Raw genomic sequence first — 60,948 nt, 5'->3', positions numbered from 1 at the left:
ACACCCAATATTTTTTAAGAACTGAAGTTAATTTTCACTGTGTTCTTTAATTAAAATTACTTCCATGACAATTAAGCTGCAAAGAAAGTCTTTCATATATTAACACATAAATGATGTAATTCAAAAGCAGTAGAAAGTACCAACCAAAAATTGTCATGAGAAGAGAGAAAAGCAGGAAAAATGCCTTCTGTTGGGTCAACCATTATGACATCCCATCAGCACAGAAAGAATGGACCAGTAATGCCATGTGTGGGTTTCCAAAACTGATTTGAGACATTAACCCCTGACATTAATCTTAAAGACATTTCAGCTGTGAAAGTAAAGGAAGGAAGGATGTAAATAGTACCTGGATATTATTTCCTTTTCTCTTGTCTCATGTGAAGCAGCTATAATCCTGGGAATCTTTTTTAAAAAATACAGTGTTTAGAAACTGCAAGAAATTTAACTATTCATTAATGGTTTGGACTGTACTTGTGCCTGAGTTTTAGCTATCTGAGCATTATACCAGTCCTGAATTGAAATGCTGATACGCATGTGGCAGAGTGGCATGTTAAATTTTGTAAGGCTAGATACTATCCTGTTCACCACTATCAATTATGACAGTAGTCTTGTTTCCTAGATCTTTTTTGAGAAAGGTTTGCCTGCCTAACAAAGGTTATTCTGAGAAGTAGTGAAAGTACACCCAGACTTTTCTACTAAATCAATCTGACTTGAGCCAGGAAGGCCCTCAGTAAAAATATATAGCTTTAAATATGCCACTTTGAAGATTTAATTAATCTTTCGGCCAAATGAAAATCCTAGAATGGCATCAGGAGAACTGATTGTCTCTGCATCCAAACACTACAAATCTCTTTTAAAAATTGGCAACGTTCTGTAATAATGTATTGGTTTGTACAAGAGTCTTTGAAAAAAAAATCATCGCTCCTCACACAGAGAATTGCAGTTAACAAGAATACGATAATAGGATTGGTATGAACAAAGATTTGTCCTGGATGCCAGAAAGAGGAGCTGATTCTTGGTGTAAACATTTATACAAAATACTACAGGTCTCTTTGTTTATTTTATATAACTTTTCTTTTTACATTTCCAAATAAATTTTCATATACTACAGTAGATACAAATTAGTTCATTTTATGAAAAGTTGCAAAATGATTCAATCAATAGTAAATACTGCTTCCTTGCTGAGTTCTTGGGCACAATTCATTAGCCTAAGTATCAGAATGGCCAGGTGGCAACGGAGAAACCGAGTAGTCAAAGCAGCAGGAAAAATTCATGTGACTAAATCCCTGTGAGGGAAACAGTGCTAATCTTTTAAATTCCACTCTTCTTTTTCTGGAGAAAATTCTTTGAAAAACAGTCAAATTCATCTTCAAGACAAACAGCTTTCTTCCTACAAAACAAAAGGAGGAAAATAATTAGTCTTCCAGGGACCGCAAACATTAACAATACCTAAATCAGTTTGAGAGAAACTGGTGAATTAGTGTTTGAAATAAAAAGGTAATTAAAATTAAAAGTATCTCTCTAAAATGAATCTAAATGAGACACAGATACCTATTCATTCTCATGCTGAAGAGGTGCAGTGACTCAATGATGCTGGAGATGACAGAGTGAATTCTTATCACTCACCTCAGCTTTTGTCTATTTGTAGTTCGAAAGCATGTACTGTGCGAGTAGATGGATAGGTACCACTTTGGCTGGGAGAGAAGTTGGTGCTCTGTGCAGGCAGTCAAGGGCTCTGGACCTTCCCAGTTACGATGCCCGCTTGTGAGGCACCTCCAGGAATGGAGTGGGCCTTGAGTGATGCTGTAGATAGAGCCACTGGTCTTTCCCTCTGGAGCAAAGCCAGCTCGCCCCTCCTGTGGTGCACCATGGGAAGTTCATGAGTGTGTCTTATAACAGGGCTGGTACCTTTGCAAGGCATACTACTACTCTGCAACAGCACTGGTCTCCTGGTTACTGTAAACAATGCCACATGCTAATAATAAAGTAATTTTAAAATTCATATACAGAGCACATTCACTTACAATTTCCAGGTGATAAATAGATACGTATGAATGAATGCATGGATGGATAGAGAGAGAGAGAGAGAGAGAGAGAGAGATAGCCTGGAAACTAAGTGTCCATTTGTCTGCTATTCCTAATCTTTCATCCAAGGCACTGACGCTCCTGAGCTTACCGTAGATGCTTGGAGGTGTTCTGGATTTTTTCTAGCTGAGCAATTTTTTGAGACAATTGTTCAATCTCCTTCTCCAGTTTGGTTTCTGTGATATCAACCTGCTGGCAGAGGCGAGCAAACGTGGTGGCCATTTCCCTAGGAGAGAAAAATGCCAGGCACCAATCCATCAGTAGCCCAGGGATAACACTGCCCGGCTACCAGAGGAAGGGGTAATCCAATTACAAAACAGGTCAGACATACTGTTGCACCTGATGGCTACAATTGGAGCTGGTGAGGTTGATGATCTGTTGCAGCTTTTCTGTAGCATAGTTGACAAACTGTTGCTTGAATGCCCGCTCTTTGGCTTTGGCTGTCCAAGTAAGCTTCTCATACAGATACAACATCCCATACATACTCAGCGAGAGAGAGATGACCTTCCAGCCCACAGTTCTCCAAACCTGGAAGAGAACCACTTGATCAAAAACCGTTCCAACTGGAAAACGTGAGAAAAATTTGCTAGAAAAATCTTACCTTGGGTCGGAAAGAAGATACAAATTTTAAGGCTTATTAAGGGAATTTTTTTTTTCTGCTTTTAATTTGAAGGTTTGCTACTTTCTTTTCTTAAAAAAAAAAAGAATGGCTACTTTTTAAGATTATACTTATCATGAAATTTTGAATTCTGCAAACAATCTTGTGTTATGAACACTTCGAAACCAAAACAATGCAATGTTTTATTAGAGGAACCACAAATGGAAGAAGAAACCATTCGCTATGATACTTTTGTATATAAAAAAAGTGTTAAGCAGTGAGAGTTTGGAGGTAGAGGAGCTACACCTCACAGCAAGAAGATAGAGGTTGTGAATGGCCCATTATTTTAATTTTTGTAACTGCAGAAGAAACTTTCCACTTTTTCCACATGCATCTTTTAAGCAGGGAAGTTCTCTTCAGATATGTGTGAAGTCTGCTCATTTTATGTAGCCTGCCTATACTTAACTTGAGAGCTTCCTGCCTTCTGTTAAAAAAGGATCGACAGGTATCATGAAGGGTGAATTCGCAAGCCGGAGTCTCAACTATTGAGAGCGGTGAGTCTGCTCTCAACAGCATGGCTAGAGAAAAGAAGTCTTCGGGTGAGATATCCACATCCATATAATGTGATTTTGCTAGATAGCAAAACAGTTTTGTGCCACTACCGCTAAGAGTCCACCTTGCTATTCCTCTAATGTAAGATCTATGAAATATGTTTTGGAAAGGATGGGGCAGGCTCAGATTTGGAAAGATCGGTGGATCTTGACCCAGGTCAGTAAGCTGTTTAAGCAGAAGGGACTGGTATAAGACAGCACACGCTCCCCCCACCCAAGGCAGAGATGGTGATGGTACTCACCAGACCCCCAAGGATGATAACCGTCATGGAAGTCCGAGATGTCAATGATGCCAAATTGGTGACCAAGGAAATCATGAGCTCCTCCTGCGAGGCACTCTCCGGGGTTAGACTGGGAACACTAGTGCAAGGAGTGGAGGCAAGAGATCTAGGAATCTAGGGAAGAAGAATGCAACCTGGGTCACCTCCTCTCTGCATTACTGCATTGTGCTCTACATCCAGAAACTTCACCCGGTCCACGGACAAGCCCTCTAGGTTTGCCCGTATAATACCTCTGCCACATAAGCGATGCCGGTTTCCAGTTTCTTGCAGGGTGCAATTCAAGGGGTTGGTTATGACCCTTGAAGACCTAAATGGCTCTCTGCAGGACCGTCTTTTCCTAAGGATATCTACCCACCTTACCAAGTCAGATAGGGTGGGGACGTTTCTATGTTCCTTCCTCTAAATATTATTTGATGAGAGTTGGGAAGTGTGCCCGCTATGGGGCAGCCCCGTGGAACCCTCTCTACCACCACACGTTCAGCAGGCCTCCACCCTTTTAGCCATCCATAAGGCTTTAAAGGCCTAGCATTTTCCCCCAAGCATTGGGAGAATAACTACACATTAGAAGAGATTGGCGCCCAGTTTGGTTGCTTTCAATGTTTTAATAAATTTGAGTTCTCTTTAAAATAGCAATAACATTTAGACTTCTATACCGCTTTACAGCCCTCTCTAAGCGGTTTACAGAGTCAGCCTCTTTCCCCCAACAATTTGGGTCCTCATTTTACCCACCTCGGAAAGATGGAAGGTTGAGTCAACCTTGAGCCTGGTGAGATTCAAACTGCCAAATTGCAGGCAGCCGGCAATTTGATTTTCTATCTCTTCTCATTTTTGACTGGGAACTGCCCAGAGTTGATTGAAAGATTTATAAATGTTTTAATAATAAACTTTGCAGTAAGTCTGCCCAGGGGAGGGAAATTGGAGACAGCTGGATTATTCATAAAAGCTCTCCATTTGTGCATTCATGAGCCAATCAAATGCTATTAAGGGCATCAACTTTGGGGAAAAGTCTCGTTCTCTGTGCAAAATGATGTCCTCCTATTTCATCAGAAGCATCCTTCTGAACGGTGAGTGGTGTGGTGGCCTAGAGGTGGAGCTCTCGCCTCACAATCAGAGGCTGTGAGTTCGATCCCAGGTAGAGGCAGATTTCTCTCTCTCTGGGCACGTTGAGAATGTTATCGGCTGAATGAAACTCCACATTGGTAACAGGAAGGGCATCTGGCCATTAAAACACTCTGCTAGCTCCATTCAGTTGCCCAGACTGCACCCCACAAGGGATTATGGGGTCATTAAAAGGAGGCGGTGATGATCCTTCTGAACAGTCAAGTACAACCCCTGGGCATTCAGGTACAACAAGGTTCCCTATCACTGTTTCTGGGAACTGTTCACAATCATGAGCCCTGACTGGTCCGCTGAATGATCTCCAATATTCAAGTCTACTCTGTCATTTGCATATAGGAACACCGTCTATACCAGGGCTCTTCAAACATGACCGCTTTAAGACCTGTGGACTTCAACCCAGAATTCCTCCTCCAGTCATGTTAGCTCGGGAATTCTGGGAGCTGGAAGTCCACAAGTCTTAAACTTGCCAAGTTGGAAGACCCTTGATCTATACATACAAGCTCTAGAGCAAAACCATCTGAAGTACTCACCGCAAGAGCCGGTTCGGCCATGGTGAGTAGGACCCGATGGGCATGTTGAGATCCTAGGAAGCGACTAACAAGAGCCGTCCAGCCCAGGGAGAAGCGGAATGTGATATCCTCTTGAAAATCCGAGCAAAGGGTGTTGCAGTTCAAATCGTAGCTCAGATCAAATTGCCGGCATGGAATCAGCAAATGGAGCTTGTTCTGGACCTCCAAAGGCAAGAGGGGCTGCAGATTTTCTGTGGGGAGGGGGAAGCATTGAGTGAATAAAGCACATTAACCAATTTTCAGAAATAGGGAGGCAGGCATGAACAATAAGGATGGCATTATTTAGACATAGAACCTAAAATAATAGATTTGGAAGAGACATCTTCTAGTCCAACCCCTTCCTCAAGCAGAAGACCCTATACCACTTCAGATAAATAATTGTCCAGTCTCTTTTTTGAAAGCCTCCAGTGATGGAGCACCCACAACTTCTGAAGGCAAGCCATTGGTTGATTGCTCTCATGGTTAGGAAATTTCTCCTGAGTTCTCGGTCGCTTCTCTCCTTGGTTAGTTTCCACCCATTGCCTCTCATCTTGCTTTTTGGTGCTTTGGAAAATAACTTGACCCCTTTGTCTTTGTAGGATATTGGAACACTGTTATCATGTCACCCCTGGTCCTTCTTTTCATTAGACACTAGACATACCCAATTTCTGTAACCGTCCTTCGTACGATTCCTTAAGACCTGCTTAAATGCACCAAATGCAAAAACTAAAGGCAAGAGTTGGCTCTTGAAATGAATTCCATATGCAGCCACCCAGTTATGCAGTATGAGGGGAGGGGAGAAGTCAAAGGGCTGTATTTATTCATTCTTCTTTACCGATAATTTCTTGCTGGGATTGATGCATAGAGCTGTTGACTTCGCTGGAGCACCGGTCTGCCAGGTTCCTTCCCAATCCTTCCTCTAGGTGCTTGCTGAGTTCCTGGCGAAAGGAAAATCATGAGCTTTACCATGAACCCAGATTTATTACTTTCACTAAGACATCACACGTTTGTGTAACGGACCAGTTCTCGACTCTACGTATTAACCTCACAGGAACTGGTACACATGATGCTCAAATACCGTATTTTTCAGAGTATAAGACGTACTTTTTCCACCCCCAAAAGTGGGTCGAAATGTCTGTGCGTCTTATGCAGGGAATGTTGCTGAAGTCCTGCCCACTGCAGCAAACAGCAAACAGTCTGTTTCAGCTTCAGCACAGCCTGATTAGCATAAGCAGCCGATTGTCAGTTGGATTGGCCTCCTGACGATCAGCTGTTTCAGGCTGCAGGGATTGCCATCAGCTATTGCCGCCTCCGCACGCCCCGTTTTTAGGCCTCCGTGCACCCCATTTTCCACCAGTTCCGATCCCCACGGCCTGGAGCAGACCGAAAATGGGTGTGCAGAGGCCGAAAGCAGGTTGCAGAGGCTGAAAATGGGGCACGTGGAGGTGGCAATAGGTGATGGCAATCCCTGCAGCCTGAAACAGCTGATCGTTCAGGAGGCTGATCCAACCAACAATCAGATGCTTGTGCTCATCAGGCTGTGCTAAAGCTGAAACAGGCTGCAAGGAGGCAAATTTGCTGCAAGGAGGCAAATTCCTGGGAAGCAGATTTTATTTTTCTTGTTTTCCTCCCCAAAAGCTAGTTGTGTCTTATACTTCGGAGTGTCTTATACTCCGAAAAATACTTAATATGTGAGTTATACATACAAACACATGAAACCAATCCACAGAAATCAACACTAACCAAGGAATGCAAAGCCAATGGACAGAACTTACACTTTTATAAAGTTTCAAAACTTGTGGAGACGGATGGAAATCAGAGTTAAACTCATCTACCAAAACTGAAAGCCGACAGATTTCATCAGTCATGGCAGAAGACACCTAGAAAACATGACACATTTAAGATCAGGAGAAATGAGTGACATCTCTTCACTACTCCCTGACATCGCCTTTGGAGCCCTGCAAAGTAGGCCAATAATCGCTTCCAAAATAAAAGGGAGGGAGGAAAGATTTGATGTAAGATAGCAGCCTGCCTCAAATTACTGAAGAGATTTTCCCTACTTATCCTACAATAATTATAGTAAAGAAAAGGCATACTTAATTGTCCATGTATTAACTGCAGCTAGAATTGTATTTGCACAAAATTGGAAAAGTGAAAAGATTCCGACAAGATGAGAATGTGATCAGGAAAATATTAGAATGTGCAGAAATGAACAGGCTAACACTTGCAATTAAAGAAAAGGAACAAACTGAATATTATATGATATGGGAACTATTTTATCAACGGCTAGAGAATATGGAAATTAGAAATTAAAGAAAATTAGCGAAAAATAGTAAGCATGTGAATAAGAATTAAATATGCCAAGATGGGGATTGTTATAATAGATATATTATAAATAGTAGTATAAAGGAGGAATAGAGTATTAATACTATAGTAATGAGCATGTATCAAATGTAATTGTTATTGCACAAGGTATTTGTACCCAGACGACACACTGTTTAAGTGGAAGATGGATTGTTTGTATAGAATAAAATAAAAAACTTTAAAAAATAATTATTTTGTAGTGGTGAAGCAGGTACCGACATTACTAAAAGCTCAATAAGGACCTGACAAATGAACTAGTTATGGCAGTAACCACGGTTACTGCTGTGGAAGGGTGTGTGGAAAACTGGCTGCTGTGAATGGAGGTAGGGATCCAGGACTTGGTTATTTACCTTGTTGGCAACTTCTTCGGTAACATCTTTAATTTTCTTCTTAACCTCCTCTGTTAAAAGGTTGAGCTGGTTTCGTACAAAGTCCAACCTGTCCTTATGGTCTTCTCGTTCTTCTATTGAATGCACTCTTGAGGCAGGAGAAAAGCAGCCATCAACCTCTGGTGGACATAAGCTCAGACTAGCAGTGGGGCTAACCACCCTACTAGGTAGATTTCAGTCAAAATTAAAAGCAAGGAGACCAATTCAATTTGCAGCTCAAATCAGCTTTAAGACTGTTTCTCTCCTCTGGCCTTAATCCTGATCCTTTGAGCAACGTGCTTAACATTGATATTAAAGGGGCACATATGTCTTTTCATTATCATGTGACCCAGATAATATTGTAGACTAATCCCTGCCTGGGAGGGAAAGGAAGCCAGACATTAATTAACTTGGAAGGCAGAACCTGGAGTTGGAGTACGGAAGGAACAGACAAAGCAAGCACAGAATTCTTTTGCAAGTCACACGTGGCTGGATTCTGTAGCCATTACTCTTCACTCAGAAATTTCCAGAGCTAGCCTGCCTTTTTCTAAAAGGAACCTCTCTTTAATTTTTTTATATTTGTTATTGCTTACTAGGGCTGTGAGTAGCATGATTTGCCTCCCACTCGGAAGGTTGAGAGTTCAATCCTAGGTAGCTGGTAGATCGATCTCTCTCAGTGCACAAAGAAAAAAAATATCTGCTGTGAACTCCACTTAGGCGTCAGGAAGAGAATCTGGCCAATAAATACTCAGCTCCACTGAGTTGCCCCAATGTCACTGAGTTGCCCCAAGTCTACCCCAAATTAAAGGATTTCAGTACAGGGTCATTAAAAATGTTTCCCCCTCACTTTAAAATGTGTTTATTGTTGAAGATTGAGGGTTGGACTAGTTGACCTCCAGGCTCCGCTACCAACTCAATGATTCTACCCCATAATATTTATGTTTAGTGCCAATGTCAGTTTTTGACTCCTTGCAACTGTCTGGACTATTCACTGTAGCTTTCTTAGCAATGCTTCTCAGAAGTGGTTTGCCATTGCTTATTTCCTAGGACTGAGAGTGAGTGACCAGCCAAAGGTCACCCAACTGGCTTCCTGCCCAAGGTGGGACTAGAACTCCCAGTCTCCTAGTTTTGAGCCTGGTAAATTAACCACTACGCCAAAGGGTTTTTAAAATTATCACTCACTTACAAACGACTTGTGCCCCCTCACAATGAAGAAAGGGTGGCACAGAAATAATATTAACAACAATAAACATGACTTGGAGATCGCTTGGTGTTCCCATGGGACTATAGGAACTTGGCAATTGGCAAATCCGGTGTTTGCAGGCAATGCTTTCCTCATCGGTTCTACTCACCTCCTACTCATGGGGGAGAAAAGGTCAGTGCAACCTGGTGGCTTTGTCCAGTTTTGAGCAACAAGGCAAAAGCAACAGGAGAGGCCTACCTTTGATGGGCTGCTGCCACATTTATGTTGTCCATAATGTTTTTCACCGTCTCGAGGATCTGTTTAGCTCTGATAGTGTGCTGCTCAAACTTGGTTTTCACAGCTGACTGCGAGATACACTCCTGCGAGGGGCCCAAGCCACAACACACATTACTGCAATTCCGTCGCCAAAAACACTTGGGAATTTCGAGCTTTCAGAGAATGCTCTGAGGCGATTATAGGTATACGTATGTATAAAATAAAGCAAAGGGGATGGGTGGGAGGAAAACAAAAGACATAGAACAACAAAAGAAAGACAAGCAATAACCAAAATCCCAACTCTAGAGCAGTGAAATCCTGCTCTCTTTTACAGTTCAGCTAACAGTAATGTGTAGAAAGTAAAAAGAACAATAAAGGCAACAATTAACAAAAAAAAATATCCACTTAACGCGAGCATTTGGGAATCTCAACAGAATTGCCTGCCGCGGGTGATTTTTATTACGGTTTAGATGAACCGAGAAGCTAATGGGAAAATGAGGAGAATGTATATATTGGAGGTGTTCACAGGATATGTAAAGCACATTAAATGGGAGGAGCTTCAATTGTGCCACAGTGGCTGCCATTTTGACTTTTTTTTCCCCACATACACTGTGGACACTCTTGGCGTATGTTCTGCAATTACTAAGACTGTGGCTGGATAAATAAATGCATCTGGATTTCCTTGTGAATGCGTTCTTGAAAGTCTGCAGCTAGAAGTAGCAATAGCAATAGCACTTAGGGTTATATACTGCTTCACAGTGCTTTACAGCCCTCCCTATGTGATTTACAGAGTCAGCATATTGCCCCCAACAATCTGGGTCTTCATTTAACCGACCTTGGAAGGATGGAAGGCTGAGTCAATCTTGACTTGGTGAAATTCGAACTGCCAAACTTCTGGCAGCTGGCAGTCAGCAGAAGTAGCCTGCAGTACTGCATTCTAACCACTGCGCCACCACGGCTCTTGCAAGCTTTGGTTTTTGAATGATTTGGATCATAGGAAACAGCTGGTTTGACTATTAGTCTTCTCTAATGCAGAACCTTCTACCTTAGGATTGGCTCTCCAGAGTCTCCATCACTTCCCCTGAGACCTATCTGAGGTCCTTCAGGATGGAGAAATCCTGAGGACCAGCTTCAAGGATTGCATGATGGTCCTTGCCCACATACCACAGAAAGGGGATTAATGCTTCCTGCATCCATACTTAATGGCTGGAGTATCTCCCACGTGGCACAGGCTGTTGATCTAACAGCCATGCTGATGCTATAATAATCTGATTTCTGTTCATGAAAGAAAGCCATCTCAAAATTCCTACATGTGAAGTTTTCACCTCCATGTAAGTGTAACCAATAAACGTGTCTTGCAAGAGGATGTTTATATTATTCACATGAAGACAAGGTAGCCAAAAAGTCTATGTAAACACAACAGAGTCATCCTTGGTATGGAGGTCTTCTACTTCAGTGTTTCTCAGCCATGGCTATTTGAAGACAGGTGGACTTCAACTCCCAGAATTTCTCAGTCAGCCACATTGGCTGAAGAATTCTGGGAGTTGAAGTCCCACCCTTCATTTAGTGGCCAAGGTTAAGAAACACTGTTTGAGTTTATTCTCTGGTTAGCTTAGGTTACATATCACCTTCAAGTTCTTATAGCAACTTGAGGAATATAATGGCTCTTAAATACTTGAAAATCCTTTGTTGAAGGAAAAGTGCCTATTCAATTAAGAAGGTAGAGGGTTACACCTGAACAGTTACTGGCAGTTCAGTAAAACCTTAAACAATTTATTCACCTGTTTACCAAGAGAAAGAGTTTATTTTCTTCCTCACTGCATTCTCCTAGACTCTTGAATGTATCCTAACAGAACTTAAAAAACTGCAGCTCACTCTCTCAGCCTTAATAAGGGTTACGGCAAAAAAAAGAGAGTAAGAAGCAAAGGAAATATAAAATAGAAATAATAGACAAGAGCCATTACACTCGACGAAGTAGATCTAGAAATCAGCAATGAAAAAGCAAGCGACTCGCATGAACAAGAGCACATTGTTAGAGCTAGACGAGATTTGCAGGAAAAAGTCCAATTCCAGGTCAGCAAACAGGTAGAAGAAGGCAGACTATGCAACAAGCAAGTCCATAGTAGGAAGCTATAAGAAACATTATAACTCAGAGAGAAAACGATAAAAGCAGACAATTAGTTCAAACAATCCCCCTCATTGACGAGATCAGGGCACAGAGAGGTTTGTATTGGAGCAAGAAAACCTTTCATCCAACAGTTGAAGAGTTCCATCTCTAGCCAGGGATGGCTTGGATATTCCCTGGACTTTGGGAGGCCTGGCTAAGCACTGGTGTTTGGCTTTCTAACCTGACCACAAATCCTAAAGCAAAACAAAAATGGGACAAAATATTTCTAATTCTTTCCTTCAGTGATGTCAATCATGGGTCCTTTAGGTCTTAAGAGATGATAAATAAGAGCCATGGTGGCACAGAGGTTAGAATGCAGTACTGCAGGGCTAAGTCACTGCTCACTGCTAGGAGTTCAATCCTGACCGGCTCAAGGTTGATTCAGCCTTCCGTCCTTCTGAGGTGGATAAAATGAGGACCCAGTTTGTCGGAGCCAAAAATGCTGACTCTGTAAACCGCTTAAAGGGGGCTGTAAAGCACTGTGAAGTGGTATATAATTGCTATGGTTATACAGCAAATGTGATCGTTTATAACAATAGCACTTAGACTTATAAAGCACTTCATAGTGCTTTACAGTCCTCTTTAAGCGGTTTACAGAGTCAGCCTATTGCCCGCAAACAATCTGAGTCCTCATTTTACTGACCTCAGAAGGAAGGCCGAGTCAACCTTGAGCCAGTCAAGATGGAACTCTTAGCAGTAGAAAGTAGAGTTAGCCAGCAATACTGCATTCTAACCACTGGGCCACCAGTGCTGTGCAGGCTGCCTGGTTATTCAGTTAGTTAGGTTTTCTCCTGCAGACGTCTACAGCCCTTCATCCCTTTTTCAAAAAGGCCTCCTCTCCACCCATTCCATATTTCTCTTCCTAGGGATACTGAGAATTGATTTTCATGCACAGAGAAGATTCCCAGAAAAGGCATTAGCAAAGCATTCACAACACTACAGTTCTTTCGAGACAACATTCAAGTTCCTTTCTTAGTCAAGAATTTTAATTCCTGACGCTTGACAGGAACTGAATCAGGAAAACATGATTGTGGTGGCATCTCTTCCTCCTCCTCTTTTATTTTTTAAACGGTATTTGCAAACTACCTCAGACAATGGTGATGCTGGCTGGACTGCCCCCAAAAGACAGGCAACAATATGACATACTGGCATAAGCAACAAGACCGATGATAGTCAACAATACATATAGTCACATGGTCATCCAGCTTCTCCTTTTCTTAACCAGCCTCACTGAAATAAAATGAGGGGCATTAAGGGTCTCATGGAAGCTAACAAGGATCAGGCTAGTTCCTATTTTGTGGGGACTGCTTCTTCTGCAATGTCTCAGATCAACTTTTGCTGCCTTCTAGAACAGGGAAGAAAATGGCGGTCCTCCAATTTTTCCCACACTATAATGAAGGCCATCCCTTACCATTGGGTTGCCAGTCCCACAGACCCCACAAGCGTTTTAAGAATGATTATTTAATATAAATTCACTCTTGGCTGCCAAGTATCGGACACAGGAAGTACATCCGTTGTTATCATATTCAGAGTAAAACATTTAGGGAGAAAGAAGGAGGTCAGTTACGTCATGTTTTTTATGACTGAATCTGAAAAAAAGAAATTGTGTATCCCCAGGAATAAAACGCCTGCCCTGGACAACACAGAAATGTAACAGGCCTAACCTAGAAGCGTCTTCATCGCTCTATGATAGAAAAACAATTGAGGTCTCTTGACTTTCTGACGTACAAGATAGTCACTGGAAGAGAACAGTAGTACACTTTGCACTAATGTGCAAAGTTAGCCAAATGTTAAGAGTCATTCATAATTATTTGAATGCAGCTCTCTTCTGACTCTCTAAGAAAACCCACCAAGCTCAAGATAAATTTCTTTCTGTAGATAAACCTGGAATGAAGAGACCTATGGATGACATCATATACATAGGTCCATTCAATCTAATTTAGATACTCTGGAAGTTTACCTCAAATATTTTTTCAAAGTGCTGGAATTCCTGGAACCGTATCTGAAATCCCTCGGCGATTGCGCCACCTACAAAAGCACAAAACAGAGTGGATGAACAATTTCTTGAAGCTGCAGGAGCCTTTTGAAAGATGGGTCTTCTGGGTGGAAAAAAAATAGCCAACCTTCAAAAGATGTTAAGGACCATCATCGCTAGAAAGTGGACCTAACATACAATACGCACCTCCCTCAGGCATGCCCTGAGCTTTGTGTTTTCTTGCACTGAGAACTTCCTTGGCTGAAACAAAGAAAATTCGGTTTTGGGCCTCAGAACGGTCCACAACCCTGAGCTCATCCACCAAGAAAGTCAGGCAACGTTCCATGTGCTGTCTGCGTACCTGCAAAATGACAATGAATAGTGCATGGGATCATCAGTCAGTCTCCCATCCATTTACAAAACACAAAAAGCACCTTTCATTTTCTCCATACCTCCCCTTGTGTGGCTTACTTTGGAAAGAAAATGTCTTGAATTTATGAGATTTCCTTGACTGTCACCTTAAATCAGGGGTGTCAAACTCAAGGCCTGCAGGCTGGATCCTGTCTGCGGGCTACTTAGATCTGGCCAGCGGAGTTGCCCTTGAAATAGCGAAGGACTGGCCCACAGTGCCTCTGCCAGCAAAAACGGAGCTTGAAAGGGCCGCACACAGTCCTCCCAAACTACATTTTTGCTGATAGAAGGTTGCAGAAGGCTGTTGCAGTCGAAAATGGAGCTTGGGAGCCTCTTTTCACTGGCAGAGTACTCGGACCACCACAGGTGCCCCCGACACGAGTGACATTGAACTGACCATGCCCCTCAGAGGTCAAACACAACCCTGATGCAGCTCTCAATGAAATTCCTTCCTTAAATGAATATAAGGTCTTAAGTACCCATCAACTCCTTTTCCCCCCAAAATTACAAATCTGTAACTCACATCCTCCATGTATTCAGGTTCTGATGCAGAAGCATCCCAGCGGTTGTTCAGGATGAAAATGTTTGGTTTAGAAAGTTTTTCGTTCACTTTGTGGAAAAACTGTTTCTCCTAAAATAGAGAGTTACAAGTATGGATCTAGATATAAACCTCTTTTTTATGACCCTATCCCCCAATTCGGGGTAGAGTCGATATAGACAGATACAGATCTATTGAAAGAGCTTTGGGGATCAGCTGGTTCTTCATCAACTTGGCAAAGAATACAGTTTCATTACTTTCATTCTTCTGCAGAACTGCTTCTAGGAGGCCCACAGAAGAACCGTTTACAATCATTTTAAGAACTGATGACTGAAATAGTATTTTATCTCCCCTTTTTACTTTATTTTACTTCTGTTCTTTCAGATTAGACAAGCCCGAGACAAGCCACCGAGGAGCTTCTGAACTTCATTTCAGAAATAAAGATTTCTGAGTTTTTAATTGACTCGCAGAATCATAATTCTGTCTGGGACCCAAGTGCAAAGGAGATACAAACATAATCTCCTAACTTCACTCAAATTGATCATTCAGCAGCAGACAGCTAATCGAAGTTTCAGTCATGCTGACCTTCAATTTAAATTTTGTCCCAATACATTTCCAAAACATTTGATGTTTTACATTGTAAAGATCATACTTTCCAGCTAAGAATTCCTGTTACTTTTCCACTGTGTAAAATCTTCCAAAGAAGCTTAAAATTAGAAATCATCCAAAATGAAAAGAAACAACTATAAAAGATAAAACAGAGAGCAAAAATAGGAGTCCCTGAAAAGCTATTTGCCTTGTAATTTATAGTTACACCCTATAATTACATTCTATAATTCATACCCACCTGTCTATGATTTTTCTCTTCAAATTTTACACTCTAAATTTTCTTTTCAAAAGGGAAGAAATGTTTTTACACAAAGAATCTGCAGTCCAGTGCACACCTCCTTCAGACTTAAGTTTCAATGAATACAGTGGAATTAATTCCCAAGTGAACATTTATTGATCAGCAAAATCCATAAACCCGTTTTGTGCTAACATTGAGATGATCCCATACAATTGAAAAGAAGAATTATTTAGTCATCAATGTGGTAAAGACAGAAAAAGATAGAAAAAATTAACAGACTTAAGAAACTAAAGAAGTTAGAACCGTCTCCTACTCAAAATAGGAATCTACATATAGGATACTCCTTAAGACTGCTCATTTAACAAACATTCAATATTACAATGGCCTTGGAAAAAGTGACATGACTAGTACTTGCAATTGTGACTCTTTCTGTCAGCCTTCAAGATTTTCTCCCTTTGCTTTGCATCTTTCGGCTGTCATAAGTAACGGGGGGAGGAGGGGGGAAAATTATGGGAAGGGAGCTGGAGGTGTTACAAACCAGAACTGTATAAACTGAGGGGGGAGTACGTTCTTGCTTAGGTTTCTATTCCTTGCTTAGCTTTCTCTTCTATGCTATGTGCAGCTGCAAACCTTTATCAAACTATGCCAAGGTCAACGGACAGAAGCCTCATCACCACCTGGAGATGCCCACATGATGATATTCACAACTTTTAATTGGAAGAATCGTTTGAACTATTGGGGGTGGGAACGTTGCCATTACTTTGTATATGTGATTTACGCACCCATTTTCTCAGATTCAGAATTCTTTTGTTGCTACCACTTGATTTCCAGTAAAAAATATCTTTTCTCTGATTAATGGAGTCTAAGTATTTCTTTCTTGGATTTTGAATGGAGCACCAGCTGACACTTACTTTTTCTTTCTTTCTTTCTTTCTTTCTTTCTTTCTTTCTTTCTTTCTTTCTTTCTTTCTTTCTTTCTTTCTTTCTTTCTTTCTTTCTTTCTCTCTCTCTCCTTCCTTCCTTCCTTCCTTCCTTCCTTCCTTCCTTCCTTCCTTTTCTTCTCTCTCTCTCTCTCTCTCTCTCACACACACACACACACACAGAGTAACATGACTGCAAATCAGGCTCAGCAACCAGCTTGCATTTACAACTGGTTGCAGCATTCTGCAGTCACACGATCGTGATTTGCAATCTTTTTTGCTGCTTTCTGGCAAAAACAACCCAATTGGGGAAGTTGAGTTTGCCTAATGACCATGCAATTCACTTAACGACCATAGCAATTCTCTTAATGGCCATTGTAAATACTGTCATAAATTTGGGTCTGACTTGCTTACAATGACAATAGCTTATGATAAAAATTCCGGTCCCAATTGTGATCAAAAGTCAAGGGCTACCTTGTGTGACATTAAAAATTAATGGAAAATACTGTGAGAAAATGAAAGGTTTTAATTCAAGATCTCCCTAATATGGATCATGCTTAAATATCAGCTAACAGGAATATTCACTATGCTAGCTTAGAAGGGTGACGGGTGTGATAGAACGACACATTTAAACACGGATAAAGATTTTTGACAGGGATATTTTATACCTACGATGAACTGTTGGATCAGTTGCCTCAAACTTAGAGGGTTCTTAGGAGTATTAAAAGAAGATATACCTTCTGCTTTGAGAGGAGGAAATATGAATAAAACAAATGAACAGTTCCCTTAAAAAAAAGTTGAAGACTTACTGTATTCATGAGAGTTGATTCTGAATTAGCAACTAAAACAAAAACATCGGCATCCAGGCAGAATTTGTCAATCCAGGTGTCCAGCTCTGTGGTGACATCAGTACCTGGACTATGAAATGAGGGGAGGATGGAGTTACAGGTGGAATTTGAAAATGTAGAAAAATATGGAAACATGTCACGCAATCATAGCTTATAAAAATAAATTCTGAATGTGTTTTTGGCTGTGTGTAGAACATAGAACATAATCAGAGTTGGAAGGGACTTTGAAGGTCTTCTAGTCTAGCTCCCAGCTCAAGCAAGAGACCATTTAGCATTCCAGGCAAATGGCTGTCCAGTCTCTTCTTAAAAGCCTCCAGTGACGGGACACCCACACAACTTCTGAAGGCAGGCCATGATTAATTGTTCTCATTCTCAGGAAATTTCTCCTTAATTCTTTCTAGTTTCTCTCCTTGGTTAGTTTCCGTTTATTGCTTCTCGTCTTGCCTTCAGGTGCTTCGGAACAGCAGTCGCCAACCAGTGGACCGCAGCCCACTGGTGGGCCGTGAGAAAATTTTGGTGGGCCGCAGAGAAATCTCACCCGCAGTGCATACCCCAAAGGAATTAATCCAGGCTGTGCAGAAACACAAGGCTGCGCCGCCCACATGGCCCGCGGGAACCCTCCCTGTCCACTCACTCCTTACCCGGCAAACTTGCCTACTAAGTTACTATTTTTCCGACCATCAGTTGTGTTGCTCTGCCGGGAGATTTAGATTAGCTAAGAAACAGGAAATGGTTGGATTTCTTGCTTTCTAGCTAGCCGTTAGATCTTCAGCTCTGCTTTTAAGCACAGCCAAACCTCCCTTAGGACTGAAGGTTCTATTATTCAGTACAGACTCACGGCAAACAAATTTTGAGAGATTGAGCTAGCTGATGGCAGATAGATAGATCACTGAATGATTCTGTGTGCAACTCAATCTGCCTGCCTGCTTTGCCTGATTTTGGGTAAAAGTTGCTCTTTTTTATGAAAAATTCAATATTTCTATAAATATTTATAATATTTACATACAAGCCATGCCCAGCCAATCACATGACCACCAAGCCACACCCACAAATTAGGCCCACCCCACAGAACCGGTTAGTGGTCCCTGGGATTTAAAATTATGACTTTGGTGGTCCCTGAAGTCCAAAAGGTTGGCAATCCATGCTTTAGAAAATAAGTTGACCCCCCCCCTTTTCTTGGCAGCCCCTCATACATTGGAATACTGCTATCATGTCACCCCAAGTCCTTTTTAGTAAACATACCCAATTCCTGCAACCCCCTAAACATCTTTGTTGCCCTTCTCTGCGCTCTTTCCAGAGTCTCAATAAACAAGTCAAGAAGACGTCCATTCATTACAATTTCCTTTCTTTTTAGACCTATGATTAAAAGTTTCTGAACAAGCCAGGGTATTAAGCTGCAGTCGATAGTTGGCCTGATTGCTGAGTCTTTTCAGAGACTGCTTTGAACAATGAAACAACGGGAAGCTATAGCCAAGATGGAGTGTGTTGTTTAAAGGGAAGACACCTTGAGAATGAATCCAAAAGAGTTGTAATACCTGTCTACTAAGACCAAGTCGTCTCTCAAGAGAGCACATTTGGTTTTAGGCCAAAAGACATGAACTAAGCAACCAGCTTCTAAGTCTTTATCCATATGGAGAGCGTGGGCGAGCTGATTGACTGTCTGCAAAGGAAGAACAGGTTAGGATAAGGCCAGTGGCATGACAACTTGAAGACATTTCAATATTACCTGAAGCAGCAACAGAGTTTCTAGAATCCAATTTATTTTTATTTATTTTTTGATTACTAGAAGTATGATGAGTAGATTTACTACTCAACACCAAACCGACGTAGACAAAATAAAAGCCAATGGGATGTTTACATTAATACCTTGGCTTTTTTCAAAAGGGCAGGGAAAGGAAGGGATCCCTTCCAGTGGTGGGATTCATTTTTTTTTTTTACTATTGGTTCTGTGGGCGTGGCGTGGCGTGGCAGGGGAAGGATACTGTAAAATTTCCAATTCCACCCCACTCCACTAACCTGCTTTCCAGCTCCATTCTCCTGTGCAGGGCAGCAGAAGAAGATCAGCTGGGACTCGGGAGACAGAGGATAGATGGGGGCGGGGCCAGTCAGAGGTGGGATTTGCCGGTTCTCCAAACGACTCAAAATTTCCACTGCCAGTACTCCAGAACAGGTCAGAACCTGCTGAATACCCACCTCTGACCCCCTTTCAAATACGCCTGGGTTTAGCATTGCATAGGAAGAAGTGCATGGAAAGAAATATTGCTCCGCTCGTGGAAAATCAACCCAATATTTGGGGAAAGTCAAATTAGGAATGAATTCGTAAGAGTTCTGGCTTACATCACAAGGATTGGGGACAAACCAAGCATGTGTACTAACTGAAGCACTACAGTATATATGCTACATGGACAGTTGATATGAAACTCTGGAATTACCTTGGCCTGATAGAAACAGGCAGAATATGATTTTAATACATAGTAGGCAATATGGAATTCTAACCTCTAATAGAGACTAGTTAAGCTCACTCAACAGACTAATACCTGATATCTTTTGTTTAGTTTTGGCTTAACGCAACGTCTGCTCTGAGTTATTTGACTTATACATCAAAAAGGACCATGGCCATAGTTTGCAAAAAAAAAAATCGTCCTATCAACTCTTACCTTTCCTCCAAGGAGAATAAAATTAAACCATATTAAATAAGTAACATACTAACTGTTGCTTGCCTAGATCTTGAATAACAGCATACATGTTTTCTAATATATATATATTAAGTCTAGTTTCCCAGGTGGCATAATTTTAGCACTGTTTACTCAACGCATTAAAAGGCATATGTCCAACATTGCATAGGAAAACATGCTGACACTAAAACAGTCCATCCTGAGTGTTCTTATTGCTCCTTGACTTAGGAGCATAATTGGGACCAGATCTTCTCTTGCTAAACTGCTCGGTTGTGAAATGAGTGGTGCCCAATTTTGCAACCCTGTTGGTTGCAGTTTTTAAGTGAATCTGGTTTCCCCCGTTTACTTTCCTTGTTTGAAGCCCCCTGGGAAGTTTGCAAATGGAGACCATGTGACACTGGGACACTGCAGCCATCGTAAATATATGCGGTTGCCAAGCATCCAAATTCTGATCCCGTGACCGTGGGAATGCCCAAACTATTGTAAGTGTGAGGACTGTTGTAGGTCACTTTTTTCCATGCACACTGTCATTTCGAACAGTGACTAAACAAAGGATTGTAAGTTAAGAACTCCCAGTATGCTGGCTGGAGAATTCTAGGAGTTAAAATCCACAGATCTACAAGTCACCTAGTTGAGAAACACTCACTGCTCTACACTATTGCGTATCGCAGAAAATACAATTTTATAAATTTGGCATCAAACCGCCTTTCTGTGATAGTGAGAAAACCAATCCCTGCTGGTAAGAAGAGGAAGTAAACTGCCTGCAGCTATCACTAATGACTTTTCTACCAAACATGGAAAGGCAGAAATGACCTTGGAGTAGATATGAGACAGCTGTCAGCAACATATCAGCTCAGCCGGGGGAAAAAAAGAAATCTAAAATTGTCCTGTCCCGACCCTTTTTGGTATAAAGGGGATGGGTGAGGAAACTCTGTCAGGTTTTCAACATTTTGTTATTTGAGTCTGTATGGATAGTCCTCGACTTACATCCACAGTTTTGTCCAAAAATTTCTGTTGCTAAGTAATAACCCAGTTGTTAAGTGAATCTGGCTCCCTTATGATTTTGTTTGTCAGAAGGTTGCAAAAGGTGATCACAGGACCCCGGGACAGGGCAACCGTCATAAACACATGCCAGTTGCCAAGTGCTCAAATTTTGATCAGGTGACCACATGAAGGCTGAAATGGTTGTGTGAAGAACAGCCATGGGTCACTTTTTTCAGTGCTATTGTAACTTTGGATGGTCACTAAACAAAATGGTTGCAAGTCAAGGACTACTTCCTCTTTTAATGACCCCATAATCCCTTGCCAGGTGGAGTCTGGGCAACTGAATGGAGCTGAGTGCTTACAGGCCGGATGCTCTTCCTGTTGCCAATGCGGAGTTTTTCCCCCAGCAGGTATATTCTCATTGTGCCCAGAAAGAGAAATATCTGCCTCTACCTAGGATCGAACTCACAGCCTCCTGATTTGTGATGAGAGAGCTCCACCTCTCGGCCACCGCAACACTCTTTAGTCAAGGGCTACTATTTTAATAAACTAGTGCAGAGTTCTTCTTTTATCTCCTGAGGTACCTGTTTCCTGACCTGGCTTATTTCAAGGGGCTACTAGCAAAACAGCCGTGAGGATGACTTACCTTAACGCTCTTCTTTTCGTCTGAGCCTTCAGTCATCAGGTAAGCTTTATCACCATCGGTTCCTTCTACGCTGAGAAAGCAGTTAGTGGTGTGCCCAATGCCACTTGGCAACACTTTGTCCCACAGCATTGCGTTGATCACAGAACTCTTCCCACTGCTGGTTCTGTACAGCAGGTCAAGAAGAGAACGGAAAGGTGAATTTTTGAACTTAAACTGTAGCCAAGATTATGAACTGTCTTGGGCAATAATTCCAGATTCCAGTCTAGAAAGTCTTGATTCTGAGCAAACTGTGTACATTTGCTACCTTTATTTATATATCCTCATCATCTTCTTTTAACGACTCCATAATCCCTTGTGTGGAGTCTGGGCAACTGAATGGAACTAGCTGAGTGTTTACTGGCCAGATGCCTTTTCTATCGCCAATGTGGAGTTTTATTTAGCAGATATATTCTCACTGTGCCCAGAGGGAGAAATATCTGCCTGTACCTGGGATCGAACTCACAGCCTCCTGATTGTGAGGTGAGAGCTCCAACACTAGGCCACTGCACCACTTCTACCTTTATCTTATATATCAGTATCATTAATTATACATCCAGAGGACACCTGTCAATCCTTCAAAGTAGACCAGACTAGGAAACCAATATTTTCAATGCTAATAGTAATTTTATAATAAGATTATAGTAACAGAATCTTGCAAGTCTGAATGGCCTTCTTCCCTCTATCTGCATGAGAATTAGGGACTGAGGTGTTTTCTCAAATTATATTTCTGCCCAGATTCAGATTTTTTTTTTTCATCTGAGGCTTCTTTCTTCCCAATATACCTAGCTCCATCAATTTCCACCAGTTTGTTAATTTATTTTGGTTTCGGTAATGATGGGAGAGAAAAACAACAAGGAAAGGCACTGAAATCTTTCCAATATTGCTAATGTAAAAGCAGACATTGACCAGACTCCTAGCTTAACATACAGATAATCCTTGAGTTATGACCAAAACGTAGCCTTGCCCATTATGGTCATAAGTTGTGATGGTTGTAAATTTTATTGGAGATTTCATGACCTTTTTGGTGGTGGCCAGTAAGCAAATCAATGATTTGTTGTAAGCTGGAAGTAAATGCAGATTTTTGGTGAAACCGTCGCAAAACCTGGTCATGTGACCTACAAGGTGCTGGAAATGGCCACAAAACTGGCCTGATGCCAGGCACCTGTAGTGTGATCATGTGATTGTGGGGTAGATCATGTGACTGTGGGGGGGATACACAACCATTGGAACTTCAAACTGGATTGTAAGTATCCCCCAGGCAGGTGTTGAAGATTACCTATAGATAAGAACTACGAAGTTGCTTTCATTTCTAATGATAGCAAAACTGTTGTAAAAGGTAAACTGCACATATTCTGTTTTTATGGCAAACACATTGTACTAGAGCCAAGAGGAGCAGGCAAGTCAGAAAAGTCAAGATGGCCACTGTGTATAAAGACTTGGCCTCTTTTCGTAGGAAATCCTGAGACTGACATAATTTACCGAGGAATCATTTTGCTCAAGCATCAATAGTGAGTGAAAATTGGTTACACAGCAGCATCAGGGTAACTCTTAATTCTGAGCTTAACTTCCTCGTGAAGCATGGTTTTAATGGTTTCTCAGGTAATGTGTTTAAAATAATTTGAAATGTATTATATTTCCCAAGAGAAGAACCTCACCCATTTATTCCCACAAACAGCAACTCTTACCTGCCAAAGAAAGCTACTTTCATATGCCGTCGTGCTAAAACTTCACCAATTACGGCCAGCTTGTTTTTATAGGCCTGTATTTTTTTAAGTTCGTCTGTGGTAGCTATGCATTCAAGCTGTGGGTTTTTGTGGGTTTCTGTCATCAAAGGGAAAAACAAGAATTAGAGCAGGCTACTGCAGAACTACAATAATTTTTCTGTTTAATAACAATAGCACTTAGACTTATATACCACTTTACAGTGCCTTACAGCCCTCTCTAAGCGGTTTACAGAGTCAGCATATTGCCCTCAACAACTTGGGTCCTCCCACTTCGGAAGGATGGGAGGCTGAGTCAACCTCGAGTCAGTGAGATTCGAACTGCCAAACTTCTGGCAGCCGGCAGAAGTAGCCTTCTAACCACTGCACACTGCAGCTCATAATGTGATAAATCCATGCAATTTTAAGGGAAAACTTTTTCACAAAGAGCTGCCTGGTGCCAATACTATGAGTTCTCAAAGGACTATGGGCCAGGATCTGCCAGATTGAGGAGAATGGGATATCAAACATTTCTCTAAACATAATAAGGTTTGAACAGGCAAAGTGGGAACTTTCTCTGGCTCTTATTCTCATTTTGCCTGAGCCAAGTAGCAGACACAGCACATATATTATTTGACTGTCACTTGTATAAGATAGAGAGGGATCAACATCTTGAAGAGTGCACATTAGACAAACAGCCTATTAGGATCCTTACATTAAAACAAACATTTAATGTGAGGTCCGAATCCAAAAATTGCATACAACATGGCCCTTTATTGGAACAAAACAATTCAGTTGAGAACTGCATATGTGAATTTGGGTAAAATGTAGAGATGACACAGAAATATGATTTGCATTTTCCTTTACTTAGTCTCTTATGCCCTTTTCTAACGAATTACTTAATTGTTCTATATTTGGTATTTTATATTCTGATATGGCCTAACACTTAAATCAATAAAGTATTATGCTTCATCGCACAGTTAGCCAGGTGTTTTGAATTCTCTGAGAAGCACTGTAGCTATCAAATGTTGTTTAGAAGCAATATAAATCCGTTCTCAAAGTCTCTGTCTGCCACTCAGTTTCATAACCTAAATCTTTTAATACATCTGTGACATTAGAGCAGTTAACCAATCAAAAGAAGCTGAGAATAATTGTCATTCTCAGGCCAATTAAAACAACTCAAGCAATGATTCAGGAGATAATCGGTGGACAGAGATCAAAGCACCAACATTATGAAAGTACAATTAACTTGTCATATTGAGAGGCCTTTTTCCGATGTTATAAAGTGTGATGAGGCACCAATACAATTTTTGCCCATTTCTTCCTTTATAGAGTTACTATAAGAAACAGAAAACCTGCCAGAAATTTATTGGCTGACAAAAATGTAAGGAATCTAAGTACCTTGTGGCACTGTTTACAACAAAACATTTGTGAATTTTGCCTCATGGTGGCTTTGCAAAAGAAAGAACAACTGTTAAAAGAGCGATGAAAACGCCTTCCAAAGGGGTACCTCATGAATATTCCAAAGTGTGAATGAAAAGACTTCTCTTTGAATCATTAAAAGCTTTTGTGAGATTCATGCAGCTGCTTCCTATCTTCCCGTACATAGGCCAGTGCAGCTGCCTCCCTTGCTCTCCCCAAAATATGCATTCCTTGCCCTCCTGGGCTTAAAACCAACCTTCCACAAAGTTTGCTCCTTCGGTAACAAAATTCAGTAGTTCTTCAAAAATGGCAGTAATTGTCTTCTTGGCCAACACGAAATGTTTGAGTGGAGAGGTATTTGAGTCCGCCATGATGGAACTGAAATGATATTGAACTGATATATCAGGTATGCAACTGGAAACCAGGAGACTGTGATTTCTAGTTTGCCTTAGGCATGAAAGCAGGTGGATGACTTTTGACCAATCACCAAGAGACTGTGAGTTCTAGTTTTGCCTTTAGCATTAAAACTGGCTGGGTGACTTTGGGTTAGTCATTCCCTCTCAGCCCAACCCGCCTCAGAGGTTTGTTGTTGGGAAAATAGGAGGAAGAAGGAACATTAGGTATATCCACCACCTAGAATTTATATAAATAATAAAGGCCAGACATTAAATAAATCCCACCCAGAAAATGTCTTCCATGGTCATAAACAGAGTTTTAACTCCATGATGATCTGGGAAAAAATAAGGTTGGCTAAACTACCTGTCTAAAGGGAGAAGGAATTCTAGATAGACCCACAAATATATCCACAATGCTTCTTCCAGCCCACAGTCACAGCATATATGACAAATCAGCGAATAGTTGAAACTGAAACCATATTGGTGAACTCCATTGGTGTGTTTTCCTTGATTGTGGGAAGTGTGTGTATGTGCATATATCTATATCTATCTACACACACATAAATATATATAATAAATTATATATAAATTTGGATGTATTTGCTTTCTAATTTCAAAATATCAAAATTGAGGAATATATCTGCTCATAGAGAGTGAAACCATGCAGTTTGTTGTGGCTTTCCACCTAATAAAGAGTAAATAGAAAAAAGAATAACATAGCCTAATAATTATATATATAGTGTTAATCAATTTTGCTATGTAATTTCTCCATAAAATCCCCTCAAATTAAAAATCTATTTTGTGGAATTTCGTGCATGCATTTTGTTGTGGATAATTGCCATACCTCGGGGAGAAGGTAGGGTGGGGGAGGAAATGCATAAATTAGTTCATAACTGTAAAATATATTAAAAGTCAGTATAAAATCACATTTACTTCATCCAATCTAGATGAAGGTTTTAATTCAAGACAGATATACAGTTAGAAAACCAAGCACTTATTAATCATATTTATCTTTTTTGTTTCATAACCCAACAGCTAATTTTTTCACTTTAGCAATGCAGTTTTCCTTCTGTATATATTGTCAATATTGGTGTGTGTGTGTGTGTGTGTGTGTGTATGTCTGTGTGTGTGAAATGCAAAGCAGTTAAGGTTTGGAACCCTCTTTTAAAAACACTTTACTGCTTGAAACTTGCAAGATCAAAACTGTCAAATGGAGATTGAAACTGACTAGCTTTTTCAGACCAGGATAAAACCAGGAAAATACAGCAGTGCTAAAAAGCTTTAGAGTCTTATTTTTCCAGTGCCACACTGACCTAAATACTCAGTGTATGCGCCCTGCCTACTAGCACCGCCAATTGAATGCTGTACATGGAAGCTGCTTTTCCCGGAAATGGATTGTACTGCAACAGTGGCTAACCCTGTGTTTATTTGCAAAATATATTAGTATCAAATTAACAAATATTGCACAAATGCTATGCATGCTGCCCAAATTAAAATGTCTCACGAAATTTTCATTTCCATACAGCCTAAACAGAAACAAAGGAGCATGCAATAGCAATGAACAGCTTAAAATATTCAGCAGAGCAGAGGGGCTTTTAGACAGAAGCAGCCATGTCTCTCACACATTAATTCCTAACACTCAAGTGCTGAGATATGTGCAAAGCACAAACCAAAATTAAACCCATAAGGTAACTGGTCAAATGATCAAGAAAACTACTCCCAGGTGGACTTTGACCACAAAAGGTGCTGTGTGCACACATACAAAGCATGTTACTTTACAGAAGGTTGCTAGGAAGCTCATCTCTGTTTCTCTTATAGCTACATTTTTGTGTAGATCTAATATCTACACTGGATTCTCCAACGTGGTCAATATTGACCCCAGGGACTATTTATTATTAGTAGTAGTACCATTAAAGTAATATTGTCTTATAATAAATGTTTTTTGGGGGGTCAACGAGCATTAAGGAGACAATGAGCTGAAGACTTTGGTTGACCCTATCTTTCAATTACAGCAAGTAGCCGAAAATAAGGATTAAGAGATAGCAAACTATTGAAATTTCCCTTTGAAGGTTCAAAACATATAAGAACACAATCTTCAGTCTGCAAAGATTTTTAACTGATCTGCCTGGTCTTCTCTCCCACTCAGAAGCGTCCATCTGTTGCTCCTTAAGGCAAGGCATTTTCTGACCATCAGCTCACCAGGCTCCTTCCTGTCCCCAGGGCAAGATCCTCCCAAGGCCAAGTTTCAAGCCAAGGATGGGGAGTGCTGGTGGTGGTGTCCAAGGCCAGCTTTTTGCAAAAAGACCTCTGGTTAAAGCTTTAAGGGGATTAGCTTTGGCCAAAAACGGACACACACACCCCTCGCTTTTTTTTTTTTTTTTTACTCAAGAGTTGCAAACTTCAGAATGAACCAGAAAGGAAAACTTTTCAATGCTACCACTGAAGATGCTCCCTAAGCCCGGCAATGAAAGGTCTGCAAGAAAAGCAACCAAGGGACCCGACAGAAACTTTTTCAGACGGAACCCTCCGACATCCGCTGACCCCTTCTTTCCGAAACGGACTCCCGCCCCCCACCCAAAAAAGCAACTGCCCCTAAACTCCCTCCGTTTCTCCCCCTTCCCCAATCTGATCAGATTAAAAAATAAATGAATACCTGACTTCAATAATGCCTCGACCTCTTTCTTCCCTCGGAATTTCAGGGTTGGGGATGCCCAGGAAACGTGGACCAACCAGGAAGCCCCCCGACCCCGAGGAAAAGTTCGGCCTGATGCCCACCCAGCCCGCTCCAGAGGCTGGGACTACAATTCCCGGACGCCCAGCCCGCTGGGCACTGTAGTCCAACGCGTCTGGGGGAAGCACGAGGTGGGGAGGAAGGCTACCAAAACCCCCTTGGGCTGGGCGCGAATCCCACCCCACCGTCCTCACACCCGCGAAAATTACACACACACCCCCGCGCCTCACTAATTAAGAGAAGGCTAATTAAATGGCTAAAGGCTCCCCTTTCAGCACCTCCCCCCCTCGACACCTCACCTGGCAGGACGCGCGGGGCTCGCGCCCCACACCACCCCTCAGAACCTCAGCGGCTTTGCCCCGCCTCCCGCTCTCACCCAATCACGAGGGAAGAGGCGGGCACTTCCGCCTCCTCTCCCACGCCGGCTGTGCTTTGCCTCATCTTTACTCAAGGTTCTTACGCGCCGGTCCTCGGGTTTCCCCGCCCCGCTTCTTTCGGAGCATGCGCAGTACGCTTCGGAATTCTATCCCACCGTCTCCCGCGGCTGCTTCGTACGACAGCCTGAAGTGGACTGTGAATCCAATCTCTCTCCCTCTTCATTCCCCCACTCTATTCCCCGCTATTTCAAAATCCGGAGGCAAAAATCCGGACCCGTACTAGGTGGCATTAAACAGAGTTTTGTAGGCTTTGGAGCGGGGGGGGGGTACCGTTTCGTGGGCGTCCGGATTTTTGCAGCCAGGATAGGGTTATCTTAAGCGGCCAGGGTAAATGGAACTGCCATCTATTTCAGGTTGCCGTATGACTGCTGACTTATGCGGGGCAGTTTTCTCCAACCTGACCGTCCACGGAGTTGACGCAGTTGAGTCCAGTTAAGGGTTTACGTAAGGTAGCGTGGTTGATTTTCCCTCTTGAAAAAACAACTTTTATTTAAAAGAAGATTTAACATAGATTAAAAAAAAACTATAGAAACATACCGGTAAAAGAAAAAGCAGGAAAAGAAATAAAATGTAAAAAGAGTGGTCAATGTCTGGAATACTCTACCCGACTCTGCAGTTTCTTCCCCAAACCCCAAAAACTTTAACCTTAGACTGTCTACTATTGACCTCACCGCTTTCCTAAGAGGTTCTGTAGGGGGCGTGCATAAGCGCCCCAACGTGCCTACCGTCCCTGTCCTATTGTTTCTTTTATTTTTCTTTTATTTTTTTTATATGTACCCATTTCATGTATTCATAACTATGTAAACACTTATACTTATTATCTTGTAAACAATTGACAAATAAAATAAATAAATAAATAAATAAATAAATAAAAGTGAAAGGAAAGAAAAAGGAAAGAAAAAAATAACACACCTAAAAGAAGTGATTTCCAATCTTTGTGGCAGTTACAAACAGCAATTGCCGTCTCTGTCTTCCAATATTATAATCACGATTCTCTTCTTCGCATAGGCAAACATTTTAATCAATATATCCCAGAATCACCAGTTCGTTTTTGCCCATTTTCAGCAAAATGTCCACAAAACGGCTTTCAGTCTTTTGTACAAGTAATTATACTTGCGTAATCAAACAAACCAATTTAGCCATTTCTGCAATTTGGCATCTGTAAGGCAGTTTTCAGCAACGAGTTGGACTTCAACTCCCAGAATTCCACAGTCGGACCAACGTGCCCAGATTGAGAAACTTTGCTCAGTAGTCTAATGCACAGCTATTCCTTAGCTCTATAAATGTACTTCTCTTTTTCCACGAAATACGGTATTAAATTTAGGCTAAGAGAAGAAGCCAGGATTTCTTAGGGAATTTTCTCTCTCCCATAGACTAAAAACAGCAGCAAAGATCAAATCAGCTTATTTCTTGAATGGATTGTAGACTCCAGACAATAGGACAAAAGTGATCCTAAACTTCCCCTTTGTTTTTGGACACCAAGGCTGAAACTGATAACGCCTATCTTTAGACAGGAAAATTAGCAAATATCAACAATCTAAACAAAACTGGGGAGGAGGGAGATCTCAAGATATTAGAAGTTAATTTCATTAAGAGATTTCTTCACACATACCGCTCTGAGGTTACAAAAGATAAAGAATTGCAAAATCCCCACAGAGAGCCAAACTGCATGTCCTCCCTATCAGACCAAGTATGCTTTCTAGTAATCTCTAGGGAGGCTGATTTTCCATGTTTTCTAGCAATAACAAAGACTTCTCTATAAAACCAATCACTTCTAATCTGTGATATGTGGCCACCTTCAATTCCTAGATTAGGCTACATTGTTTACTGAGTTGGCAATTCCTTGATTGGGTTATTGCTTATCTGGGTCTTATCTGGGTTTTAATTGCTGGCTAGGAGGTATTGTGATCTTTTAGCTTTTGGATTGTCCTTTTTTTGAATGTCTATGAAGATTCTCAGTCATCCAGGTCATGGCTGTCCCAAAGGTGCTTTTTCAAAAGGACTTTCTGGTTTTTCTTTGAAGAAGTTTCTCTTTTGAACGGTGTAGATACAACATAATAGGGCTGGAATGGATCTCAAAAGTCTTCTGGTCAAGGCAGATCTTATGATACTCTAGTCAAATGGTTGTCCAGTCTCTTTTTGAAAACCTCCATTATTCCATTGTTTTCACAGACAGAAAATTTCTCCTTACTTCTAACTTAGATCTCTTTAACAAGCACCCAGCCATTACTTCCTGTCCTGCTCTCTGGTTGTTTGGAGAGTAAGTCAGTCCCCTCTTCGTGACATCCCCTTAAATCAGGGGTCTTCAAACTTGACAGCTTTCAGACTTGTGGACTTCAACTCCCAGAATTCCTTCTCCAGTCATGTTCGCTCAGGAATTCTGGGAGTTTTAGTCCACAAGCCTTAAACTTGCCAAGTTTGAAGACCCTTGCCTTAAATACTGGAAGACAGCTATGTCCTCCCCAATGCTTCTCTTCAACAAGCTACAGAAACATCCACCTCTCTCTACCTTTCGTAATAGGATTTAACCTACAGATCCTTTAACATCTTTATTGTTCTTCTCTATACTTTCTAGGTACAGCATCTTTTTTTCTGTTGACCAGAACCATACACAGAATTCCATCTGTGGCCTCAGCCACAAGTGTGGTATAAAGCAGTATTATCATTTCTCATTATTTGTATGTATGTATGATTTTGTATATGTTTAGTTTTATGATGGCTGATTTGACCAAGCACCAGGCTTTCAGGAACTCTCTAGCATTTTTGGATTTAGCTTCATCCAAAAGTGGGATATCTCCTCATTTAAGAACATTCTGTCAAAATCCAATCCTGGTTGGATTTTTCACATGGGGAACAGCTATCTTTAGGCAAGGAGGACGATGGACTTGCTATGCATTTGTGACAAGTAACTCTGCTACATAATGTACAGATAGTCATAGACTCAAGACCACAATTGAGCCCAAAACTTAGGTTGTTAAGTGAAACATTTGTTAAGTGAGTTTTGCTATATTTCCTTTCTTGCCATATTTGTAAAGTGAAACTCTGAAGTTGGTAAGTTAGTAACCTTGTTTGTTAAGTGAATCTGGCTTTCCCATTGACTTTGTTTGTCAAAGGATTGCGAAAAGTGATTACATGACTTTTGAACACGATGGTCTAAGTATGAAGCAGTTGTCAAGCATCTGAATTTTGATCACATGATTATGGGGATACTTCAAGGATCGTAACTGTGAAAAACGTTCAAAATCCCTTTTTTCAGTAGTTATAACTTTGGTCACTAAATGAACTGTTATAAGTCAAGGACTACCTGTATAGCCTTATTTCAGCCATGGTACGACTGATCCAAATCCAAATATATACAGTATGTTGAAACCTAAAAATATTTAACTGCAAATCTACTTTATAGAAATTGGGCAGATAGGGGACTTTTGACTGAATAAAATCTCATTAACCATTGAACAAGAGAATTAACTCTCCACAGCTACTATATGTACCCTTGGCAATTGTTAGATGTTCCTTTCATTAGAATGAAGGATATTTTGGGGCCACAGTATTCAGAACTGCCAAAATAGCTCAGCATAAACAGGTTGTTAAAAATGGTTCACTCAGTAGCTAATATTAATGTCCTGATGCGTTACATAGCAATGTTTCATTCTTAAAAACTTTAAATTGCTTTAACAATAGGCTTGGAAATTAAAACATTGGATAAGAATACGTCTATCCTGGGGCATGCATCCCGTTTAACTAAGAGGAACCTGCTTCTGAACAGGTGTGTCTAGTAGTACTGTATTGTGCTACTGCTAGTATTTTAGGCTAATTGGTTCTCTTCTCTCAGGACTGATTTATACTGAATATGGGATATTTATAATAAAATTAATGGAAAAATGATACTGTGGGTACAAAACAATAATGAAAGAAATATACTTCTGTGTTTAAATCGAGGAGACAGAGTAATGAATCACGAAGTAAAAATGATATGATTTTTGGAACAGTATTTAAAATTCATTAGCTATATTGCTTATTTATTTGTTCATTCTCTTTTTATTTCCCTCATTTAGTCAAAGATGGGATTTCAAATACTATCATTAGACTGAAATACTTGCAAATCGAAAGAACTCTTAATGGCTAGATTTAAGGGAATATATGTAATTGGCTTTGTGTGTGAGAATGACATTCAAAGTCCAATGCTTCTATAAATAAAAGCAAATACTAGGAAATCTGTGAGGTAGAAAGTTCATCACACGCATGAAGTAAGCTCAGATGACAAACTCATGTCAAGGGTGAGGGCACATATCTAAATAAGTTCTGTTTTGATTTTTAAGTAGAACATGAACACAAATAATACACATTTGTCTGCATGGCTATGTTTATTTCTGTCATAGAATTTAATGCTATGCTTCCAGACAACTGTACATGTTATCTATTATGCATTAAAAGTTTGATGAAATACAGCATCCTGAGGCTCAGCTGCTTTTTATGCTGATGGAAACTCTGAAATGCTATTATTCTAGGACAGGTGAGCACATTCACACAACCACAATCAAGCAGTTTCGTGTATCTGAAGATGACTCAAAAGGTCTCTTTCATTACCAAACCTCATCAAACAATCGGTGCACTTGTGAGGCAGTTCGGCCGAATGCCTGAAGTCCAAGTGACTTCTGAGGTCTCCAATCTGTCCTGTCGAGTATTCGCAATATTGACACAAATAAATGCCTTCCGTCAGGTGACTGTTTAAGTGTTTGCAATATTCCAACATGCCTGAGAAGCCTTTCCCACAGTCATCACAAACATGAGGGAATATTTTGGTGTGCTCTATTGCCACATGGCGATTGACATTGGTGTGAAGCCTGCTGCGAAAGCCGCACACTTGACACACAAAGAAGTTCTTGCACTTGTCAAAGCTGATTTTGTTGACCAGGCTGTAATGGCCCTGGGGCTGCCTGCTGTTATAGCTGTCGCTCAGCTCTATCAGCCGGCCCGCATGCTCGTTCACCACATGGCTGTGCAAGTCCTCAGGGTCGCTCGTCTCGTGCTCACAGAACTGGCACAGATAGAGCTCATCACAGCTGTGTTCCTGGAAATGGAGGTATAACTCACTACTGGAAGAGAACTGAACATCGCATTGCTCACACCAGTAAAGATGGTCACTGAAATGCGTGTCTGCTATATGCTGGCTCAGGTTTTCAAACATCACAGTTTTGTAGTCACAATATTTGCAAACATAGGGGTCCTCCTCGTGGATTTTCAAGTGTTCAATGAGCACCTTTTTGGAAGAGAAATTCTCTTTGCACACGCGACAGATGTTGCCCTCAGGGCAGGTTTTATGCTTTAGAACCAGGTGCTGCTTCAGGTCAGAGAAATATTTGCTGTTAAATGTGCAGCGTTCGCATTTGTACAAACCGCTGCTGTTTGCTCGAAGCAGGGGCCATTTGGGCGGAATGGCGACATTCGAAGAAGGATTTTTGTCAAGCTCCTTGCAGCTTTCAGCCGGGATTTCCTCTGCCTCCTCTGCTTCAAGCTTCTCAGGGGAAACGGTCTGAGTTTCAATGTCGTGGACTTCTACAGCCTGGACTTCAGTAGTGGAGATCTCTACAGTTTGAATGTCCAAAGGTTTCTCTTCATCTGTTACACTGTCACTGAAGATGGGGGACTCGCACGAATCTTTAAAAATTCCATTGTTGTTGTTTTTATCTGCAAAAGGAGCCAAGACCAAACTTACAAAGAATGGACTCTATTATATTTTAATTTACTGAGTAATTTTTTTTTACCAAAACAACCACCACTACCAGGAGACAGATTTTAATTCTCTTCTTCAGAAAATGAAGAAAAAGTCCTCAATCCCACTAACAATAAGTGTCAGCTTTGGAAGCCATATTAGCACCAGAAGCTTCCACGCTGCCACATTCTTGTGCTTGGGAAATTGGGAGGGGGGATTTTGTAGAGTGTTTGTACTAAGACACAATAGCATTCTTCTTTACAATCAAGGTCATGTTATTCCTGCACCTGATGAGGAGGGGCTTAAGGGATGTGTCAAGTTGGAACGGATGGGGATTGGGCAATGGGATCAGGTGCAGGGGATGGATTTTGTGATTTTAATTACTGAAGAAAACCCCGGAACTCTTCAGATTTGGGTTTTCCCAGATGTGCCAGTATGACAACTCTAATAAAATGGATCTTTGAGAAAATGCCTATCTCTGAGTTTTGGTGTTGGAGTTTGTTTTCCTGGAACGCTGACAATAAGTAGTAAGAGGAACTGAATTCTATGTTAGAAAATAAAAGCCAACTTGCAATATCATTACTTTTGTTGGATCACTACCACTGCAATTCTTTGCATACCGTATTTTTCCAAAAATAAGACTGGGTTTTATATTAATTTTTGCTCCAAAAGATGAATTAGGGCTTATTTTCAGGGAAATACAGTATAAATGCATCCGTCTGGCTGACGATCTTAACTGGGACTTATTTTGGGGTACAGTTTACTTTACAAGCATCCTGAAAAATCATGCTAGAGCTTATTTTCCGCTTAGGTCTTATTTTGGGGGAAATACGAGACTTATTTTGTCAGTTCTGCTGAACTCCTCTGAACTACACATGCATAAATCTTAAAGAGCTGTATATTTTTATTCCACTCTTTCATTAAGAAGCTGAAGATAGCTTTCTTATATTCTAAATATTCTTATATACAACTCCCAGATGCTTTTGGAACATGAGCAGAGCAAAGGATTTTGACTTACAGTCCCAAACATCTCGAGGGCATGAGATTAGGACTTTTGCTCTAATGATTACAATGGATAGGCTCTTAGGCTACAAAACTTTTAAGGTTCAGAAAGGAGCTTTATTTTTTACCCTTTCTCATTTTGGCATTTTTAGGAATAGGGAGAGTAAACAGAAAGTGACACAATCATCTTTCCCTTACCTTTTTTCTTAGGGCCCATTAAATGTGTCCCTGGAACATCAGACTGGTTCCCACTCCTCTGAGATGTTCCAGCATACACATGGCTGCCATCCTCATCAGTATCTATACTAGGCGCTGTGTTATGAAATCTGCCTGAGAAGAAAAAATATCATTCTGTTTAATTTTAAACAATTTATAGAAACAGCCACTTAGCACATGACTGAGGGCATTCTGGTAGTAGCCTCCAAATTCAGTTCATAAGTTTTCAGTAGCTCATTAAACAGGCAAATCAGAGCTTGTTTCATACCTTGTTACAAGACTCATAAAAATTAATACGGCTTCCTCCTACTTGAGTACACTGTAGTAAAAATTTTTTAAAGCTAAAATTATTTATCTGTACAGACAGAATAACTACAGGCACTGAGAAAGTCTACTAAGTTATGCCTGCTTCTCATAAACATGTATGTTTTGTTTAAAATATTCCTTGCCCATATTTATTATCATTCATGGTATGTGATGATATAACATGACTAAATGTTTTAAAATATTACTGTTCCCATAAATATTTAAATTTCCATGCATATTTTAACATACCAATCTGAACGGATTATTTGAAATCACATAGAGGCAGAAGTTCTTTAAAAAATAGTAGTAATCCTGTCAAGAGTTTCTGAACTCATCTATATCAGTAATAGGTAGTTGCTTATAAACTGGATTTCCAGCTGTTGCCTTGTACAATGATGACACATCATGACAGCACAAGTAGCCTGAACTAACTCCAAGTTCCAAGTTTTAATTTCATTATATATAGCTCTCATTCACCAAGCAAACTTATTTCCATAAATCACTCTACATTTCATGCATTATTATAAATTTTAAACATAACTGCAGTACATTTTTCTTTTTCACTTGAATATAAAAAAATCTCTTCTGCACACATCCTATTCAACATAAAGCCACAATACAGCACCCACAATTCTGCAAATTGACATCTCTTATAATCTTTTGATAAAAAATTTGGGTGAACATTCCTAAGCATATAACAAACTAATATCCTGTAGATTTTGCATTTAATTTTTATCTTTTCCTTTGTACAAAATAATTGTCAAGCATAAATGCACACAAATATTAAATGAACAGCACAGACACATCAAAAACCATTTTTTTCCATGTATCTTTTAAATTTATTTCATCTTATCATTTTGAAAAAGGATTTAGGGAGAGTCTTTCTGTTTTGCTTTGTTGTTTTCTGTGCTGTATAATCCGATTTATTTTCTACAATTCCATTAAAGTCTCCCATCATAACTATATTAGCATAGTCCAATTCAATTATTTTCATATGCAATTTTCTATAAAATTCTTCTTGATTGTATTTCCCAAAAACTGGAAAAAAGAGAAAATACCATTACAGGAGGAAATCATTAAGAAAATATTGCAATGTGCTGAAATGAGTAGATTGACATTTGAAATCAGAGAACATGATGATAAACAATTTTATAAAATTTGGGATCTATTCTATCAATGGTTAGACAATAAAACATGGTAATGAAATAATATGTAGATTCTTAGAAAATAATAAATATATAAAGATGTATTCTTTTCTTATTATATCTATAAAATGATTGTAGGATAGATTTGAGATGATAATATGAACTATCATAAAACAAACTAAGTAAAATATGGATTTCATAAAACATGATTGAATAAAAGTATAGTCAAATGATTAACAATGATATTAATGTACTTAATATTTGATTGAAAATATGAGAATATATACAATGTAATTGTAATTGAAGACTACGAAATGGAAGCACAAAACAATTTGTAAACCAACCGACACACTGTATGTATATATATGGAAGATGGCTTGATGTTTTTATGTTTTGTCTGTCTATGTTTGTCTTAAAAAACCAATAAAAATTTATAAAAACAAACAAACATTTTTTTCATCCGGTTACACCATCCACTTCTGCAATTTTACTTTTTTTTAATATTCTCACAATATTTATGGTTATCTTTTTATAATTTTGGGGGGTTGGTTCCCTGTACATAGTCCACAAAATAGGATATTGTGTAGAATACCATTAAAATCTTTCAGAATATGTACAAGGAGAAAAACAATTTGCTGAAACACACCTGCGAATGAATTTAGAAAAAGGCAAATCTTTACCTCGGTTATCAGGAATTTTTGTGTCTAGTTGTTTCATGGAACAGACACTGTAACAATGGTCAGAAAATATGCCACTATTATCTATGTATTTTGGAATTCCTGAAGAATCTAAGATAGAAAAAAAGACAAAAGAATGAACTTAAATATCTGAAGGAAGATACTTCTTGACATCCATATCAATTTTCTTGCGGCTATTTGATGTTATACAGAATATAGTGCAATCCTTAATAAGTTTCTTTAAAAATAAGTGAGATTTATTCCCAGTTAAGTGTTACAGAACTGCAGACCAAGAAAAGAATATATAAATGCACAAAAATTAGACGGTGGTCTATAATTCTAATAAACCTCAACTAACATAAAACTAGTAGGTAGCCTATTACATATACGAGACATTCTTTGTCTTCTCTTGATCCCTTCTACCAAGTACCATTATATTTCTGGAAGAAACAGATAAGTAATAACAATACTTAGTATTGAAGCTGAATACAAAACAAAAATGGGATTTGTGCTCCTGTAAATAAAATTGTCTTTGAATCTACAATTCTATTTCTCATGCAGATCTAACTCTGAACTCTTTGTGTTTTACTTTTCCTTCCAGTTCTAAAATTCAACTTTTCTGACAGTAGATGATGTAGCTTATCGGAACAAAAACTTGAAAGTCTGAAAGGTTCTCTTTTCCTCTCCTTATACTCAAGATAATCAAGATGGGCCAATCTTGATTTTCTTTCTCGCCTCCTCCTGCCTTTCCTGACCGCAAAAATTCTTCAATGCTACCTGCCTGCTTCTCCCCAGAGCATATACAGACACCTTCCTGGGGTTTTTTTGTGCCTTTCTTTAACTAATTAGTTAATTAGTTAAAGAGAGTCGTCCTATCAGTCCTACCCACAAGTCTCAGATTCCTTGCATTTTCCTCTTCTTTTCCAGGTTCTCATCCCAACTTCAGTCTCTTGGTTTCCTCCTGTGTCAGATAATCACTACTATTTCTTTATCCATTCTTCTGCTACAGCCTCTAAATCCGATGACCCTTTATTACACAGTGGCTTGTCCTTGGATTCATTTTCTTTTGGGGGCTAATCTATGGCTGCTTTCGTCTTCATTTAAGCAAAGAAAGGTAACTGTTCTCTGAGGTCATTCCAAAGGACTCACAGGTAATTGCTTTAAATAAATAAGACAGGACCCAGAGGGCATAACTACTCTATCCATAAAGAATTCTGTCAGGAGTGAAAAGCTGTTTGCCAGAGTATGTTTTGAAATTTTTTTAATGATGGGAGAATTGGTGTTGTGTGGAAATATGTTAGACTATATGTGGTTGTGTGCTTTGTTTTTCCTTTTTCCAAATCTCAGTGTATAATAGGGAACATAAACCATAGGGATAGCAACTTACAAACAATGTGTATAGGAATTGGATTAAATTTAGGGACTGAGCTAGATGATCTCCAAGATACTTTCAACCTTTACATTCTAGGATACAGACATCAACATCTCTACTGCAACTAGTTACTTTGTCCTCTACTTATACAATGTAACAATGAATTATAGACAGTCTACACAGAACTTTAAGAATTCGGTTTTTTAGTTAACTAACCTCTTCTCAAAAATCTAGCTTCTGGTAAGTTTAAGAGACACATTTGGAAGAAAATGAAATTTACCGTAACTGAAATTGGGTAAATGTAGCTACATTTGATTTACCTGAGTAGCGTGAAGGATGCAGAGTCTTCCTTTTCCTTTTCTTTGGATGCTCATTCATTTTGCTTTGGTCTGAAATAACTGCAGGAAGCAAAATCAAACATTTGAGTTAATTCACTACTGGTCAATGTGCAGTTATAAAGAGTAAAGAGAAACTTAGATGGAATCCTCAAAAGAGAAACCCAAACCCCACTCCATTAACCAACACAATCAGTCTATCTGCCAAAACATTCACAAGATGACCGATCCCTGGATGTGTTTTTAAGAGAATGTCTAATAAATCTAGGCTACCAATTATTGAGCAGCAGCAGCGGCAACAGTAACAAAAATTACCTAGAACTGAGCTCGGTTTTCTTGGCAATGACATGGAGTAACTTACCACTGCTTTCTTTTGGATGAATTTCAGAAATTTCCCAATCTAGCTCCAGAATGCCGTGGAAGTCTTGTATTTAATTACAGGTAATCCTTGAGTTACGACAGTTCACCTAGTGACCGTTCAAAGTTACGTGTTTGCCCCTCAAGTATTTACAACACAGTCCTGAAATTACGAATGTTGCAGCACAGCAGTCATTCACCCTTACGAACTGCAGAGGCACTGCAACATTTACACTGTCTACCTCCCCAACATTCTGCCATGCCAGACTCACCATGCAAAGATCTGTCTCCTCTCTCGAGGTTTTTTTGAGAAATTACACTGCCTGAAAATGTCCCATTAGCTTGCAAACATTTTGAGTGGAAACTGTAAGCTTCTGGGCACCATGATCTCACAGGACTTCAGGCCGCGAGATCACGGCCCGCAGAAGCTTTCTGTCTCCGCGCAAAATGTTTGCAAGCCGCTGGGACGCTTTGAGGCAGCGCGATTCCACTCCCTCAAAATGTCCCATTGGCTTGCAAATGATTTGCACGGAGACTGGAAGCTTCTGGGGGCGCTGTGATCTTGTGCGACAGAGAGGCTGGAGACGGCAACTCGCCAGATCTTCACAAGGAAAGTGACCCAGTGTGGCAGGATGGGGTGTGGGGAAGCACATGCATGAGGCATCTCAGTAGGTCGGGGGAGGCCTTGGGGTGATCTGAAGCAGGTGGCCTATTCCATCACTAGGCCCCTCCCATGGCCTTCCCCACCGAGATACCTCACACGCACTTAACCATTAGTGAACGCGTGGGCAAAAGCAGGTAGGTTTCATATTCATTTTCCATGATTCACTCCAATGAATCCTCTGCTAATGAATGTAATTAGCAGGCTTCATTACCTTCATAACTCGAGGACTGTACCAAGTACACCTTACCTTGTTTGGTTTCTGAGCTGAGGCAGAATAGCTTAGTCCTAAGTTGGGCTGCTGAATTGGGGCATCCACAAGGGAGGGCGTGTGTGTATGCATGTACGTACGTACGTATATCCTCTGTGGCCAAGTGACCACAGTTCAGATGCTTGGCAATCAAGCTGCATTTATGACTGTTTTCAACATCCTGCAGTCATATGAATGCGCTTTGCAATGGTTTGGATTGCAGCATTTAACGACAGTGGATCAATGGTGATTCACTCAATAACAGCCACAAAAAGGGTTATAGAGTTGAGTTGGTCATGCGACAGACCCATTTTAATGGGCAGGCTCCATTACGATCATAACTCGAGGGCTACCAGTAAAGAGCTAAGGGGGCTTTGATCACATGGTTGTGGCCACCTTTTTCTGGCAACCCCTTGTTGCCAAAATAGATACTCAAACACATATTTAAATTTTAACATGCCAATTTAGATACGAGAATGTTCTCTGTACTTTGCTTCCTTGTCTGTCACAGCAGCCACTGTATAATTATTTTACTGATGAAAGATATTATCACTTAAGATTGGCTGTCTTATTTAATAAATGATTATACAGGTTTTTTTTAGGATATGAATTTTGTGTTATTAAATCTAGGTGCTCAATTGAGGCAGTAGAAATATCATTCAATAATTTCTCAAATAAAAGAAGTTCACAAATGCATTTCAATTTAGTGTTACCACACAGCCACGGGTACCTCAGGTCAGAAATGTTCTTGCTAATTAAAATATCCGTTAAAGATTTCATAACAAAATAGCCTTTCTTTCTCTTTAGCTAAGGTAAATCCAAAAGTATAATGAAAAAGATATGATAGTATTTGCTCAGGATGATTCTTCTCTGTCAGTTTCAATGCATAATTCATAAATGCAGTTCTGATATGGCCAAAACCAGCTAGACAGTTCTCAATTCTCACCAGGCAATTTATTTTAATATTGCGTATTACTTATAAAATAAATTGTTCTTGATTCGATATCAGTTTTAAACAAAGGCTGCCCCCTTCCAGTGCAAATCTGGTAAATTCAGTAAACCTGCTGAGAATGTTCGGACATTCAAAGTCATTTCTATAGGACTCTGATACTTGGAGATCTCTAAACAAAATGACAGATAACCTGTTTAAATGTGGCCTGAGGCTGCATATGTGGCTTAGAAAACTACAGCCTAAAGCATGCACCTGGCAAAAAGCAGGATCAGAAACAAATGATCCATTATTCTCAGGTAAGCTACTGAAAGGCACTATTTAAGAGATTTGAGTGAAAAAGGATTATGAAGTTATTTCTCTGTATTTTTTTTTTTAAAAACCATGTAGTGTCCCTCTATCCATACTTCAAAATGATAAATGAAAGAGAACACTGAATTATGCTAAAAAATTTCCCAAAATGAATAGAAGTACACTTGTGATAATATTTTATCTACAAGTGGAATTTAAAACGCAGCAGGAACTGATCTACTGATCTACTGATCAGTCTTGGTTCTTTATTGTGGAAGAAACTCTTTTCTTTTCTTTTTCTTTTTTTAAATATATTTTTATTTTTTTTTTACATCGTAAAACATCATGGTATCAACAACGTTCTTGGCATCTATACAAGATTTTGAGTTAAATATCATAATACATTATATTGCATTTATCTACTATTAAATAATATCTTTAGCAATAATTACTATTCTTATAACTTTATATAGTGTACAAAAATTTTATTTTACTTTCTTAAGGGTTGTTTCAATTAACATTTTTGTCTCACTTCTTGGTTCTGTTTGTTAGCCATTTATACCAATTGTTCCAAATTGTAAAGAATTCAGAGTCGTCTTTTTCTTTCAATTTCATTGTTAGCATAGTCATCTCAGCACTTTCTGTTACTTTGTGTATTATTAGTTCTTCATTGGGGGTATTTGGTGTTTTCCATACCTGCGCAAAGGCTATTCTGGCGGCTGTTATAATATGTAACACTAGGTATTTTACTTCTTTTGGTACTCTTTCTTTAATGATCCCTAATAGGAAGGATTCCAGTCTGAGCTCAATCTGATAGCCAGTGATCTCTTTTAACCAATTTTTAATTTGAATCCAGTATGTCCTGGCCTCGGGGCACATCTACCACATGTGATAAAATGTACCATCAACTTTTTTGCACCTCCAACATTTAGGACTCATATTGGAGTAGATTTTTGCCAATCTTGTTGGGGCTAAATACCATCTATAAAACTTTTTTTATATGTTTCTTTGTATGCTGCAGATACCGTTAATTTATAATTTATATTCCATATTTTTTCCCATTCCTCTAATTCTATAGTGTATCCAAAATTCTATGCCCATGCAATCATTGTACTTTTGACTATTTCCTTTTCCATTTTAAAATCTAATAAATATTTATATATTTTAGTTATAAGTTTTTGTTCTGGTCCCATTATCTAGTTGGTTCTGCCCTTTGTCAAATCCAAAATGTTTTGAGTCTTTTTTATATTTATTTTGAATTTGCAAATATGGCCACCAATCGATTATAATTCCATTTTCCTTCAGTTCTTGAAGAACTAATAGTTCTTCATAGCTTACCATTTTCCGTAGGTCTAATCTATTTGTATTATGGCTTCCATAGTTGACAGCCATCGTGGGATTTCTGTATAGTGTTTACCTTTGATTTTTTTCCCCAAATTGTAATCAATGAGTCTCTTATTAGGTGTTGATTGAAATAGGTATGTATATTACTTTTATTTTCCCACAAAAATGCATACCAACCTATCAAGAGGTCATGTCCTTTTATGTTAAAGATTCTCTTGTCTCTTAATTTAATCCAATCCTTAATCCAACTCAACACCGCTGCCTGGTAATAAAGCTCCCATTCTGGTAGTCTGGGACCGCCTCTGCTCCTATTATCTTGTAATAGTTTCATTTTAATACGTGGCCGCTTGCCCAACCAGACAAACTTGGATGTCATTTTATTTAGTTCTATAAAAAAATATTTCCCTAATTTAATTGGAATCATTTGGAATAGATATATTAGTTTTGGCAAGGTATTCATTTTCAACGTTGCTATTCTTCCTGATATAGAAAATAGGGAAGAAACTCCTTTTTCAGAGGCTTTAGATCATTGACAAGCTTTGACAGCTGAAATTTGTCATTATCACCAATGCAACTCCCTGTTCTGAGGACTGAACAACAAAGCTTTCATTGTGATGCAAAGTTAAGCTCTGCAGCTTAGGGGCCAGTGGTAATAAAAGGTCAGCCTTTTCTTGAAATTGGAAGGAGTGTATTCATTACAGCTTTGTTAACTTCTATGGAGGTTTACCAAAATGTAAGCATCTTCTCTAACAATTATACAAGTTTGGTTTCACTGGTTTCTGAATAACTCTTCAATGTTCAAGAATAATATTGTAGGCCGAAAGAAATGACTAGAAAGAAAATTTGTCTGAGCAATTTCCACTAACTATAATGAATCCTTGTAATATGAATTTTCAAAGAATTAAAATACAAAATATGCAAAAGAAAAAAATTAAAAACAAAACAAAACTAGACAAGAACATTAAAATATGAATTAAAAAGGACAAAAAACACATATTATCCACTCAAGTTGCACACTGACAAATCTATTAGCTCTCCCTTGCAAAGCAGGTCCAAAATTTATAAATTTCTACATCTCTTTGCAAGCTTAACTGACCTGTCATGTATATGAAAAACAATAGCAAAGTTAAAGTTCAAGGCTCTCTGTTAACAGCCTACCATTGCAATTTACTTAAAGTCTACAACAGTTTCTTATCTATCACAAATCACCCCAGTCATTATTGCTAATCTGTCCCAGATCAAAAATCCTTGTTTGGCTCTTAATAATGAAATGCTTCCTTATGTTTTTAATTGGGAACTTTCCCAACAGCAGCATCTCATTTCCATAGTTCATAAGTCTCTGTTGTAGGTAAATATCTTTGCAATATCCATGTTTGAAAAATTCTCCTTAAAAACACGTTCCTCCTGCCAAGGAAGTCCAGTCCATTGTTCATCAATTCTATCATCTCAGAATTTCTTGTATTCATATTCCTTCCAATCTCTTCTGGCACATCTATATTTTCACATCTGACACCAAAAGATCAGATTCCAGTTCATCAAGTTGCAAATCAAATCACATTGTAATTCCCTGTTTTGGGATATGGTCTTGACTGTGGTTCACAGCCATTGTTGACCCAGCAAATTTTTTGCTTATATTCTCAAATAAAACAGTTGGAGATCATTCTTTTTTCAAATGCTTCTCAGAAAATTATATCACCTTTTAGAGACATTTGAGAAACGCACTGTTCTTTCCAAGGACATGAGAAACAGATAAGTTGTAAACCAGCATCCACAAAGAAAAGTTGATACTATTTTTTCCCCCAGAATCAAAAATGACTTAAAAAGGGGGCATTTTCCCATCAAAAGTTGAAAAACAAATATCAGAGCCTTCTTATTAAAGAGCTAGAAAGAGCAAAATTTGTAATATAATCCTGTATAAATGTAACATTTATCGGATGATTTTCACAGCCAGAAAATATACTTTCATTGCAGATCTCCTTATGGCTAAAATGAAAGTTGTTTGGAATTTAATAGTAAACAGTGAAAGAACAGGAAAAAAGTTGCAGAAATCCAGCAAAGGATTATAAAATAGGTCAGCAGTCAACTAGTTGTAAATCAAAAGGTAGTAAAAGCTTCAAAAAGTGTCATTAAATCCCAGGCAATCTTAAAAACAAACAGCTGAGAGAAAAGATGGTAACAGACTCAACCTTCTGATTGCTCCTCACCAAAAACTGCAGTCTTCAAGATCTCCTCTTTTCCATATATGAATGATTGTCCGAAGGTCATGTTGGATCTTTCCTAGTCTCCCCTTCCAAAAAACAGGGAGCAGAGCCACCAAATAACCAACTTTGGCAGCAAAATCAGCTGTTCATCGGTAGCAGAAAAAAAGTCACCCGCTGTTCAGCACACTGCCTTGGGGGAACTCCACTAAATTCTGATTATTAGAAAAAGAAATACCACCAAAGGATTGAGAACTATAAATTGTACAAAAATAAAAATAAGGATGTTATTTAACTCCCACTGGAATATATTATGCAACTCCAATATTTGTATGAACATGGACAAATAATTCTTTTAATAGAAGAGAATATTTGTAGCTCAGGGTTTGAACTGTGGAGTCCTTGGTTGTTTCTGAGCTTGGTTGGTTGGTTGCATGTTTCATTACCAACTAGGTAACATCATCACTGCTAGTGAGTGTGAGATTTTCTGCCTGTTTATATTATAGTTGCTTGTTCTGCCAGTCTTGGTGGTGTTGTGATTTTCTCCTTGGTATTCCTTGATTTAGGGTATTGTTTTTTTCCTTGATTGTCTGGTGTTAATCAGACAAACAATCCATTTTAATTTTCTGTTTGGAAATTGTATGTAGTTTGCAGAGATGGACAAAGACTTCATAAACAGGAACCCCCATGTGGAATCAAACAGAAATCTCAAAATAAATAGATCAAGGCCAGGGGTGAGATTCAAATTTTTTAACAACCGGTTCTGTGGGTGTGGCTTAGTTGGTGGGTGTGGCTTGGTGGTCATGTGACTGGGTGGAAATAACTTGGTGGTCATGTTATTGGTTGGGTGTGGCCAACTCAATATTACTCACATTGAGGCATGCATCTCCTCACCTGGCCTCTCATGACTGTGGGGATGCTGCAACAGTAATAAATGTGAAAAATAGTCATAAGTCCCTTTTTTTAGTGCCACTGTAACTGAATGGTCACTGAATGGTCACTCCACACAAGCAAAGTACCAGCAAAAGAGGGGGGGGGGGGGAAACTCCAGAGAAGTTCCAGAGAGAGGAAGTCTAGTCCTGCCAAGAATGTAATAAGGGTTAACGGAGAGGCAGTTTCTGTAAGCAACACTAGAATGTTTCCTTCCTGCCTTCCTTACAGGATTAGGCCAGTAATTTCTTCTAACAAACGGTTCTCCAATCTGCTTAGAATGTTAACAACTGGTTCTAGCGAATAGGTGTGAACTGGTAGAATCCCACCCCTGATCAAAGCTTACAGTAGTGTTTATTAAACCAGGAATCCCCAACCCCAGTCTGTGGATTGGTCCTCAGCATGCCAGAAACCAGGTCGTGCAAACAAGTGAAGCCCCATCTGCAGGATGCACAAAGCACACAAAACCACACCCCCTCTGGTCTGCAGAAAAATTTCTCTCCATAAAACTGGTCCCTGATGCCCAAAAGGTCGGGGGCTGCTGTTATTAAACAATAAGTATTAGTAGCACTCACTCCAAAGAATATTGAGAGAAATCCCACCCACTCATATTTATACATCTCAGAAAGATGGGAGACTAATGCATAAACAATACATTATGTAAGCATACATGTTCATAGGTATTGGATCTATGCTACTACAAGTAATGGACCTCAGGCCACTCTGCCCTGTTTTCCTTTAGAAATTAAAAAGAGAGAAAATAAACCAATAAAATAGGGATGGAAACATCTTCCATAAATAAAGAGGAGAGGGCAATTTGGGAATGTCAGATACCAAAAAAAGGACATTTCCCATTATAAATCAAGGGATTCTTTTAGTAATTTATCAAACTGTAGCCTTATATATCAATATCATTTAATCAATTCTTCTCATCTAAGAATTGATTTTCCCACACTCAACATGGTGTTCACAGATTTGCACATTCAAACTAATTTGGCTTTTTGATTTGTGACTGGCATGCTATTATGGCAGTTATTTTGTAGTTGGACAACATGTCCCTCCAACATAAACATAAAGAGGTATCTATCATTAAATTCATGGTTGAAATTTACAAATATATCTATGTACCATATATGTGTGAACATAATGTATTTCCTTAAGAAACTGGATTATTTTAAGAAATCTTAAAGGGCTCCTAATTCCTGGTTCACAAAATAGAAATGTTTCCAAGGCACTGAAATGTCTTGAAGGACATTCACTAAAAACAACACCCTGAACTGTTCAGGATGCAAGGCAATCTTCAAAAAGATCAAGGATAATCTATGCACAGGCAGATGTTTTTCAAAGGGAGAATTATGCTTGGTTAAGCACCTGTTAAGCCTTTCATAAGAGCGATGAGAATGGTCAATGACAAAAGTCCTTGACGTTTCTATCTTGCCCTGCCTTTAAGTCACTAGGTGGCAAACCTTTTATTGGTGTAATAGATCTGTGTACAATGAAACTAGCAGAGGAGTTAAATAGGTTAAGAAGGGATTGGTTCCCTTATGAAACTTTGAACTACATTCTATTATGTAGCTGGGGTTCAGAGAAGCTGTAGTCATAATGCCCTCAAGCTATTTAAGGATGTGTTAAGTATTCAAGATGCGGTAAAAAAAGTAACATCTATAAAGAACCTGAACATTCTAAAATCTACATACTGCTAAATCTCTTGTGGCTGTTTCATCCTTTGTAACCTTCAATTGAGCAAAATGATGCACTATAGGGCATCAATTTTTGAATCACAAACCTCAAATGGGCTAAGAATGCATCCAAAATCCAGGAACCAGGACTGCTCTGGGAATGAAATTTGGCAAGGCTGTAGCCACTTCAGGACTGCCAAGCCCATCTGCAGTCATGTGATGGACATTTTCAATTCTTCCTGCCAGCTTTCCTTAAGGTAAGTCAACTGGGAATCTAGCAGGAAGTTGGAAGTTGCCTGCACTCCCACTGCATTTTTGTCTACCTAAGGGTATTTTGTTTCTCTGTTTGGATGAAGAAATATCTTTGAAACAATGATCCAAGGGGTCAAGATTATCTTGACTATATCAATGGTAAATATTACAATGAGAAAAAGCACTTGGGAACGGGAAGAAGCATGGCTGTTCACGCTTTTCTCACTTTCAGATATTGCCTACAAAGTTTCCTATTTATCTTAACTGCACTGCTCAAGTTTTTAAACCTTGGATGCTGATCTCCTCAATAACAGAGAGAACTCTTGCACAGGAAGAGAACACAGACATACAAGTCAAGTCTGTATCTCTGCTTCCAAATGAATAACCGTCGGCTGAGTTCAGAGATTTCTGTGTTTGCCAAAGGCAATTTCCACCACGGCAATATCTCAGAAATCCCTGGTCTGTCAAATTTCACTAACTTGGGTGGATGGGTTGGATGAGGCCATGTAAATCAACTGGAAGTCAGACAGGAAACCTGAATCTAAAAATACCCCAAAGTCATATTGAGTGAAATCTGTTTCTTTTTCTTTTATGCCAACAGAAGAGAAAGAATGTATGTGCGTGTGTGTGTAGATCTGTAAATGACACAGGAATAGTGTATAAAAGTGGTGCAGATGAGCTGCCCTTTATATAAAACATGAAGAAAAAACATAACAATAAATGATCTTCAAGAGGTGGATTGAATTTTGGTTTGTTTCCATCTAGTGCAGGGGTGTCAAACTCAAGGCGTCATGTTGTCATCACGTGAGGTATCACAATTTTCTCCCTTTTGCTAAACTGGGGGTGCGTGTGGCCTGTGCATGACACATCTGTCCCGTGGGCCGCGAGTTTGACACTCGTGAACTAGCGGGACCCAGGAAGCATGCCTTTTCCATAGCAGACCTGCTGTGGAACACCCTTCCCCCTTGAGAACTAGCAAGCTTTTACCCCAAATGCATACATACCTATGTAACTCTGGGATTCCATAGCTCAGGCATTTCCAATTCATGGCCCATGGGCTGGATGTGGCCCTAGACAGCTAGAAATGTGGCCCCACAATCTTGTAAATTTTGAACATTATATAGTAATGTACATTAACTACGTGATATATTTTATGTGTCCCAAGAAAATTCTTCTTTACTCAATATGGCCTAGGCAAGGTGAAAGGTTGGGCACCCATGGCATACCGTAGATGAATGTGATGTACATGATGGATTGGATGCTTGGTTTTTCTTGATATACTTCTTGGTATTTCATTGTTTTTATCACTGTAGTTAGCTACCCCGGGTTGTGGTACTGTACTACAAGATGGGCCATCATATAAATATTTTAAGTTAAATAAACAGCCATAAATAAAGATAGTGTGCTTTGATCCATAACCCAACCTTCTCTGTAAAAAATTCTCAGGTAGAAGAATGGAGTTATTTTAGAATAGAGAAAGAACGCTATCTTTCCTATTTATATCGGATATACACGCTGACTGGATTCACACCATGTGCTTACATTTTTCTGGGTACCCATATTACATAGAATCATAAACTAATGAAAGAGGCCTTGGCTTGCATGTCACATTAAAGCAATACTCTCTCCACCCTGCAATAAAACTTAAGTTTTGCTTGCTATTCACATGCAACCACTGTCTTTAGCTGATTTATGGACCGCAGAAAAAAATAGCCATGCAGAATCTGGGGAGGAAGGTGGCGTTCTAAGTGGGGAATATTTCTTCAAATAAAACCCTTAGATCAAGGAAAAACAAAACGTCCCATTCTGCCATTGTATGCTTTACTAGTTTCTCATTTAAAAAGACTGAATGTGTTTTACAAAGATGGCTTCTTCGAATAAGGAAAGTTTGAACTGGCACCAGGCATTTTTACAACACCAAAGGGCTCCCCATCACCTCCCTCTGGTGAGGTATACCCTATTTACACAAGGCAGAGAGAAAGGGGCTCCCATTTTTGCAGACTTAGTTCAAAGACAAGAGAAATCCCAGGGATCTAACTAACAATCCTCAGAAATCTCCTTTCAGGAACATTTTCGTATTGGGAGAAACACAAAAAGCAGTTGACCCCCTCCCGTTTTAATTTTCATTTTTTTTTAAAAAAAAAACCATTTTAAGGTTTTTAAAAACCATTTTAAGGTTTAGGTTACTATTAAAAAATAAATAAATAACCGGCAGAAACGGTAGGGATAAGTCCCAACCGTTGCAGAGATGATGCAAAGATCCTACATCATATTCTTATAGGAAGGATGAATTAACACCCCCACCTTTTTTTAAAAAAAAAAATCTCCTGCAAATCCAGCCTCCTCCCATCAATTCAGACCCCCTCCCCCCCCAAAAAAAACCCCACCCCTCAATCTAGTTTCAGCTCGGATTGCACAGTCTTTCGGACCTGATATATCCTTTATGGGGAACGAGAATGGACTCTCACGATGGGAAGCCGAGGCGACCCAATGCCTAGCGGGCGGGAAGAAGGAAAAGAAGAGGCTTCCCCCCCATGAAACCACCCTGCGTTACTCCCGGGTAGAAAGGAAAAAAGGCGGCGCAACGGTTCGCGCGAGTTGCCGTTTAACCTTGGGAGAGCGGGGAACAATCGCCAACGATCACGACCGGAGAGGGTTGGCCGCCCTTTCTGCGGAGCCCGAGGAAACGTGTCCCCCCCGCCCCCGCACCTCCACCGCCGGGAAAGCAGCGGTCGGGCTTTCTGCAAAGATGAGTCGGCGTGCCGAGCTCCTAGGAAAGTGGGGAAGGGAAACGACCTCCGCCGGCCCGGCCTTGAGGCGGCCCCTCGGCGCACGCGAGCGGGAGAGGCGCCTCCAGACTCACCCCCAAAGAGAAGGCCGCAAGCGTTCGCCTTCACGCGCCGCCGCCGGAACACGGGAGAACCGGCGGGGAGCGCGCGAGGAGCTGGCGAGCGCGAGGGACGGCTGGCCCCGCCTCGCCCCGTTGGGAAAGGCGGGCGCGCGCCAACACGCAGGCGCGCTTGCCTTTCCTCGCTTTTCGAGAGGTCTCCTCGACCTGGCACAGGCGCGAGATGAACACAATAGCAAGAGTTGGAGGGGACCTTGTTGTAGGTCATCTAGTCCAACGCCGCCCCCCCCAAGCAGGAGACCCTACATCATTTCTGACTAACGGCAGTCCAGTCTCTTCTTGAAAGCTTCCAGGGATGAAGCTCCCACAATTTCTGAAGGCAAAGCTGTTCTGTTGGTTGATTGTTCTCACTGTCAGAAAATTCCTCCTTATTTCCAGGTTGAATCTCTCCTTGTTCAGTTTCCATCCATTGTTCCTTGTCTGGCCTTCGGGTGCTTTGGAAAATAGCTTGACCCCCCTTCTCTCTGTGTCAGCCCCTCAAATATTGGAATATCGCTATCATGTCTTCGCTGGTCCTTCTCTTCACTACACCAGCCATGCCCACAGTTCCTGCAACCATTCATGTTTTAGTCTCCACCCTCTAATCATTGTTTTTGCTTTTCTTCGCGCTCTTTCTAGAGTCTCAACATCTTTTAAGTGTGATGACCAAAACAGGATGCAGTATTATAGGTGTAGTCTTACTAGTAGAGACTGCCAAGTTTCTCGGTTGTATTATATCTCAAGACTTTAAAATGGACACCTAAGATCAAATACGTCAACAAAAAAGCACAACAAAGAATGTTTTTCTGTGCCAACTCAGAGAGCTCAGGCTGCTCAAGGACCTGCTGATACAGTTCTACAGAAGAATTATTGAGTTTTAGTTTGGTTACCCCCAACTTTAATGATACCAATGTGTTCTATGTGAGGCTACTCTTGGAAGGCTTCTAGAAGTTGCAGTTGGTGTAAAATACGACAACCAAGCTATCTTCTTTTTTTGACGTAAATATTGGTTTAACAAATGAAAATGTGATTCACACAGTGTAGCTACTGTTACAAAGCCTCCAACAGACCCTCCCCTTATAATTGTACAATAGAATAGAATAGAATATGGAAGGGACCTTGGAGGTCTTCTAGTCCAGCCCCCTGCTCAAGCAGGAGAACCTGTACCACCTCAGACAAGCGACTGTCCAGTCTCTTCTTAAAAACCTCCAGTGATGGAGTGCCTATGATTTCTGAAGAAAAGCTGTTCCAGTGATTAATTGTCCTCACTGTTAGGAAGTTTCTCCTTAATTCCAGGTTGCCTCTCTCTTCACTGAGTTTCCGACCATTATTTCTTGTCCTGCCGCCTGGTGCTTTGGAGAATAATTTGACCCCCTCTTCTTTGTGGCAGCCTCTCAAATAATGCTATCATGTCACCCCTAATTCTTCTTTTATCTAGTCTAGCCAGACCCAAAACCCACAGCTGTTCTTCATATGGTTTAGTCTCCAGGCCTTTGATCATCTTAGTTGCTCTTCTCTAAACTTTTCCTAAGGTTTCAACACCTTTTAAGTAGTATGGTGACCAAACTTGGTTGCAGTATTCCAGGTGTGGTGTTAGGTTTTGTCTTTAATAAAATGGTAAAATATGGGGTAGGTGATATTAGTGTTTGATGGATTTATAGTTGGATGAATTACTGGAACAGTGCTGGTTAATGGTTCAGCTTTTGCTGAGAGAAAAGTGTTGAGTGGATTGAATATCAGGATTGCAGATGACACAAAGGTGGGAAGGTAGCTTTAGAAGACTTCAACAAACCTATAGAGGCTTCATCTGGTGTTGAAATGAATACAATAGAATCTGCATCTGGGAAGGAAAAATGAAAGGACTACAAGATTCTTGTATTGAAAGATTTCTATAGATTGCCAGTTGTTTTCAAGGTGATATTATTAATCTTTAAAAACCCCAATGCTTCTGGTGTGACTAAGGAAAAGCCTCTCATTATAAAATTATCTTGTCAAGTAGAAGAAACTTACATATCTGGGAACTGGGCCAAGGCTTTCTCCTATGTCATTTTCAGCTTATAGAATGCTTTTAAACATTTTGTTAGAGGCCTTTGAGTATTTGTTTGGTAGAAAAGTGGAGTTTAAATTCAGTATGTTAAATTGTTCAATGAATATTGTTAGTCAGACCAAGACGTAGCACAATGTGTAAACCTCATTCATAGAAGTAGTGAAAATTCTTTGTATTCTCTCCTACCCATAAACTCTATATTAAAAACAAGTATTTGAAAATTTCAAAAAAGCTACATCATTTCACTTAAATTTTGGAGGGGGTGGGATTGCAGTCCCGTAACTCTCCCCACTTTTTTTTTTTTTTTTTGCATTTAGGATATTTTTCTGTATCCTATTTCACCTATAGGCTGAAATGGAAACCAGCCCTACCAGTTCAATATGATATCAGTTCTGTTGCTCTCCTCATTTTACTCAGCCTTTTTTGTAATATCCAAAACCATTTTTTTTTTTGTTAAATGAATGGCAGATCACAGAGGATGATGCCACTACATTCCCAAGAGATATCAATGCGCCCCTGGACACGTCATCTGGCACTTTCTGGGATTTCTACTTTACTTGGCTTCTTTATTTCTAAGAATATTTCTGAAGCTCTCATAGCATAGCATAGGCAGAATCATTTGAAAGTTAAACTTGGCATATAGCTACAGTCCTTTTTTTTTTTCATGTGGTGACAGTGGGGAAATGTCCATACTTGCTAGGATTCTACATGGGAGAAGACAGAATCTTTCAGAATGTTGAGAATTGTAGAAAACGGCCTAATCCATATTATTTGATGGCTGCATTCCAATGGTGTTATTCAATTTTTTTTACTACCAGTTCTTTGGGTGTGGCTTGGAGGGCGTAGTGTGGCTTTGTGGGCGTGGCTTGGTAGACGTGGCGGGGGAAGGATACTGTAAAATCCCCATTCCCTCCCCACCCCACTAACCTGCTTTCCAGCTCCGTTCTCCTGTGCAAGGCAACAAAAGAAGACCCAGCCGATCAGCTGGGATTCCGATCAGCTGGGACTCGGGAGGCAGAGAATAGATGAGGGTGGGGCAAACCAGAAGTGGTATTTACCGGTTCTTCGAACTACTCACAATTTCTGCTACCGGTTCTCTGAACTGCTCACAATTTCTGCTACCGGTTCTCCAGAACCTGTCAGAACTGGCCGAATACCACCTCTGCTGCTTCCCCATGACAGATCAATCCAGAAACAATCCACTCCATTAGCCTCATATCTGTACTTTGCTCCAGTTGGCCTTTGCTTTAAAATAACACATGTTGATAAATGCAGCATGAAAAGCTCTGGTGGACTTATTCCCCCCTTTATTATATTAAAAAATAATTAGTTTGCTGTTTGAAAAGGGCAACATAAGTTTCACAAGATGAAGCCGGTCAAAGTCAGCATCCAATGAATGAGTGGGTCAGCACTTATTGTGACACAAGGCAGCCAGTGGGTCTAGGCAACAAGGAGTCAGTCAGACCTGGGAGGGTCTGGAGAAATGATCAGGGGGAGGAAGGAAGCTAAGGGTTATGGAGCAGGGAGAAGAAATCCAAGTGGTTTTAGACCAAGAGACAAACGCTGCCGTGAAGAGTTGGGGGCTGAATGAAAGAGTTCAGGAGCAGATTACAGAACTGGAGATAAGCAACCAGGAGAATACTCCAGAGCAAGAAGAAGGAATTTCTGAAGATAGCACAGAGCTGAATGGAGACATCCTAGAGGAGAATGGAAGGGACTGTGAGTTTGTGGCTGGAGCTCGCCCAAAGATCAAAGAGCAACTTCAAGGAGGACAGGAAGAATATTCAGAACCACCTGATGAAATCCTAATGAGGAACAAAGAATCGATTGGGGCAGGCCAAGATTTGTTCAAAGAGTTTTCAGTAGGAACTCACAAGAAGATCTTGAGGCAGGCTGGGAGATCCTGGGGAGAAGTCACAGAGAGAGTGGGAACAGGACAGAGCCGGACGGCAGAAGAAGACCACCAAGGCCAAGAGGCCGGCCTAAAGCTAGTCAGAGACCTGCTGGCAGTTGTCACCAGGTCTGACCTTCCACTCGAGGAAAAGTTGGAGTTGGAATTTGTGACCCTTCAGTTTATGATGGGAGGCAACGTGCATTTGCTTGGGGAATTGCAAAGCCAGGCCGTGGTGGAAAACTTCCGACAGGAAGTGTTTGCAAAATTTCCTATACCAGCTTTCAATGTGACCAGCTCCGTAATCTGTTGCGATCAAACGGTCAGCCAGTGGCCTGAAAGGTCTCAGCTCCTGAATGAAAATGGCTGTTCCAGACAACAAGAAAGAATCTACTCCCAGCTCATCTTCTTCCTGTGCAGAGCTCCTTTCCTTAAATCTTGGGACCAACTGGATCGACTGGCTGAAATGCTACACAAGCTGAAGAACTGCATCTATTACAACCCCGTGGCCTTAGTGGGAGTCATTGTGCAGGTGGACCCAGACCCAGGATTGGATGCAGAGCAGGAGGCCCGGGCACGGCGCTGGCTGAGATGCTTGCTTGATGGGTTCTTTTGCTGTGATTTGTTGTTAGACCATGATGGGACAGAACCAGAAGTTCAAGTCCAGGTAGCAGTCTATCAGTCAGGCCAACCCGAAAGAGCTTTAGAAGTCAAGAGAGCAGCTTGTCAAGCAATTCGAGCAGCCCTGAAGTTCTGAATGGGCACTACTGATGACCACTCTGATCACATGAGGTAAGCTCCAAGGCCTGGAATAACAGAGGGCCTTTGGGTCTCACATTATACTGAGCTAAAGTTTGCTTGAACAATGGTTGGTTGAGGGCTCCAGTTTTACTGGCAGAGGGCTAGCAAAACAAACAAAGAACAAAACAAAATGAATAAATGTTTCCCCTTTTGCATTTGAGCATGCAAGAAGGGACAGGAAAGGAGAAAGGGAAAGACAAAGAAAAAGACGGGAAGAGAGCAAGGAAGGAAAAATAAGGAAAGAGGGGAAAGAAGAAGAAAGGAGAATAAAGAGGAAAGGAAAAAGAAGAAAAGGAAGGAAGGAAGGAAGATTATAATGAGAGCGAGGGAGGGTCTCAGGGAAGTCCTGCCTTAACACTTGGCCACCACAGGTGCCCCCAACATGAGTGATGTCGAGCTGGCCATGCCAACCATGGCCCTCCTAGGTCAAACACGGCCCTGATGAGGCCCTCAATGAAATCAAATTAGACCCCCCTGATATACAACATGCCAAGGCAATGTCAAGCAACCATTTGCTTCTAGAACTGATGGTGTTACCTTGCTGGGTATAATAGAACATATGCGCGCATGCACACACACACACACACACACACACATTCCAAGCTCAGAGAAGCATCAAGGCCCCACAATATCAAGCAAATTTGGTACTTATTAAAAAAAGGAATTCATATTCCTATTGGGTCTATTGGTTTAGGCATCAGACTAGGAACCAGGAAAAGTCTCGACTTAGCCATGAATACCAGTTGGACCAGACGGTCTCTCTCTCAACCCAACCTATTTCACAGAGTTGTAGTGAAGAAAATAAGGAGAATACGGTGGATATTTTCAACACTTTGATTTTTTTGTAGAAATAATGAAGGCAAGATATAAATAAGATCATGTTTATATTAACACAAGTAAAGGAGATAGAACATGTAGAGAGCAGGTGCTCAATTTTAGGTATTTGGATAAGAAAGAAGCTGAGAAATAATTCTGTGCCGTAGAAGAAATAAAATAAACCATCCACACACTTGGGCCATGCCTATTTTGAAAGATTCAAGGCAGTAGATGGAGTGGCTAGTTCAGACATCATACTCTTGTCAGAGCCAATTAAAAAATAAAATAGAATAGAATAACAAGAGTTGGAAGGGACCTTGGAGGTCTTCTAGTCTGACCCCCGGCTTAGGCAGGAAATCTTACACCATTTATGGATAACAAACGGTTATCCAACAGCTTTTTAAAAACTTCCAGTGTTGGAGCATTCACAACTTCTGGAGGCAAGTTGTCCACTGATTAATTGTTCTAATTGTCAGGAAATGTCTCCTTAGTTCTAGGTTACTTCCCTCCTTGATTAGTTTGTATCCATTGCTTCTTGTCCTTGCCCTCAGGTGCTTTGGAGAATGGCTTGACAGTCTCTTCTTTGGGGCAGCCCGAGATATAGGAGTATTCATTAGATTTATATCCAGAAGTTCAAGATAGTATATGTAAGCTTTGTTTCCCTATTCCCTCCTCCCCCCACCCCCAAAAAACCCCAGTGTTGTGAGACGGTTGAATTTCAAGACAGAGTGGCCTAAAATCCAGTGAGTGTTCATGGCTGAAGGTGGATCAGAATCTGGGCTTTTGAAGTCCTTACCTTAGCTTTCCTTGCAAATCATAGTGTGTGTGAGCGTTTGTGGTGGAGAGAGAATGGTAGCGTGCAAATGCTGTGGGTTCAACCCAATTGTGGGCAATTGGGTTCAAAAGTAATGATATTTGTGGGTACTTATAGTATCTTCAAGGCCAGTGGTGGTATTCAAATCAAGTTGCCACTGGTTCAGTGGGTGTGGCTTGGTGGCCGCGCTTTGTGCACATGCATACACTTTGCGTGCACGCACGCGCCAAACACGCACTTTGCGCAGGCGCAGAGGCGTTCTAACTTGCTTCCTGCAAGCCTGCACGATAGTGGTTGCTGCAGCAACTGCTGTGCGGTGCTATTCTGCGCCGCGCAAAGCAGCTGCACTTTGAATTCTGGCCGTAAAAGTGAGTATGGGAGCCCAGGCGGGTAGGTGGGCCAACCACAGAGCACCACTGCTCATCGCCGCTACCGGCTCTCCAGAACCGGGCAGAACCAGTCGAATACCACCACTGCTTCAAGGGCTCTATCACTGGAAGTTTTCAAAAATAGACTAGACAACCATTTGATTGGGAGGATAAGGTCTCCTACCTTGAACAGAGGGTTGGACCCTTCCAGCCCTATGTTCTTGTATGACAATGAGTACATTCATCATCATTGTAGCATTTTTCCCACAGGTGCAGGGTCTGCTTTTTGGATCAACAAGCATCATCTTGTGCGATGAAATGCAGCACCTGGGTCTAACTGGCCATTTTTCATGTCCATATGAAAAATGAGCATTTTGTCATTGCCATTTGCTGTGGGCATTGCTGAGACAGAGAATTCACAAATAATGCTAAGCTATGTCATGATTTATACACTACAGTGTGAATTTTGATCATGTGACTATGGGGATACTATAATGGTCATAAGCGTCATAAACCACCCTTTTCTTGTGCCATTGTAACTTCAAACAGTCAATAAATGAACTGTTGTAAGTCAAGGACTACCTATACCTTTCCTGTGTGTTCAGAGGGAATATATTTGGGAAACTTGGATAACTCACCTGATCCTGTAGTACAGAAAAGAAAGTTTCCTTAGTGTTATAGTGCTGACTGTTGTCATTGTAGCTTTGGAGACTTTATGTCCCAGATAATGAAGAACAGCTGACATGAGCCATGGTGGCACATGGTGGTTAGAATGCAGCACTGCAAGCTAATTCTGCTGACTGCCAGTAGTTCAGCAGTTCAATTCTTAACAGCTCAAGGTTGACTCAGCCTTCTATCCTTCTGTGGTCAGTAAAATGAAGACCCAGATTTTTTGGGGGTAATATATTGACTCTGTAAACTTATGTCTAGAGAGGTCTATAAATAACAAATAGTACTTAGACTTATATACCACTTCACAAGGCTTTACAGCCCTCTCTAAGATGTTTAGAGTCAGCATATGGCCCCTCCAATCTAGATCCTCATTTTACCAACCTCGGAAGGATGGAAGATTGAGTCAACCTTGAGCCGGTGAGGCATGGTGAAGTGGCATATAAGTCTTAAGTGCTGTTGATATTGATAATATGTTTAGACTTTTCTCATCTGAGGAATTGGCTCTGGTAAGAATACCCAAATCAGCTTTATCAGGAAGGATATCCTACCCTGAAGGAAAAGTTGACCCCCTCTCCTTCCTAAATCCCCGTCTAGAAAAAAAGTCAGCCTTTTCTCCTTGGCTTTTTTCAAAGAACAAATTTGGTGTTGAGTCGTCTTGGATACTGTCTTTTATTCCCTTTAATGGCTATAATTATTAAAATTAATCTCTTACAGGTCATCCTCACTTAATGGCCCTAACTGGGTCCAGAATGTCCATTGCTAAGCAAAGCAGTCATTAGGCAAAACATCTTGCGGCCACCCCGCTTAGTTCTAGCAGTTCTGATGGTCATTAAAGCGGGACCACACTGTCATTCAGCAAGGACTTAATGATTCTACTCTGCCACATTCACCTCCACTGCAGCATCTCTTTGCTTTGGAAACTGTCTTGTCCTTCTTCACTCCTGATTTATTACCCAACTACAGACCAAAATCTATGTGGATCAGGCCCTTGATTCGGTTACCGTGTTTCCCCGAAAATAAGATCCTGTCTTATTTATTTATTTTTTTTGCCACCAAAAAAGGCACCAGGTCTTATTTTGGGGGGGAAGTCATTCACTAACTAACCTCACTTGTGCGCGTCGCCCCTGGCCTCCTTTTTGCTGTTAGAGGCCTTCAGGAATTTCTTCTGCCACCGGCAAGGCTTTCCTGAAGACTTCTGCAGCAGATAACAGAACTCCAGATCGATCTGGAGCTTTGTTATCAGCTACAGAGGCCTTCAGGAAAGCTATGCCAGCCTTGCCAGCTGCAGAAGAAATGGGCCGTCAAGGCAGCTGTGGGGTGTGTGAGGCCTGGCTACAACTGTCCAAAGGTAAGTAGTAGGGCAGCTCCAACACCCCCATCCCCACCCTAGCTTAATTTTTAACCGTGCACTCAAGTGGGCGGGATCTTAATTAGGGCTTATTTGTGGGGTACGGCTTATACTGAGTGCATGTGTAAAAATCAAGCTAGGACTTATTTTCAGGGTAGATCATATTTTGGGGGAAATGATACTTTTAAACAAGCACTTAGTTACATATACTTCCCTGTGATTTTTTTCTTCCTTTCAATCATGTATGATTATTGGAGACTACCTAGACAAGTCCCTGCAGGTTTCTAGGCAAGAGTTTTCAGAAGTGGTTTGGCATTGTTTCCTTTCTAGGGCTGAGGGAAAGGGACCAGCCCAGGGTCACCCAATGGCTTTGTGCCTAAGGTAAGACTAGAACTCCTGGTTTCTAGCCTGAGGCCTTAACCACTACACTAAATTAGTTCTCTAGCATGCTTCTTAGCAGTCTATATTACAAGGTAATTTATTATTAATATTTCATAGTATTTCTGGATATCAAAGGGCTGTCAGGATTGACGTTACTACGTAGAAGTCTGGAAGCTTCAGTTTGCACAGTTGCCTTAACAGAATAATTTTTCTTTCCTAAACTTTCAATTTTATCAGTAACCAACTTAAAGATCCATGTTTTTCTCTCACTTTTCTTTACAGATCTCCAGTAACGTGCAAGATCTCACCATCCCTGGAACATCATTTAAAATTCAGATTATTCCCTCCAAATTTTCTCTGTGTGTTCTTTAATTTTGAAATTGTTTACACCAATGCAAAAAAGTCTCAACAGGTGGCAGCACCAGGATGTTCTTGTCTGGGCTTGGTAAGCAGGGCCAGGCCTGTTTAAAGCTTAATGGAAAGACTCAGGGATTCCAAGACTGGAGACCATCCATCATCCATCCATCTATCCATGAAGAAAACAGTAGCAAACAATTTCTGTATTGTTGCCAAGAAAACTTCATGGAACCTCACTTGGCGTCAAGTTTGATTTGAAAAAGGCTTTTAGTATGAAAAAGCCTAGCTCTTCATACCCCAGGAAGAAGGGGGTGAAGAAATTTAAGGTCAGAGCAACTAAGTCACTTAAGATATACAAAATTCAAAACTGAGATAAGGAGGAAATATAGGTAGTCCTCGACTTACACAATCCATTTAGTGACCATGCAAAGTTACAAGAGCACTGAAAAATGTGACTTATGACAGTTACGACTTTTGCAGCATCCCCAGGATCATCAGACGCTTGGCAACTGGTTCATATTCATGACCATTGCTGTGTCCCAAGGCCATGTGGTCACCTTTTGCAAAGGCAATGGGGGGGAAGCCAGATTCACTAAACAACTGGGTTACTAACTTATCATCTGCAGTGATTCACTTAACAACTGCGGCAACCAAGGTTGCAAAATGGGGCAATGCTCACTTAAGAAATGTCTCACTTAACAACAGAAATCTTGGGTCTCAAT

The 60,948-nt window shown here is 40.4% G+C and overlaps 3 protein-coding genes across 6 annotated transcripts; 1 reads left to right on the top strand and 2 right to left on the bottom strand.

Annotated features, from left to right (window-relative positions):
- Positions 1-1,041: 1,041 nt before the first annotated feature.
- Positions 1,042-28,104, bottom strand: MFN1 (mitofusin 1). Of its 2 annotated transcripts, XM_087933504.1 has the most exons (19): positions 28,030-28,104; positions 27,653-27,845; positions 24,861-24,982; positions 23,168-23,303; positions 21,444-21,606; positions 18,674-18,798; positions 17,100-17,208; positions 14,510-14,617; positions 13,783-13,936; positions 13,561-13,628; positions 9,416-9,537; positions 7,957-8,083; positions 7,018-7,122; positions 6,078-6,180; positions 5,225-5,454; positions 3,537-3,689; positions 2,417-2,613; positions 2,177-2,311; positions 1,042-1,390 (listed from the first exon to the last, which is right to left on the bottom strand). In XM_087933504.1, exons 3-19 carry the CDS (start codon positions 24,973-24,975, stop codon positions 1,312-1,314), a joined length of 2,229 nt encoding a protein of 742 aa, XP_087789630.1. In that variant the 5' UTR covers positions 24,976-24,982; positions 27,653-27,845; positions 28,030-28,104; the 3' UTR covers positions 1,042-1,311. The 2 variants fall into 2 exon arrangements, with proteins under 2 accessions (XP_087789630.1, XP_026561514.2); XM_026705729.2 differs by lacking the exon at positions 27,653-27,845.
- A 4,408-nt stretch (positions 28,105-32,512) lies between these two features.
- On the bottom strand, positions 32,513-50,838 carry ZNF639 (zinc finger protein 639). Of its 3 annotated transcripts, none has more exons than XM_087933502.1 (5): positions 50,708-50,838; positions 38,919-38,996; positions 37,230-37,337; positions 35,081-35,212; positions 32,513-33,855 (listed from the first exon to the last, which is right to left on the bottom strand). In XM_087933502.1, the coding sequence occupies exons 2-5, from the start codon at positions 38,974-38,976 to the stop codon at positions 32,705-32,707; spliced, it is 1,449 nt and encodes a 482-aa protein (XP_087789628.1). In that variant the 5' UTR covers positions 38,977-38,996; positions 50,708-50,838; the 3' UTR covers positions 32,513-32,704. The 3 variants fall into 3 exon arrangements, with proteins under 3 accessions (XP_087789628.1, XP_087789629.1, XP_026561516.2); XM_087933503.1 differs by having other exon boundaries at positions 50,455-50,804; XM_026705731.2 differs by having other exon boundaries at positions 38,919-38,998; positions 50,711-50,797.
- Positions 50,839-54,292: 3,454 nt separating this feature from the next.
- Positions 54,293-55,447, top strand: LOC113439715 (uncharacterized). The gene has a single exon (XM_087932063.1). It carries the CDS (start codon positions 54,293-54,295, stop codon positions 55,424-55,426), a length of 1,134 nt encoding a protein of 377 aa, XP_087788189.1. The 3' UTR covers positions 55,427-55,447.
- The last annotated feature ends 5,501 nt before the right edge of the window (positions 55,448-60,948 follow it).

This window comes from Pseudonaja textilis, chromosome 4 (genome assembly GCF_049901715.1).
Source record: "Pseudonaja textilis isolate UNSWEBS1 chromosome 4, rPseTex1.2, whole genome shotgun sequence".
NCBI lineage: Eukaryota > Metazoa > Chordata > Lepidosauria > Squamata > Elapidae > Pseudonaja > Pseudonaja textilis.
The sequence above is the reverse complement of the archived record's forward strand: the minus strand, read 5'-3'. Positions and strand labels throughout refer to the sequence as shown.

Bases quoted from the DNA above. Each gene is read 5' to 3' on its own strand.
- ZNF639 (XM_087933502.1), bottom strand. From the start codon at position 38,976: ATGAATGAGCATCCAAAGAAAAGGAAAAGGAAGACTCTGCATCCTTCA. The intron at 37,338-38,918 runs GTAAATCAAATG...TTTCTATCTTAG, and splicing joins GCATCCTTCACGCTACTCAG to ATTCTTCAGGAATTCCAAAA. The intron at 33,856-35,080 runs GTAAGGGAAAGA...CTCCTTTTGCAG, and splicing joins AATGGGCCCTAAGAAAAAAG to ATAAAAACAACAACAATGGA.
- LOC113439715 (XM_087932063.1), top strand. From the start codon at position 54,293: ATGGAGCAGGGAGAAGAAATCCAAGTGGTTTTAGACCAAGAGACAAAC.
- MFN1 (XM_087933504.1), bottom strand. From the start codon at position 24,975: ATGGCGGACTCAAATACCTCTCCACTCAAACATTTCGTGTTGGCCAAG. The intron at 14,618-17,099 runs GTAAGTCTTCAA...TCTCTATTTTAG, and splicing joins AATCAACTCTCATGAATACA to GAGAAACAGTTTTTCCACAA. The intron at 3,690-5,224 runs GTGAGTACTTCA...CTTCTTCCCTAG, and splicing joins TGGCCGAACCGGCTCTTGCG to ATTCCTAGATCTCTTGCCTC.